The following is a 72,089-nucleotide window of genomic DNA, read 5'->3' as shown; positions in this document are numbered from 1 at the left end:
AATTTAGTCCCAATTTTTTTTCAAAATAGAAAAATATTGTCTCTCTTAATACGAAATTTATTATTTATATAAATGTTATATTGATATTTGTTATTAAAAATGACTTACAAAATTAGGTATTGATATTTATATTAAAATTTAGGTGCTAAAGTCATGAATAACAAAACATGGCTTAACAATTAAAAAAAATACAATATCTAATAACATCATTTTCAAAATAGAGCAATATTATCTCTTTCTTAAATCTAAAATTTGAGACCAAACTTGTTATTTATATAAATGTTATCTCATATGTTTTTTTAAAATAGTGCAATATTTCTATTTCTTAAATTTGAGACCAAACCTATTACTTATACAAATATTATACTCATAAGAGAAAGAAAATATTTCTCTATTTTGAAAAAAAAAATGGGACTAAATTGAATCAAAAGGACATATATGAGGACTAAATTGAAACAAATAGAGAATGACATTTGGTAGTGACATTGGTATGTGTCAGTATCTTGCCATGTGGCACTAACAGTGTCATGTGTCACATAGGAACCTAACACGTGGCAAAAAAAAAATTCAAAAAAATTAAAAAAATTAAGAAAATTAAAAAATCTAAAGTGTGACACATGGCACGCCGTTAACGGCGTTAATAATTTTTTTTCTGAAAGAGACCCTATTGAGACAATTTTTCAAAAGTTGGAACATAATTGAAACTTTTTTAAAAGCGGGGACCAAATTTAAACATCCAAACGAAAGTGGGTATCATCCGACTAATTAAATCTTTATTTAACAAAGATAATTTTTGTTTTTTGTTTTTTGTATGGAACTTGGCTATCTTATAAGATTTGGTATATCCCTATTTTGTTATTTGGTATATCCCTACTTTATTCTTGAGTGAACCAGAAGTGGAGTACTTGCAAGCACTCTGATGTTCAAGTCAGTTGATTGAATCTAGGTAAACCAATTATGTGAGTATGACTCAAGCTAAATCCATTGTTGTCATGTTTGTACCGTGCACAATACTAAATTCAATCAGGACAATATAAGAGGATGCATGCTACTTCTATAATGTTGGACTTGGGAGAGAATTACACACATTACTCTAGAAATTTAGCCCTTGACTGATGACGATATTGTTGCGGGTTTAGGTTTCCCCCTAAGCAGAAGGTGGTGTCACACAACACAAAATGTGTTCCATGATACCATTAATGTTACTCAATTTCATAAAAGAATTGACCAACTGCACCCTAGACATGTAATACTTCACATCGCTTATAATTTAATTTTTAGTTTATTTTCATATCAACCATAATTGTATCAATTTTTGGTCAGTTCCTATAGACTCCTTATACTCGCTAGGAGGTTGATTGGTTGATTGTTATTAATCTTTCTCCCATTAGTTGGGCAACTGTTCCTTTGATATGTTTTGCAATAGTTGAATTTCACCAAACTGATCGAGTGATTCGACAATTTGGTTCTGACAAAACATTTCGCCTAACCCAATAAACTTTAATGACACTTACAGATATGATATGGGAGGAAGAGCGAATAGAAATTGTCGAGAATACCATCGACGATGTATAACAATGTGGAATGACCGAAGCAATCGTGTGATTCAAGGAACATCATTCAACAAAAATGGCCATTTGTGTGACAACACACTGTACATGCAATGGTACATTAGTCATACTATCAACTATATTTCACTTTTACAACAATTTTTCGATGATGATGTAACTTTATTTTTTTTTATCAAAGTTGTCTTATTATTATATTAGTTTAACCATTTAAATTAGACCACTATTTGTTTATCAATATGACATGTCACAAGAGTCTGCTCAACCTTCTACACAACCCTACCATCACTATACTAGATCTTATGATTTTATTCAATACCCACATCAAACTTTTGGTCAGTCTAGTATGCATTAACCACAAATGTTTGGAAATTGGCACTCAGAACAAAACATCCCACCTTAGTTATCCTACCATCAAGTGCCCACCTCTTATGAAAATTTTCCACCATCCTCAACCTTTGGAGGTCCATCACATAAGTTCACCATTTTCAGCATGACTCCACCATTAGCATACAATTTAGGTTCTTCATCAATGCATTATTATCAACCGACAACGCATTTCTAAGGGCAATAAGATGCAAGTTATCACTCAAACTAAACAAAGTGATAAAGACAATGAACCTCTTGAAGAAGAGTAGCAAAGACGACTCTGAAGACCAAGAAGAAAACCAGCTTGTGGCACCGAAGGACATAAATAAATGTATTCACTTAATGGATAAATAAAAGACACTTGTACTTTTGTTTTTATATATGTTGATTTTTATCCAAAAGATTAATTATTTACCAAAAGGTCACTTCTTCAGGCCACATGCACTTGTACTTTAATGATTCCAAAACTTCATACTCCACAAATCATCGACTATAAATACAAATAATATTTCATCCACTTTATCTGTTTTCATCACAAACTATCACATTCTCTTCTCTCTACACACCACCACATGGTGAACTTTGGCGTGACTATGCTTCGCATAAGCGAGGCAAAGAACCTAACAAATTCTCCACAACCTTAATTACCAACGAAGAAAATAATGTGAAGATGATGTGTTGTTCCACTGTGAAAGTCCAAAACTCTTTCACGTACCATACAATTGCAAATTCAACCTCCGCAAACAAAAAATTTTCACGACTCTACAAAGTCCAACAATCACACCCATCAACAAGTTGTACTTCAGAAGGTCCAAAATGAATGAACAAGGAGGCATTACGTATGATGTTGCTGAAATACCAACAGATCGTGATATCTTACAAATGATTTATTGTAAGTCTGAATTTCCTATTAACATAATAATTGAATTGTATGTTACCTTTAGAAGGTCCAATGAAGGAATATTTTTCTCTTCTAAATCCAACTACCCCATCCTCTTCTATAAACCCAAACCTCATTCCAACTTCACCAACAATATAGGTATCTGCAGATAAAATCTGTGGCAGATAGTTGGTACTTGCAATTATTTTAATACTAATTTATAAAAATGTCGGGTGCAGGTACCATACTACCTGTATCCACGAGTATATGTTACCCACAAAAAATTAAAATTAAAATTTGATTTATATTTATTTATTTAAATTTAATTTATATTTTATTAGGGTAAATTTAATTAAAATTAAAATTAAATTAAATTTTATATTTTATAGTTTTTTTTTTGTAATTTTCTTTAGAATTTATTTTAAAAATTTATAAAATATCTTTTTTTTAATTATGTGCAGGTTTTAAAAAGTCCACAGATATTTTTTAATCCGGTATCCGGCGGGTAACAAGTTGGATTCTTTTGTTGCGGATCGGGTAGCAGGTAGACATTATTTATGCCCAACCTAAATCATTGTCATCCCTAGTCTTGAACTTCAATTATCTATTTCCATTTTGGTGTTAAGAGTATTTTCAGTTAGTCTAAAAGAACTAATTCTTAATTTCATCACATAAACTCTAAAAAGTCTGGAAGTTCTCAAAAAATAATATTTGTAATAAATTATAATACAATTGTAATCGATTTCCACACAATGTATACCAAAACAGGTAATTTGAGACTATCATAATTGATTATACACTTCTTGTAATCGATTATTAGAGAATATATCTATAAACTACAATGCATGGTAATCGATTACGATATGTTGTAATCGATTACTGATCGTCCCTAACTATAAAACTTCCTTCTTTCTCTGTCCTCGTGCAAAAATCCTTTTTTTCTTTCCAAAAATTGTACTCCTACCCTAAGTTCATCAATTCTTCACCAAATTACTCCCTATAATATATAAAACCTCTATTTATCAAATCTCCACAAACCCCACCGACTAAAACTTCTAAATCACTATCAAATGGTTGAATCATCCAAGAGACATTAAGGCTCTTCTTCCTTTTCTGGTGCCCATTGTTGTCGTCCTTCCTCCAACAACTCACCAGAACAAATGAATCCCTCCATCCCCATCTCATACACTCTTATCTTATTTTCTAGCAATACCTAGTATGAGAGTTATTGCTTAAATTTCTCCAATTGTGACATTCTGAATTCTTTCATCTTGAAAACTTTGACTGCTATAATGTCTTCCGAAATACTGGTCTATTAGATTTCATGACTTTAAACCTACATTTTTATCCTAAATTAGTACGAATCTTGTATAACAACTTGAAGTTAAAAAAGTACCCATTAAAGTCGATCAATCTTTGTTCTTTTCACTCACAAAAATTTGCAAGTCAAAGTGTGTGTTTTGAAGGAAATGTGGTATATGACTGGAAAATTGACTATTCTAGTTATGATTCTAGAGCTGTGATTTGTATTGAGAATGCCAACATGACTTATAGATTACTTATTGAGTCTATGAAGGTTAAAATTCATGTAACACACTATATTATGTGTCACTTTTAACTAGAAGGGAGATTAACTAGACTCATCTAATCAGATATCGCATGACTAAGGCCTTAAGAGATAATACACCTCTTCCATTCCCCACCTCATTACCACTTTTATGGATCACTTTGAAATTCCTCTTGATTATGAACCTTTTGTATCGATTAAAAGGTCTTCCAAAATTGGTGTTGATGTTATAGCTTCCTTTGGTTTTGTTAAAACCATTCATGGTCAGTGGGTTAACAAACGTGACCACCCTCAGCCTATTCGTGATGAGCGGACACCGTCTCCTCCACCTCAAGATACTTCCTTTGCTGCACGAGAGTACTTAGTTGTTGTGAAAGGACTTGGGTTCGAGTCCTACATGTGCCCATTGTGTATTATTTAATTTTATTATTTTCTAATGATGTGTTTGGAGCGTGATAAGTAAGGATATAATTTTTGATGTATGAATGTTATCATGAAAGATGAGTTGGTTGAATTGGTTGTGCACTTGAATTGCAATTGTGTGAAGATGGGTTGAAACCTTGGCTTGGACAAAATAAACTTTCTTTTTGCCAATTTTAGTTTTGGCATGAATGTGAAAGGGTAAGGGAAACCCTAGCAGAAAAAGCAACCAATGGGAGCTGAAAACAGTCCATTATGATTCATTGAATGGCAATTACCCTTCACAATTAACCATTTTCGTTTTGGCCAAATTAACTCTAGTTAAAGTGCAATTAAATAGCCAAATTAGAAGTGAGAGGAGGGTGAATTGAGAGCTAGAGTTATTCTGCAGTCTGAGAGGAAAGACAGAACGAAAGTCGAGAGTGTGTTGTGAGGGTGAGGCCAATTAGAGGTTGAATAGGGAGGGAGCTTGAAGAAGGCATTAGCGAGCAAGTGGTGGAACATTCAATTGTCCAAATTTTAAGCAAGGATTCCAGGTTAGGGGAGTTCTTATTACGTGTTTTAATTTTGTATTGTATGAAGATGTGTTCTGGGCCATGCTTGAATTGTGAAACCTTTAAATTCTGCTTTGATTCGTGTTTTCTGGAATTTTAAGAAACCGCTTGGCGGCGCATGAACTGTCGCCAGGCGGCACATGAGGTTGCACCCAGTTTTCTGGGTTTTCAAATGATCCGCCTAGCGGATGGAAGTGAACAACCAGGCGATGTATTTTGCTGCTGCTGTTTTTCTTATTTTGGTTGGTAAGGTCAATGGCGTAATGAGGTGTGTCATAAATTACTAATGTATGTGTATATTTGGTTTAATGGGACTGATTCTTAATGATCCACTAGTGGAATTTTCGTGGCTCTTGTATGAAATCGAGATAAGGGTTCATGTTGGGAAATTGGGAATGATTATTTCAAATCATGCCTATGATTAGTGTATTGTTCTATAGAATTGATGTTAATATGAATACAATATGAATTCCATTATGTGCGAGTCTGTGAAAAAATGTCACTGTGAAGAACGGGTATTGTGATTGAAGTGTTTGGGAGACTGGGTTAAATTGAAATAAGTTTGGGCAGAACCCATTTTCAGCAAGCACCGCCTGGCGGCAATTCAGATACCGCCAGGCGATACCGGTTGGGACTCTGTGTGTCTCGTATTTTGGATGTTATGCTGGAGGAATTAGTAGGTATGATAGAGCCTAGTGGGAAGTAGTGAGGTGAAGGGAACTCAGGTAGATCATATTAAATGATTCATGTATATGTATAACATAATTGGGATATAGACCTTAGACTAAACAAGGTTGGATGATGAATTTGATAGGGACTGTAATTAATAGAAGCTGGAATGAGGACATTGTGTAATCACTGATGAAATGATTTTGTGTTGGTTAATTGGTAATGCATGGAGAGTGAAGTAGAATTAGACATTTTTGTTAAATTTAATTGTATGTCAATATTTGAGAGTGATGTCTGGGAGTGATAGGTTGATTGAGAGTGATGTCTAGGAGTGTTTATGATCAAATATTTCCATGCTTGTGTAGTTTCACACTATACATACCCTATTGAAAATTGTGGCATGATTCAATGTGTAAATTATAGAGAATAAGTTAAACATAATGATCCCACTTTTGGTGTGATTTATATGCGTATCCATAGTGTTTTAAGGTAACAAGAGTTCTGGAATATTAGGGTCATTACCTGAATGATGTATGGTATGTTGGGTCTCTTAAGACCTAAAGAAATAGCCAAAAATCAGTAGCATTGCGCTACTGGTATGGCGCCTGGCGGCGTGTGGCGAGCCGCCAGGCGATAGGGTCTCACATTAAGGACAGTGGGCACAGTGTGCGCAGAGCGCCTGGTGGCAGAGTTAAGTCCGCCAGGCGGAATGGTGAAGCAGAAGGCCTGCAAGGAGGCTGGCGCCTGGCGGCACAAGATGGGTGCGCCAGGCGGTGACGGACAACGAGGTGCCTGGCGACGGGGTGGAGTCCGCCAGGCGGTGATGGTGTAGTGAGGATTCTGCTGGCGCTTGACGCCTGGCAGTGTGTAATGCCCGCCAAGCGGTTTGGACCCAGATTTCGCCTAGCGGCGTGAGATGCGTGCCAGGTGGTTTTGGTTCAGTGATGCTACGCGAGGAAAGGTTTCTACATAGCTTTAGGTGATGTTCATGATGCGAGGCTTTGGTTGGGCGCCCAGTTACGAGTGTATCTTGTTTTGGGGTAACATGTGACCATTCTAGGTTGTAGCCTTGTGGTTTTGGAAGTCCAGTGGAGTGTGCGAGTTGTGGCTCGTACGACGAGGTTTCGGATGATTGCCCTCTTCAGTGTATTTTGATAGAGCCTTGGTAGTCTAGGAACAACTACAAACTTATGTTTGTTTTGGGGAGCTCCACTTGGTGTCACGGTGAGATGCTATGGCAAAGTTATTCCCATGTGTGGACTATTAGGTGGTGGCCTGTAGTCGGAGGGGCGAGTAGACACTCGTGCAGCAAAGGTCGATCATTGATCTCACCTAAAGGGTATAGAAATGATAGACGTCTAATGCAAGTGTTGGAAATGGAGAAGTAAGGAAAAGGGAAAAGAATACTAACCCGGGTTTTAACGTTGAGATGATTGTATTTAATGTTATATTTGCTTGGTTTTATTTAAATGAGCTCACCCTATCTGTGTGTGTTTGGCGATGATCATGTAACTTGTTACATGGGAGCAGATGTTGATGCAGGTGAGCATGCAGAGGCATAGAGACGGAGTGGGGATCACTATGGGACAATTTTTCTTAGATTTCATTATGGAATTTCCTTTTGTAACTTTTATTTTAGAGAAATCGGTTTTGAAATGACTGAATATTGCAATTTTAATCATTACTTATTCGATGCGTGAAGTTTGAATTTTCCCACGTTTTAGGAAATTACGATAATAAATGTGATGTTTAATAAATTTTATTTCTTATTTATTTTTAATAAGTAATTTCTGGCTAAGACGTTACATCGTGCACCTCGCGACTTCCCACTAAAAGTCATCTTGCACCTACATGAATTTTGGTGGGTAATTATTGACTTACTGAAGTCATATGGGAGGGTGGGGTGTGCACGACTTGCCTAAAGATGGTAATATTTTTTTATAGTTACTTACTTTCGTAATTTTGCTTCAAATTTGGCTAGTTTTATAACAAAAAAAGAAACCAATCAAGTACTATTATGTGTTAAATCGAGTTAACGTGGTCCATTGTATCAAACTAATATTAATATTGTTTCAAAAATAACTACGTGTCAGTCTAATAAAATATTTAATTATAACTTTTGTCGTACATTTATTTTTAGACTCAATTTAATCCTTATATTCTACTTTGGACTCAATTAAATTTTTATATTATTTTTAGACTCAATTTAATCCTTATATTCTACTTTGGACTCAATTAAATTTTTATATTGTTTAAATAATTATAAATTTGGTTCTTATAATGTTTTCTCAATAACTGAGGTAAATAATATATTTTGTTATATATTTTGTTAAACGTAAGTTATTTATAAATGTACTTGTTGTAAAGAGGTGTTTAATAAATATAATTGAATAGGTTTTTGGATAGCTTTTAATTTTAGATTTGTCATTATCATATTAATAACAAATAATTAATAATTGAAGTTGAAATGGGTGTTGTTAGTTGAGATTTTAGTTAGTTAGTTGTACTTTTAAATATATTGATTTCAATACAATAATTTTTTTAATATATTTCAAAATATCAAAATTAATGTACTTTCTTAACAAAACATATGATATTACCAAAAATCAATCACGGAATTTGAACTCGTTTATTAATAAATTATTTTCTCAAATAGGTATTAAATTTGATAGTTTTGATAAAAATATCACGTTAATAATGTTCTTTCAGGAATTTATTTATTAATTCTAAGAATAAATATTTCAATAAATATTTTCTGAATAAATTACAATCTCTTTTATATTAAAACATTACTCTGCATGTGACATTCCATTTAAATAGATTAATCTACTAAAACAAAACATCGCATAGTTATAATATTAATGAGCAAAACTGACAAAAGGAGTTAAAGAATGTACTTTAACAGTCATCCATAGGAGTACTTAGAGTGAAACTTGGGCATACAACCATGCCCTAAACAAAACAATTCTAAAGTTTAACAGTTGTGCAAAAGGAATGCTCTAAGAGCATGGAATTACAAGGCACTAGGGCCATAGAACTTCTTCGAAAACCATAACAACGGGCCCACTAGGCTGCACTGCTACCACCATCAGGCCTACCTCCAGGAGTATTCCCATCTGCTCCCACCAATGGTGATCATCGCAAAAGAGGAAACACAACAGGAACATACACAAAAATGCAAGGGTAAGCTAGAGTGAATTAAATTATACATGTTATTGCAGCGAGAATAATTAGAGACAGTCCAACATATAACACAGTAGGCACGAGAATAACATTTCAACAATTAAGCAAGACTCTATGACTCAATTATCCGGATACATATACTAGGATCGGATTCACTGGACGCTTGCACTTGTGGTGGCCTCTACTGCTCTGCAGAGCCATTGCCAATGGGTTTCACCCTACCACACACAAGGTTAGCCTTTAAGCGTCTAAGGCCATTATCTTGCCAAAGACTAGGGCCTCCCGCTACTCTCACCACTTGGGTCAGTTTGCTCTACTTGAGACTCACTAACCCTTTAGAGTTTCGGGATACGATCCTTACTTGAATCCTTATCCTAATATATACACTACTCACCACCATGAGATCTCCCCACGAGACTCATGGAATTACGCCTATCACATACAAATTTCATGTTTCCCATACCACAACCACCACTTTCATCTCATACATTAAATTTTCATTTCACCCAACCATCATGTACAATTCCATGCCATCACTCATACCAAACAGACCAATTACCGTGCATATATATATCAGGTAAACATGCATATTCAATCATATAGCCAAACCACAGATAAACAAAGGGAAATAGATCCAAATCTGACCCTTTCTCTCGCTTAGGCTAAATGCCTTCGCTCAAGCTACACAATAGTGTCGCTTAAGCTAGGCAGGGTCGCCTGAGCGAGCTCTGCAACAGGGTCCTCTGTGAGCTCTCGCCTGGGCGAGACTACCTCGCCTGGGCGAGGTCACTGTTCGCCCAAAGTTAAAACCTCTCCCCTGAACGAGAGTTCCCAAAGAGAGCACCACTGGTCTCCTCGAGGACTCGCCTAGGCGAGCCATTCTCGCTTGAGCGAGACGTGCATCGCTCAAAACCATACTTGGTCGCCTGGGCGAGGAGCTCAAGCAGAACCAGGGCGAGTTTCTGCTATTCTTGCCTAGGCGAAACAAGCTCGCTTGGGCGAGAATATCAGCTCTCGTCGCTGTTTCACGCATGCAGATCCAAAAATCAGCCAAACACAACCATATCACACATTCAGATACAAGCCCAAGCACATATAATCCATTTCAAACGAAAAACAGAGATGAAATCCAATGCATGCAACAAGGACCATAAATCTAGCTTCCCTTACCTTGTTTATATGCTAAAGCGAAATAGACCCGCAACTAAGAAGTACGTCAGCTCCAAGGGCTAGAGCAGATGGCTGGAACATGGAATGAAGACAAACCAGGGTATGAGACAAAACCCTAACCGGTCTAACACACTTAAACGGTGCAAAGAAGAGGAAAACAGACCCAAAACCTTAAGGTTTAACTTACTTGAAGGTGAGAAGGATTTGCTAGCTCGAAGATGAACGAAAGTTGTGCCCTAGCAGAGCACTTTGCTGGAGATTTGAGAGGAAGAAGAAAGCTGCTTCTGTAAGAGAGACCAGAGCAAATGAGTAAACAGAGTGGGGTATAGGAATCCTACTGTAGGGCTGGCCTTGGGCCTCCGAAAAGGCTAGGCCCAAAACTTTATAATACTGAAAAAGGGGCTTACACTGCATAATGAAAATATGTCATATTTTAATCTTTTAATAGAGTATCTTTTCCAGACTTTTTTATATCCTTGTAAAAGACAATAAAAAGGTTTTAGACGAAAAATTAAAGTTGATAATATAAGTATTTTAAACATCATATATTTTCTAAAAATACTAAAATAAATAATTGACCGTTCAAAAGTTAGTTGTTGGTAACACTAATAGAGTAATAATTATTAAAGAAAGTCCATAAAATATTGTTGGGAGACAATCATATTATTCATGACTATTAAGATATTTGTTTATACATATACATACATACAAATATAAATATAAATATATATATATATATATATATATATATATATTTTGAGAAAAAAAAAACTGAAGTATTATGTAGTCATCTCTCAAGAGGAGTGCGTATTTTAAAATAAAAGGCTAGTGAAATGCAATTAACTAGGTCTTCTTCAGATAAAAACAAAATTCTCAAATATTTATATAAGAAGAAGATAATAAATGAAATAATTTTTTAAGGTAAAATAGTTTAAGTATAAATTAAAATTCATTTTTGAAAAATGTAATATAAACAATTTATTTTTTTTGACAAATTGTCATTTTTCCTTATATTTTATAGCCAAATATATTTTTAAAAATTTCAAGAAGAAAGTAATTGTTGACTCTAGATAAATATATGAAATGAATACCTAATGAAAACAACAGGTCCAATCCAATTTTCATTTCAACATATAAAAATTGCATTCAAAATTCATCCTTTAATTTACAATTTTTCAATCTCATCTTAAGTATATGAAAAACATACCAAAACCTACCCACTCTAGAAGCCAACTACCACGAAATTATTTAATACATGTGATTCCTGGATTGTTTGTGCATTGGTCATATTAATATAGGGTCACATTATCACATATCAATCTGTTTGATAATTTAATTAATTATTTCCAATAACAAAAGATTTTCCTCAGTAATGTACATATGTAAGCAAATGGCTTCAAAGCATCACAACTTTCTGAGGTGACGAACAAGAAACTTTGTTACTATCTAATGATTCTTATTTTATACTATAAATTTAAGTTCTTCCTTGCAAGTTTCTAATAACATAAATGTATGGGAAAGCAAGAACTAGTCTCTTGGCTTGTTCGTTGAAACTACTCTAACCAATGAGCTTCAAGAGTTTACTTCGTTAAATAAATTACTAAAGAAATTTGAAACCTTCAAAGTCATTTTCAATTTTATATGTATATATAATTGCCCATTGATCTTTGTTTTAGCTTTATATACTACGTTCACTTCAATTTGTTCTCATGTTGATCCTTCTAAAAGCAATCAAATTTGTTTAGGTAACATTATGGAGTTTCTTTGTGTTGTTATTTCTTCACCATGTATTTAAATTATTAAGTTTTTCAGTCTTTAAGGTGTTTGATATTATAGAGTTAGTGACTACTTCAGCTGAAGAACATGTGAATGGGGTGCTGCCAAAGCTATACAACGGTGCAAAAGGATGTTGTATGATTTGTTAATGAAAAAATTTAGTTAAGTTTGTTCCTACTGGTAAGCCTGTTAAAATTTTTTTGTTATATTGATGGTTTAAAATTTTTTTACTTTTGTCTGTTGTTTGAATTTATTGTTGATGAGATAATATGATTCTTATGTTCATACTTTCATTTCTAACTCATCAATCAACTCCTTGCTCCTTTTTTTTTTAATTTCTTCCAATTCGTCGGTTCTCAAAAGTGAGTTTATCTACGAAATGAAGGGAATCAAAAAGAAAAGGAGGGAATTGATTGATAAGTTAGAGATGAATAGATGAAAGTAATAATGATATCACTTTAGCAAGAATAAATTCAAACATCACTTTTTAAAGTCATCGATATAACACAATTTTTTAACAGGATTAAATTAAGGATATGTAATTTTTTCTTTCTTTTTCTTATTTCTACCACAAATTTGGTGGTTCAACAATTTTTCTCCTGTGGCAAATATGAAACATAAGTCATTCCACAATATGTGAACTTGTAATACCTAATTACTACCCCAACTATCTTTGGTTTAATTTTATGAGTGTATAAGTTGATATTATCAAATGACATATTCGAATTTAACTAGTTATTTTGAAGACAATTTATTTTATTTTATTTCTTAGATTTCTAACATAATGGTGACAACTCAAGTTAATTTAACCATATTTGATCACCAATCTAAAAATGTCATATAGAACTAGTCCACTGTAGTGAAAACAAATATGTTTATAAACATCTAAAATACTAATTATTCACTATACTATAAACAACATATAGGGTTTGTATATAAACATATAAAAATTTACAAAAAACATTCAAAACAAGTCTTTATTGTTATTCAGATGTTACTCTTGAACACATGTTCATATCTTTTATCTTTATTTATATACCTAGTACAATCATAGTAGGTTATCCTACAATCAACACATACAAGGGCAAATTATTGAAAATATAAATTCTAATATAAGAGAAGGATATATCAAAGGAACAAATTTATTAGCAATCAATAAACAATTCAATTTCAATCAAATGCAAGCATACAACAACCATATAGATCACACATGAATCCATACATCGAAAGATATTCGGCAAATAAAACATTAATTGATGCCTTCCGAAAAATTCGTATTAAGTACTTCCCACCAAGACTAATCTTATCATTTTATGCACTCATGCATGACTTATCCTAGCTCTCTTGAACTTTAATTGCCCTAAAATCCATTGTCTTAATGAGATTCTTGAAATTTAATTGTCCTAAAATCCGTTATTTTAATGAGAATTTGTCCAAATGGGATAAAATAAGCTTTGAATATGATTATGTGCTAAAAAAAACTTTTTAAGCCTTGTTAGACGATAGTTGTCCTAGTTATACAATATGTGTTAGATGCTCTAGTTAGAAAAGTCTAATTAAAGAGTCTAATATGTTGAAATTCACTAGATGACTTAAACATCATCTATAAATTGAGTTTTGATGATTTTTTTATAACTAAATGCATATTTCTTGGACATTATAATGTGTGTTTTCGTTTAGATGAAGTATATCAAGTTCATAACTTGTCTATAGAAGATACAAGTATCATTTGCCTAATGCTCAATACCCTTATAGACGATGCAACATTGGGTAATTTCTAGTGATCGAGAAGAAACTAAGGTTGTAAGCATAATGAAGAAAATAAAAGAGGAAGAAGAGAAGATGATAAATGACAAGCTTTCTAGTCTAGGTTGTAACGTCCTTGTCGAATATTACTTATTTAGCATTAAAATAATAGAAATATTAATAAACTGCATTTATTAATGAAGTACTTACCCAAAAACACGGAAAAAATTAAACTTTAGTTTACAAGCACCAAAAGATAAAAATCATAAATGTGTTCAACGCTTACAATTATAAAACGATTCACAATAACTGCCTACAAAAATAATGCATAAAAACCATAAAACAATTCCATGTAAAAATTCCCACGCTGGCTCCACTCCGGCTCTAAAGATGCACGTGCTCACTTGCATCAACATTTGCTCCCATGTAACGAGTTACATGATCATCGCCAAAAACACAGATAAGGTGAGCTGAAAATAAAAAATACATTACAAGGTACAATATAATAACAAATTAAACCCATAACCCTTCTAATACACTCAACTCTCAGACCTCAAACCTTCACATCTTCCTCTAGATGCCTCTTGATTCTACACCCTTTGATGATTACATTTATCGATTCTTGCTACCACGAGTGTCTACTCGCCCCTCTAACTACAGGCCACCACCTATAGTCCCACACGTGGGAATGATTTTTGTCACGACCACAATCCACAACACCAAGTGGAGTTCCTTTATACGAACCGCAATTTGTGTTTGTCCCAAGACTACCAAACTCGTAGGCTAACACCGAGGTAGGCAATCTTTTGGAACCCATCCGTACGAGCCACAATCTCGCACACTCCACTAGACTTCTAAAACCATCAGGCTATAATCTCGAGTGGCCATGTGTTACCCCAATACAAGTTGCACTCGTAATTGAGCCTCTAACAAAGCATCGCCACAAAACCTCCATCCAAAGTCGTGTAAAATCCTCCTCGTAGTCCAATTCTGCACTTGGAACTGCCTGGTGCCTCGCTCGCATCGCCTGACGAAAACTGGTTCTAGACTGCTTGGCGGAACCCACACGCTGCCAGGCGACAAGTGCCTTCCAATACCTCTGGCGGAAGGGGTGGTTCTGTAACACCCCGATGGGATATTACTTAAAATAAAAATAATTAAACAATTTTGAAATGGATACCTCATTTATTATCAATCCATTTTGCCAAAAAACACGAAAAATTTTAAAACCTTAAAAATTTAATATCCACTATAAATAAACAAAATACTCATAATTCTCTATCACAATTTGGAAGTCCAAAACGGTAATTAAATTACATGAAAATTAAATAAAAGTATCTATAAAAGTCCCATGCAACTGGTCCCCACTCTCCGCCACTATGTTGCTCCTAGCTCACCTGTAACATCATCTGCTACCGGATAACAAGTTACCCGATCATCGCCACACACAAACAGATAGGGTGAGCTATGCACATAGATATAAATAAAATATGAAATCAACCCACCCAACAAATCATAAATATAAATTATTTATTTATTAAAAAAAACCCCACTTTCCCACACTCATAACCAATATGAGTTCATGCATGCACTATAAATCTTGGGACTTCCTGTGCTTCCACGACCCTCCTCGCTCGTGGTCCAACCTACAAGCCTATCTCGCTCGTAGTCCTACTTCACGGACTTCCTCGCCCGTCATCCGAACTCCTCGCTCAGACCCAGACACGCATACCCGCCTTTCCTACTATGAACTCCCTCGCTCATAACATTCTCAAGTTGAGCATGAGATGAACTCCCTCGCTCACTCATCCCAACTAGAGTACCTCTGGTGAACTAAATTGTTCACGTTCCGCATGCGGTCCACCCATCACGAACTCCTCGCTCGCAACTCAATCCAAGCACGTCCAAAATCTTATGGACTTAGTCCTTCAAGCCCAAACACCACAAAACATGTATATACTTCCCATAATTTAGGAAACATAAAACAAAACAGCTCAAACAGCACACATAAGCATGGATTTTCAACATTCTCGCCTAAGCCAAGGGTCTTCGCCCAAGTTAGTCCATCAGCCTCGCTTAAGCTAACCCACCTCGCCTGAGCGAGTGTGAAACAATGGCTTCACCACATCATCTCGCTTAGGCGAGCTCTTCTCGCATGAGAGAGACTTCGTTCGCTCAACCATCAAGCCCCTCGCTTGGACGAGGATTCACCGAAAAAAACACAACTTGTCTCATCGCGCCCTCGCTTGGGCGAGCCACCCTCGCCTGAGCGAGAGAACATGTCACTCAACACCAAACGGGTCGCCTGAGCGAGGCGCTCGACCCAAAACCAGGAACGAGTTTCTGCAACTCTCGCTTAGACGAGAAGGACTCGCTTGGGTGAAAATTGCAGAGGTTCTCCCCTGTTCATACTCGAATTCGACCAAAACCATGCCACGGTACAGTTCACACATCACCATTTGTTCTATATCAACAATCAAACCATATGATCGTATTTAACTCACATTTTGAACCATAAAAACTTAGAACTTAACCATGAACAATCATTTTGTACCAAAACCCTCATCCCTTTCATCCCAAAAGCATAAAAGCTTTGCAAACCACATCAATTGAACCAATTCTCAATATCATCTCAATTATTACAATTTTCAAAGCACACAGAATTCAATTGCGAAGAGTAAAACGAAAATCACAAAACAATTGATTTATACACACAAAGGCAGCTTCCCCTAACCTGGAATTCTTGATTAAAATTGGGAAAAATGAAGGTTCCTTGGTTCACCAATGCTTTGCTTCAACCCTTCTCCTAATTCAGCCCCTTGCACACCCAAAACTCACCTCTCACTGCCAAAACCCTTCTTTTCCCCCAAATTGGCCCTTTATATGTGTCTTAATTAAGGGTTTAAAGGCTAAAACGAAAAATAGACTTTATGGTGGTTTTAATTCTTATTCAATGGTCCTTACATAATAATAAATTAAATAACACACAAATGGCATACATAGGACTCAAACCCAAGTCCTCTCACACAATCAAGTACTCTCAACCACTTGAGCTAGTACTTTTCCACATCACAACATTTAACCTTTAATGACATCAAAGTTCTTACCACTCGCATTTATTATATAATTAATTAATTTCCACGGGTTTTACAGGTTCTGCTAGGCGCCACGCGATTCCATACACATCGGGAATACACAAGTTGAACTTAATCCATCTTTTAAACCTTGCGAAAACCATATTCCTCATACTTTTACCACGTTACTGCCTATCACATTGATTTCCACCCAACTTTACAATTTTCTCTAAGTGACATTTCCCACATCGAACCATACTCTACTACTGTCTAATCACAATTATGCTTATTACCCCATTAATACCCCATGATCCACCCACTTTAATACAATTTACCTTCCTTGCACTTTTTCTCATCATTACCCCCTATTCCATTCATTAATATTAAGCAGATAAAATTACATATAACCCTTAAAACCCCAAACACGAAGCAATATCAGAGCGTACACGATGCATAAACAAATACTTGATTCTTCGAGTGGAATGAGTCTTAAGCCCATAAATTATCTACAACAAGGAACACCCATCTCCACATGAATAGTTATTCCATGGAATGAAGTTCAATAGGTAACAATGAAGTTGTTGTTGGCTAAAGTACACCGATTTATTTAAATAAATTTTATACTATTTCTTATGGTGAGGTGTACTATAAATTGTGACAATAATAAGGTTGGTGTATGTGCATTATTATGCTCATTTTTTTAAAAATAACTCTTAATAAACTCAATGACAATTATTATAGGGGTGTGATTCACAAACCACCCCTTAAGGGTTTATCTTGCGAGTGTGATGGTGGGGCCGTAATTGTGAGACATGGGCAAGTCTCTAAATGACACTCATGAAACAAGGTACACGCACAAGGATGTAACATGCACCCATTGATTATAACCTAAAATAAACATCGATATTGTATGTAGCTCAAGACAATCAAGTCTCTACATTTTCTTGGGTAGAAGTTTATAAGCACTAGGTGTAAGGCTCAAACCTAGAAGGTTCCTTACATTGAAATACAATATTTTTTTTTTAAATATGATATAATTTTTGTTATTTTATTTTTAAAATTTTGTGGTGGATTGTTGAAATATTCAAATATAATTTTAAAAAAATAAATAAATAATTTTATTGTCGCTCATACTTTTATGGAATATTGATTTTATGGGTAAATGTTATTTATGGGTAAACAGTTTTTAATTTTATTACATTTATTCTGTTTTAAATAAGATTTATTAGAATTGACTCCTAAGTCTCTCTCTTCTACCTATAAATATCACTTATTAGCATGGAAAAAGGACACAATAAACATAGATCATAAAAAGTGTTTTCAGTTTTATGCTTTGTATTGTCTTTTAAGACATTGATGTTCATAATATTCAGAGATCTTTCAATGCACTCGATCGATCTTACGGGTTATTGTATTGTATCTTGGGAGAAAAGCAAAAATATTTTTTTTGGTCCAATGAAGGCATTTTTTCTAAAGATAGCGCTATGTGTGCCTTGTAAGGCCCACTTTAATTCTGCCCTGGAGTTTAAGGGCCTATCTTAGTGATGTAATCCCAACAAGGCTTATAGCTTGGCCAACGCCTAAGCCCAAATCATGCACAAGGCCCAATCCATGGCCCACATGCATCTCAAGCCCAAGCCTATCAAGAGGCCCAATAACAAGAAGCATGTTCAAAAAGATCCAATTGGGCTTCATTCAAGATGGCCTAAACCCACATGGGCTTCTCACACTCTTCACATGGGCCAAAGAAGATGTGAAGATTTGAAAAAGTGTATCAAAGAGCAAGAATATCAATAAGATTGGCCCATTGTTTAGGCTTTGCTTTCTAGAATAATAAGTCAAACAATGAGTAGTTCAATTGATAAAATTGGGCTTGACTAAGCCCAATAGGAGATTTGGCCATGAGCTATCAAAAAAGCCAAGGTGGACTAAGTGGAAGTCAACACTTTTTCCTACACCTCATGGATCCAAAGCATCCAAGGGTTAGGAATGCTTCCTCCTTTTCCAAGGCATCATCCAATGGTCAAGATCAAGCCTCCTTCTCCAAGCTTGATCTAAGGGCCAAGATCAAGGCCCACTCCATCCAATGGCTCTCCTTTCTCATGTGTAATTGGCTTCATATAAAAGCCAAAATTTCACTCATTTGTAGAGACTCTTGAATTTTTGTGCAATAGACACTTTGAATTGAGAACACTCCTCACTATTGCCACTTGAGAGTCATCTTTAAGAGAGTTTACTCTCGTTACCTCTAGCCCCCTTCCTAGGCTAGAACCACCTCTAAATCATTCATCCTTTCACCTATCCATTGCAAGCAAGAGCCTACAAACTTGCCTTCCACTCTTCCATGCTTCCTCCATCATTTCCACTGCACTTGGAGCTTCATGTCTCCACCAAGCTCCATCACTTAGTCAATTGGGCCTAAGGCTGGCCCATAGGGTGTCCAAAACCCCTAAACCAGCCTAAGCCTCTCATTTTCTGCCCCTTTTGAAAGATCAGTGTCCTTACTCTCTCCTTGTTCCCTCAATAGAAGCTCTGCTAGGGTTTGCGCTACTCCGTGTCAAGCAAGTCCAACCTTGTTCTCTTCCATGTAAGTTGGTTCCCAACTCATACTCTTCCTCTCTGGTTTGATTTTTCGTGCTTATAGTTAAGGTTTACCATAGTAACCCGTATTCCATCTATGCTAGTGTTCCTAGCTCGCGAATCTGCTCCAGGAGCTGTCGTACTCATTTGCTTAGGTGTCGGGATATTCTGCTAACATTTTCTAGGTAAGGGAAATTAGGGTTTCATGTTTTTATGTTATTTTCCCTAAGGTTGGACTGTTTTGTATGCTTAAATGCTTGTATGGTGTTGTTGATGATGTAAGGAATGTATGGTGTGTGCTCCTACGATGGAATCTAGCTTGTATGCGTGAGATAGTGGCGAGAACTGATATTCTCGCCTAAGCGAGTTGGTCTCGCCTAAGTGAGTTGGTCTCGCCTAGGCGAGAATAGCAGAAGCTGGCCCAAGTTCTTGCTCGAGCTCTCGCTCAGGCAAAAAGCTTTCGTTTTAAGCGAGGTGTCATCTCGCTCAGGCGAGAGGGGCTCGCCTAAGCGAGAATTCGTGAGAGCTTGACTGAGTTTCGCTTGGTTGTAGCTCAGGTGAGGGACCTCCCCTTTGGGCAAGGAGTGGTCTCGCTTAGGCGAGGAGGGCTCGCCCAAGCGAGAACTCAAGAATCCTGTAGGGCTCTTTGTGGTGGTGCCTCACGACCAAGACGTAATTCCACGAGGTTTAGTGGTGGTGCCTCATGGTTAGGATGTAATTCCATGACCCTCTTGGTAAGGTTTCATGGTGGTACCTCATTATATGTATCCGGATAGTCGAGTCTTAAAGTCTTAAATTGTTTGCTATCACATGTTTGGATGTCTGATATGTAACTCTTGACTTTGAATTTGCATGTGTAGTTGCATGATAAAATAATATTTTCCTCTAGCTTACCCTTTCTGTTTGTTTGTGTGTGGTTTTTTCCTTTTGCGATGATCATCAATTTATTGATGAGTAGATGTGGGAACCCCTAGTGGTCACCAGGGTGACGAAAATTCTGCAGTATAGACAAACTTGGGTTGGATCTTTTTCCTTCAAGTAACCTTTGTAGGCACTATGGCCTATGTAATATCTTGCTCTAGAGGAGCAAGCTTTTGATCAACTGTTAAACTTTTTCTTTCAGTTTTCTTATTGGCATTGTGGTGTGCCCTAGTCTTCTTTTCTAGTACTTTTGGGATAACTGTAATGGTTTAAATATGTGTGTAAGACCCGTGGAAATTAATTAATTAAATAATTAATTAAGTAATAAATGCGGGTGGTGGGAAACTTGGAACTCATTAAATGTTAATGGGTATGATGTGGAATAGTACTAGCTTAAATGGTTGAGAGTACTTTATATGTGTGAGAGGACTTGAGTTCAAGTCCTATGAAATCCTATTGTGTGTTGCTTGAATTATTCTTGTTTATTTTTTATAGTATATTTGTGAATAGCGAGTGATATTATAATTATAGAATTATAATAGTTATCACTAAATGTGAATTGGCATAGTGGTTATACTTTGGCCTTATGAGTGGAAGGTCACGGGTTCAAACCTTGGTAGATTGGAATTTACCTTTATTTTTGCCAACTTTAGCTTGGAGTGGATGTGAAAAGGTGGGGGGTAAACCTAGCAGAAGGGGCAGTCAAAAATGGCATTGTTAATAGTGAACTTTGAAAAAAGCACGAGTTTGAGTCTCATTTTTAATCAATTTTCCAGGTTAGGGGAGCTGATTGATGTGTGCTATGAATTTTGGGCATTTTTATTCTCAAATTAGTTCTGCATGATGTGAATCCCGTAGTATGCATAATATGATTGAAGATGTGTTTGGTTTGATGTGGTGTAAAGCCTTTTCATGACTTATATGATTTGGGGGTGATGGTTTTGGTACAGGATTGTTATTATGGGTAAGTTCTGGGTTATGGTAGTCAAAATGTGATGAAAACTCGTTTATAAGGTGTGATTGATTATGTATGTTGAATGGTATTGGTTGAATTGGATATTGGCTTGAATTGTGGTTGTTTTAGTGTGCGATCAGAGGAGAACCTCTACAATTTTCGCCCAAGCGAGTCCATCTCGCCTAAGCGAGAGTTGTAGAGTCTCATTTTGGTTTTTGGTTCGCGCTTCTCGCCTAGGCGACTTGTGTCAAAGTTGAGCGACCAATACTCTCTCTTGGGCGAGAGAGGCTCGCCTAAGCGAGGTCGCGATGAAGCCTGTGCTTGTTGAGCGCGACTTCTCATCCAGGCGAGGGGTTTTGAGGTGTTGAGCGACTAATACTCTCGCTTAGGCGAGAGTGGCTCGCCTAAGCGAGGTCGCGAGGAGACATTGGTGTTGATTACATTGAATCCTCGTCCAGGCGAGGAGATTTGGGTGTTTGAGCGAATGGGGTCTCACTCAGGCGAGAGGAGCTCTCCTAAGCGAGACAACATGGTGAAGTCACTATTTCATGCTCGCTCAAGTGAGGTGGGTTAGCCTAAGCGAGGTTGATGGTTTAGCTTGGGCGAGGGTCCCTGGCTTAAGCGAGAATACTACGGGTTCTATGTCTTTTATGTGTTGTTTGAGTTGGGTTGCTTGTTATTTCCTAACATATAGGAATTATATGCTTGTGTTTTGTGGTGTTTGGGCTTGAAGGACTAAGTCCAATAGGGGTCTGGGATGTGCTTGATGGTTGGACATATACTGGGCATGGAACTGTGTAGTTCCCGTTGGCTGCTAAGTGGCGAGGAGTCCTTAGCATGGTGATTGCATGCGTCGAGCACACGATGGGCAAGGAACTGTTATGTTCCCGTCGGCTGCTATTGGGCGAGGAGTCCATAATATGGTGATTGCGTGCCCGCCATGGTCTGAGCGAGGGAGGCTTGGATGTTTTACTACAGACGAGGAGTCTGTAGGGCAGGACTATGAGCAGGATAGGCTCATAGGGTTGGACCACGAATTGGTTAATTTCGTGGGAGCACAATGAAGTCCCAAGACCTAGTTCATGCATATGACTCATGAAGGACTATGAGATCAGGGATGGGTAATTTGAAAACAATGAAATATTTTAGTGGTGTTATTTTCATTGGGATGAAGGGCATATTTATTTTATGTTTATATGTATATATGTGCATAGCTCACCCTATCTGTTTGTGTGTGACGATGATTCGGTAATTTATTATCCGGGAGCAAATGATGTTACAGGTGAGCCAGGAGACGCTTAAGGGCAGAGAGTGGGCTCACTGCACGAGGGGAATTTTATAACTGTCTTTGGTTTTATTTAAATGTAATTTGATTTCAGTTTGTACAGTTTGAGAATATTTGGATTTTTAATGTTTTAAAGTTTTGAAATTTCCCATGTTTTGGGGAAATGGACTATTTAATAAATGAGGTATTTCACCCTGTCGGTTTATTTTATTATTTATTATTTTATTTTAAGCAATATCCTACCGGGATATTACAATGTGTACCTTTTGGGTACTACTCTTCTATATTATATCTTGTGTGATGTTTCGTTTATAGATTTATTCTCTATTAAATGAGACGTTACATGTCTCAACCCGAATTATTTCTATTCCTTTCTCCAACTATGATTGTATCATAGTATTATTATTTGTTTGACTTGATAAAATTTCTATTATCCATACTTTATTTATTTATTTATTTATTTATTTATTATTATTATTATTATTATTATTATTTCTAACATCATCCATATATTTTAATATATATTTTAATATGAAATTAGTTATGTTGAATTTGGTAGGAAAAGTTATTAATGTTTCACCTAATCTGGGTTATCACCGTACACACAATATAATAATACAATTGGTTACCATCGAAAAAGTAAGATTGATATAAGTGGAAGTAAGATGAACAATATTTATAATTGAAATAGAACCTTTTAACAAAACTAGTTTAAAAGCTAGTTAAAAACTAAAAACTAGCAAATAAATTTTAACCTAAGTTATTAAATTATAAGTATTTGATGAAAATATAAGTTAAAGTACTTTATAAATATAATTGAAAAAAATTACGCATATTTATATGATATTTTATATAACTATTTTATTGATAAAATATACTTTGAAAGTATGTTTAACTTTAGTTTTTAATTAATTTTAAGCTTTTATAAATTTTATCTATTAAATAAGTTTTATTAATTTTATCTATTATAATTTTAATTATTATATGTTTTTTTATACCATTTATGTATTGAAGTATAATCCTCTAATGTTATAAATAATGGAATGTTAAGATAAATTTCACAACTTATTGGAAGTATATGAAGTCTACTAGTTTCCTAAAAAGAATCAACTATACGACAAGTATCATCAATCTTTTACATGGAATAAAATGAGCTATTTTGAAAAATTTATCAATAACTATAAAATGAGAATCTTCCTCTCTTTGAGTATGTGGCAAACCCAATACAAAATCCATTAAAATATCAAGCAAAAACTAATAGGAACAAACAAAGGAATGTATAAATAATGTAGTTTCACTTTTGATTTCATCTTTTAAAAGTAATCCAATTTAAAAAAAAAAATTCAAATCTTAAAGTGTCTCATTATCCTCCCTTATATGCTTCTCGTACTAAAAGAAATGTAATAGAACATTTAGGTGTACACAATTTTTTCTCTTTAAACAAATAACCATTTTGAATAAAATGCTCATTGGAGCTAATTTAGAATCATGTGTGAATATATTTATTTCAAAAATTCAAGACCAAATAATTTTGCTTTTAGAATATAAACCAACACACGTCTTCTAAACAAAGTATCAACCACAACATTTCCTTTTCCATTTTGATGCTTAATGACATGCGAAAATTGTTCTAAAAATTCTAGCCATTTGACATGTATTTTTGTTTAATTTTCTTTGGCCCTTTCAATAGTTTAAGGACTCATAATCGCTACATATGAATTACAAACTCGTTAGGAAAAAGATAGTGTATCCAAGTTCGTAATGCTCTCACTAAAGCATACAATTCCATATTATCATAAGTGAAATAGTTTAGGGTAACCCCTTTAACTTCTAAATAAAATGAACAATTTGATAACTTTATTGCATCAAAAGAACCTATATGCTTACATTACATACATTACATTCAATTTCAAAAGATCTTGCATAGTTTAGTAATGTAAGAATGAGAGCATTAGTCAACTCGTGCTTAAGGACAATAAAAGATTTGTCTTGTGTTTCCCCCATATAAACCCAATGTTCTTTCTAAAAATCTCATTTAGGGATGCCAAAATGGTAAAATTATTTACAAGTCTCCGGTACAAACTAGCCAGGCCATGAGAGCTCCTAACTTCACTTAAATTTTTAGGAATAGGTCATTCTTCAATACCCTTCACATTTTGATAATCTACTTGAACCACTTTGGCACTCACCACAAAACCCAAGAATGCAATTTGTTCAGTGAAAATGTACATTTTCCAAGACTAGCATACAACTTTTTCTTTCTAAGAATACTAAAAACAACACACAAATGCTTCGAATGCAATTATTAACTAGTATTATAGATCAAGATGTAATCAAAATACACCACAACAAATTTGCCAAAAAATTATCTCAAAACATGGTTCATTAATCTTATAAAAGTGTTTGGGGTATTAGTTAGCCTAAATGGCATCACAATCCATATTTGTTTTAAAGACAATTTTCCATTCACCCCCTTCCTTAATTCATACAATCCATAATTTTATGTCATCAAAATGCACCACAGCAAATTTGCCTAAAAATTCTCTCAAAACATGGTTCATTAATCTTATAAAAGTGCTTGTGATATTAGTTAGCCTAAATGACATCACAAGCCATTCATACAATATTTATCCTTCACAACCTTATCCCTCTAATTGGAATTAATATTATTGTTAAAACTCCTCCTCATGGATCCCTTCCACTTGGATTGTTGTTCTACATAAAAAGACTTGTGTAACAAACCCTCCATTTCAACATACTCTTATAGCTCCACAACATTCCTAATATCATGGTCACCTCTATCTCCTTAATGTACTCTTTAACACTTCCATTTCCTTAAGTCATTCCCTAAAATTTTAGCTTCAAATCTCTCTTGTAGCTTGTTGGAATATATCTCTTTCTCATAATCCCATCAAATCTTAGTTGTCTTTGTTTTTCTTCATTCTATCTTCTTTTTCTCCTGTCTCCTCCTCTATTTTCACGACTTTCTTTATGTGCTTACTCCATTTGATCCAACTTATCATGAAGCTCATAATTTTATTGCTCATTAGTCTCTCTAAATGTTGAGTTAAAGCTTGAATTTGGATTTGTGGAAGTTCAACATTTTGCATGTCCCATGCCATGCTAAAGTAAATAGATTAGAAATAAAAATAATATTAGGCCTCACAACAATCTCTCACGTGTTTACACTCCATACTCGTGCTTCATTTCTACAGATTCATATCAAAGGAAGTAAAATTCTAAGTCATAGTGGTAGAAAAAGATGGTATTCGTGGTGCATGGTAAATTCGAGAGCATTGGAGAAGATGGAACCAAAATTCCTCTATCTGAAGGGGATGCTTGTGGTGAGGAACTTCTAACATGGTATCTTGAATATTCCTCAGTCAGCACATGTATACCAGTAAACTATATCATAATCTCGTTCTTATTTTAAAGTAGACTAGAAGGAGCTATATTAATCAATAACCTGGCCTGCACTAAACAAGAAACTGAATGGTTCAACGATTTAATCTCTATTGTAGATGATAGAAAGGTAAGGCTTCCAGGATAGAGATTAGTTAGCAACAAAATGATAATATGTGTTTGTGTGTGTGTGTGTGTTTTTTTTTAAATATGCAACACTTTCTATACCGGTTAGCGCTATAACCAATTTAGAAAAAGGACTTTTTGTACCAATTATGGACCCGATATAAAAAGTTTAATACTTTCTATATCCCGTGTTTCTATACCGAATCCAAAATCGGTATGAAAAGCTTTTTCCAACAGGTATAAAAAGGCTTTTCTGCACTATTGCTAGATGTAAAATGGTTACTGAGTGACAATATTGCCAACAAAAGTTATGAACCCCACAAGATGCATAATGAGTATGTTTTGGATATGAATGTCCATTGTTGGTGTGCACAATAATATATAACATTGTGTAATGAACTAAGACGCGCATTTTGTGTCTTAGGGTTTAAGGTTCGAGTCGCTCAACAAAAAATTTAGTTGTCACCATCACACCTAAGTTGTCGTACCTACACCAATAACCAACAATCAAAAGGTGAAATGGTGAAGGCGTACCATCCGGTATGACGATCATTTCAATGGTTGACAAATGGAAGTTATTGGTCTCCTTGTGCTACCTCTTATAAATGCAAGCAATAACTCTTTGTCATTTGGTCTTATACATGGTGGTGGAAAAGGGTAACAATCTAAATTTAGTTTATGCCCATAAAACACCAACTTCATCTTTACATGATCCTAAAAAAGCCCAAGGTAAATATCTTACAAGAAAAAAAATGCAAAAATAGAATAATATGCCAATTATAAACTTCACCAGATGTGATCTCTTTCTGCTTCGTCCTATTGATTCAAAGTAACATGATTTGACAACATTGTTATCATAAATATGTCTTTGAGACCCTAAGAGATTATTTGTCAACATGTAAATCTTATGCTTATGCATCTTGTGCATGCATATTCTCAAAATCTTCATTACCAACATTACTAGGTTCACCTCAACCTCTTCTTTATATTTAGGTGGTAGATCATTGGAGTTCATTAGATTGAGAATAATCAATCCTTATCATAAAGATATTAATTTCCACAAACGAAAGCAAACATATTGAAAAAATAATACATAAAAGCATTTTAGATAGCTCAATCAAAAATGCATTTCAAATAACTCAATCTACATTATTAAAACATATAACTAATATATACAACTACAAAATGATCAATTTGAAAAAACTTTCCAATTATATAATATATAAATGGCTTTTTATAACCATACTCAAAACCTTAAATCGAAGTTTTTTTAATTTTATATTGCTCTTTCAGGAATTGTTTATGAATTTAATAGTCTACATCATATATATATATATATATATATATATATATATATATATATATATATATATATATATATATATATATATATATATATATATATATATATATATATATATATATATCACTACTAGAAAAAAAAACATTTTAGCCATCACCAAAATCAGTCACTAAATGAGTTAAATTGGTGGTAAACACCCTTAGTCACTAAAATAACTACCGAAAATAATTAGTGGCAAAAACCCTAGTTACAAAATATTTAGCTACCGATTTCTAAATTGGTGGCTAATCAACCACCAAAATTTTGGTCGATAATCAGTCACTAAAAATTTGATCACCTTCAAGTATTAGAGATTAATTTAGCGACCAAAATTTTAGTCATTAATTTAGTTGCTAATAGGAATGAATTTTAATTTAATAAATAGTTTTTGGTTTCTAATTCAGACGCAAATAGATATGTTTTTTTAATTTAATTCAAATAATATTGATGGCTAAATTGGTGGCTAAATTGATGCCTAAATCGGTGGCTAAATCGATGACTAAATCAACCTGCTTATATTCAAATTTTTACATGCTTATAAATGCTTCATATTTAATTATATTAAATAGGTTTAAATACCTTTTTGGTTCCAATTTTCTTCAAGTTTTGTCAAATAAGTCCTAATTTTGGTTTTGTGTTCAAATAAGTCACAATTTTCGTCAATTTTGTTCGATTGGGTTCTTTTTTTCTAACACTGTTTAAATCGTTAACGATCATGAATAGTGTTTGTCACGTGTCACTTTGTGGTTTTTTTATTTTTTTTTGCTTTCTGAATTTTTTTTAAAATTTTTTTAAATGTCCACGTGTCAACCCAGCAACGTGCCATGTGTCAAAGTTAATGTTCTATATTCAATTTGGTCCTTATATTTGTTATTTTTGTTCTATTTAGTCCCAATTTTTATTAACATGAACTAATTTGGCCCCTCTCCAAATTGAAACCAAATTTAATTTTTATATTAAAATTCACATTTTTATTAAATATTTATATATAATATATTAAAATTCACATCATTATAACTTTGATATAAAAATTAAATTTGGTCACATCTTCGATAGGGACAAAATTGGTTAATTTTAAACAAAATTAGACTAAATTGAACAAAAATAACAAATATAAGGACCAAATTGAATATAGAACATTGACTTTGCATGTGGCACACTACGGGGTTGACACGTGGACATTTAAAAAAATTAAAAAACAATTAAAAAAATTTTTAAAAATTTTTAAAAAAATCCAAAACAATCCAAAAAAATCATGAAGTGACACGTGGCAGTCAATGTTCATGGCCGTTAATGATTTAAACGGTGTTAGCAAAAAAGGACCCAATTGAACAAAATTGACGAAATTTAGGACCTATTTGAACACAACCAAAATTAGGACTTATTTGACAAAACTTGACGAAAATTGGGACCAAAAAGTATTTTAACCTATTAAATAAAATTAAACTCCCATATATAATGTACTAAAAAGTAGTGTCATACATGATTCAACATAAAACCAAAATGAAATCAGTTCCAAATACATATCCAAGTTTTAAAGTCATTATACAATTAAAACCTAACTAACGTTCATATGGACTACCATCAGTAGAACGGTCTACTACATCATCTTCATTGCTAAGAGGATCAGAGGCCCTAACATAAGATTCTTCAACTGAATGTGTTGTAAAATAAGTTTCATATGCTTTTCTTGTTAGCGTATCTTTTCCTTTTGTTGCTCATGATCTTGCATCAACTGCGTCATCTTTTCTTCAAATGTCTTTTCCTTAGATTTCAATTCACCATTTAATTTCTGACTAATTTCACACATTTCTTCTATTTGATGAATCATTGGAGCTTGGCTAGAACTAGAATAAGCCTAGAAACCATAATAGAACAACCCATCCATGTACTCGAAACAAACATAAGAAGGTAATGCTCAAACAATCACAAACAAACGAAACCCGAACTTAGCAATACAAGATTATAACATTAATCAAAACCTTCCAAAACTAAAAGAGAAACAAATTATACAAATGCATCCAATAATTTATATCCTATAACTACAAGGGCTACCTTCAACAATACACTCCACACTAGACAAAAGTTTATATCAAATGGATCCAAAGAAAATAATATACTTATCAAATGAAATCCCACAATTTATTAACATGCCAAGATTAATGCCATCCTCTAATTTTAGTGCCTTATTGATATTAAAACTCTTTTCCGCAATGAAATACATCCAATTATGAGAAAATCTTTCACATCAAAAGATATTTAATAGAAACTCCAGATAAAGAACGATAATCTACTCACACTCAATCATGATATTAATCAAAGCCGAAAGGAACAAGCACAAACCAACCAGTTATTACATTTATATGACCACTTTGCTTGGAATAAACAAATAAACTCTTCAATTTAAACAAGTACACATTCTTTGATATCCAAAACTCAATTTTAAACATATGAAACCTTTTCCTCGTTAGAACAATTTTCCTTGTCAATATTTTATAAATTGCACAATTCCCAATCAATTCCAGTTTTGCATCAAGAAAAATACTTCAGAATATCAATACGTGGTGGAATTGCAAGCCTAAAACAAAATAAAAGGAAATAAGACCATAATACTCACACTTAATCACAACATTAGAACCTCAAATCTCGTTCAAATCCCAAAAAGAATAATTAAATCCCAAAATCATAAAATATGCATCTAGGTTATACAATTTTTCAATAAGAGTAACTCAAATGCATTAATTCACAATGAAGCAACGAAAATATAACCTAACCAACCAAAATACTAAATTACTCACCATACAAGATTCGAGCAATAACATAGGACATCAGAACAATCTGAATCCGATGTTTAAATTTAAATACGTGCTAGGGCAAACCATAACCAAGTAGATGTCAAAGATGAAGAGCAATAAACAAACCATAGTGGTAGTGTAAGAGATATGAGTGATAAACTTACCAAAGATAAGCCCAACAATGGTGAAAAGGTGAAATCAAGAAAGATAACGATCGTAGTAAGGAGGAATTCGGAATTTGACAGTGAGAAAAAAGATGAATAATACAATGTGGTGTGGTGAGGAGGAAGACGATGGTGTCGTGTGGTGTGGTGAGGAAGAAGCTGGTCGTGAGAAGAGAGAGAAGTATTTTTTTTTATTTAAATTATTTAGTCCCAAAGGAAGAGAATCTTACAATTTTGTTAACTTTTTAAGTTTACTTCTTAATCTATGTTTTTAGTTCTGAAAAGAGAGGAAATTAAAAACAATTGGGGTAATTCGAACATTATAAATATGGTGAAAATAAATAGTTATTTATTAAAAATTGAAAAAAATATAATAATATAATAATTTTAAATATTTGAAATATATTACAATTTAAATATAATAATATTATTTGAATAATTTTGATTTAGAATATACATCTAATTAAATATATATTCTTTCATGATTATAATTACTACAAATATAGTTATAATTAAATTATAAGGATATAAAATATTAGTTTCTAATTTTATTCTTCTTACTAACCAAAATTTTGTTATTAGAATAAATTAATAGTAATTAAGAAAATAGTTTCTAATTATGTTTTAATTAAATAGTAAAAAAAATTAATTTCAGCCAAAATACAAATGTAAATAATTTAATTAATTAAAATTTATATTAAACAAATAATGTTTTAACTAAAAAAATATTTAATGATTAATTACCATATTAAATATATTTTATAAAATAATACTTATTTTGGTCGTTAAATTGTTGACTAAACCATTATATATTAAATAATGTTTTAGCGATTGAAATATATTTTGTGACTAATTATCATATTAAATATATTTTATAAAATAAAATTTATTTCGGTCGCTAAATCAGTGACTAAAGAAAATCACAACACACAAAAAATTATCTTTTTGTGAACAATGATGACATATTAATGACATTAATAGGACAAAAAAGAAAAAATAATGGTCACCATAAAGACATATTAATAAGTCTTATTTTTGTGCGTGGATAAAAGAGTATTTTGATCTTTACTAGAGTTGTCAAAACGGGTAACTCGGTTCGACCCGGCTCAACCCACCACGGATTGATAATTTAGTGAGTCAATCCAACCCGACTCACTTTTTAGCGAGCCAAAAAAATTCGAACCCAGCCCGACTCACCACGGGTTGGCGGGTTAAACGGGTTGACTCACGGGTTCACTTAATTAAAAAAATATAATTTTTTATTCCTCTTAAGTCAAAACTAAAATATAATTCTAATTAAAATCTAAATAAACTTTAATACAATCTAAATACAAACCAAAATAAAAAAAAATACAAATTATTTATGTGTTGGCTAAAAAAACAACCTAACACAACCCAAATGTAAAGCCCAACTTATTAAAAAACACTTGTGTGACCCTTTTATCTGCGGGTTGGTGAGTCGGGGATGAGTCGGATTCTAGATGAGCAGGGTCAAAAATCAACCCGTATTGAAATTTGTAAAAAAAATTTAACCCAATCCAACCCGAACCCGTGGTGAGCCGGATTGGCTCGCGGGTTCCAACCCATTTTGATAGCTCTAATCTTTACACACCCTTGATAAGTTGCATGAATAAAAAAAGTAGAATCCTAAACCCTAAATTTTTTCAAAAATTTCTTACTCAATCAAAGCATGTGCTTTCTTTTTTAAAATCCAGATTCTGAATTAAAAAAATTCAATTTCATAAAGACAATTTTAGATAAGTTCAAGTCAAAAACATATTTTTTGAAAATCCACACTCGTGCCAATAGTTCAATTATAAATATTTTTGTTGATGCTGCGAAAACTAATACATATTTTTGAGTATGCCTACAAATTGATTTTATAGATTTGTTATGTTCAAAGTTAGTGAGTGACCTGCTTCACTTATATTTAAGATGAGTAAAATGTAAAATACATGAATTGAATTAAACTATTTTAAAATTGAATTAAACTTTAAAAGTGGTTAAAAAAATTGAATTAGATTATATAATAATTTAAATAAGTTGTATCATAATTTAGTTGAATTAATCAAATTAAAACTACTCTAAATTATTTTTGAAAGGTTTAAACTATCTTAATTATTTGAATTATTATTAATGAACATATTATTGTTGTAGAGCATATTTTACAAATTAGTTTGCACATTTTTATTTAGCAACTATAACTTAGTTTATTTTTTTTAAATTTCAAATTTTGATCAAATTTAATTAAGGTCAACATCAATTTAACTTAATTGATTTTTTTTTTAAATTATATATATATATATATATATAATTATAACTTTTCTAATTATAAAAATTGAGATGCTTAAATAAATAAAAGTTATGCGTCCTAATTTATATACAAAAATTTTAATCAAAAACTCACTATATGCAATTATTTATCATTATAACCAATCCCATTTGATACAAGAGAGTGTTTTTATTTATTCAATGAGTGAACAAAATTGAGCTCTGCTCCTTTTATTATTTTATCATTATCTTTCCTTTATCTAATTTTTAATTTATTTATTGAGGGGTAGGTGTAAAATAAAAATAAATAATCTCTAAAATAGTTTTATTAATATAAAATATTATTTGTCTAAAATAACCTCAATGAGCAGTAAGAAAGGAATAGTATGATTCATAGGGACTAGTTTGCAAAAATTGCCGCAAGCTTTCACAGGGTTTGTACTAACTTTTTGCCCTAAAAACCCTTTCTAGGTTTTCCATTCTTTCATCTCTCTCATTTTCACAGGCAGCAGCGGCTTCTTCTTCTTCTCCTCCCTTACTTCTCTGTGACTGTGAACAATGGCGGCATACGCGGCAATGAAGCCCACCAAGCCAGGTTTTGAGGAATCCCAGGAACAGATCCATAAGATAAGGATCACCCTTTCCTCCAAGCATGTCAAAAATCTCGAGAAGGGTATTTCTTCTTCTCCTTTTTCACGCTTTGTTGTTCCTATCCTTGGTTTTATGCTTTAACTTTCGTTTCACTATTTTTTAGTTTGTGGAGACCTTGTTCGCGGTGCAAAGGACAAGCGCCTCAGGGTTAAGGGTCCTGTTAGGATGCCCACTAAGGTTCTTCACATAACTACCAGGAAATCCCCTTGTGGTGAAGGTATTTTCCCACTTTCCTCGCTTGTTATTGTCCCATTTTTTTCTCTGCTTCTTTTACTGTATTCTTTAAGTGATTCAAAGATTTATGTTTTCTTTTGGGTTCTGATGTGATTTAGTTTGGAAGGTCTGGAATGTGCTAAGTGGAAATTGGAGGAGATGGGTTTGAAGGAAAAATGGAATTGTGTTTATAAACATGAATTAGGAGGGCTTGTTCAGTGGTTTTGATTTTAAGAAAGAAGATGAAGTGGGAGGTTTTGAAAAAAACACTTTTTTTTCTTTCAATTTTCATTCTTTGAGTAGTTGAGATGCAGGGAAAATCTTTATGTTATATATGTTTGTTTCTTAATTCCTTCCGGTGAATGATACTCTCTACTTAATCAGAGAGTTCTTCAACAATTTGTGATGTTTATTCTATATGATATTAGTTGATTGTCTGATTCATTTGGTTTGCGAGATTGGCTCTTTTATCTTATCCTTCTATCGATTGTTCTGTGATAGAGTTGGCTGAAACATAGATAGAAGTTCTGTTGGGGTTGAAAGCTTGTTAAGTGGCTATCTTGTATTTCACCGAATGCCTGAATACGTGGCTTTCATATGTTCTATTGTAACGATGATATTCTTGTGTCACGCAACTTGCTGACTTCATTTTTGAAGTATTCTGTTCAGTGTTTAGACTTTCTGAATGTTGTTTATTGTGAAAGGAATGATGTTATCATGTCTTGGTTAATGAAACTGCTTCTTGGTTTTAGGTACCAACACATGGGACAGATTTGAACTTCGTGTGCACAAGAGAGTCATTGACCTCTACAGTTCCCCAGATGTAGTTAAGCAAATTACCTCTATCACGATTGAACCTGGTGTGGAGGTTGAGGTTACCATTGCAGATGCTTGATCTTGATCCAAATTTTAACAGTTATGCTTCCTAGTTTTTCCTTCACTCTTTTTGTATTTTGTAAGTTTTGATTGCTGCACTGAATTGATTTGTTTTCTCTAGTTTTACGGTTGCAGACATTGATGAATACCTGAGAAATGTTATCTTTATACATTCTAGAATCTCACATATATTTGTTTTGATATCATCACAAATCTCAAGTTAATTGTTATTTCTGGTTTGTTACATCAAAGAATTGTTTGAATAGGATGAAGTTAACACAATTGCTACTGAAATGGATCTTTGAAGTAACTAATAGCTGTTTTTGACTCGAATTTCTTATATGAACGTGGATTCCTGAGGAAGCAAATGTGCTCTGCAACCTTGAGATTTAATTGACCTTGACTTTGAACTGTTTTTGCTTAATGTTTGGACAGTTTTATTTCAGAAGTAATTTGGCAAAAATGAAATATTGTTTGGATTATAAAATTAATGTTTTGTTACTAGGAATGTTTGTATTTTAATGAAAAGCATGTCATCATTAAGTGTGGGGACTATAAATATGAAAAACATTGAAGAAACTAACAATATAAAAGTTGTAGATTGCTTATTCTTTTCGAAAGACTAATTTAACTTGTACTCGTTATAATGAAATAATTCCTTAGATAATAAACATTTTAGGGTGTTTTTTTAAATTGCGCATTATTCTTAAGAAGTTCGTGTAATCATAATCCCTATTCATCACAATATGTAAATTTGGGCTACATTTTTGCATTATTTTTAGTTTGCATTTATTGGGGAAATTATAGTGTTAAACTATTAAAAAAGGAATATTATTTGTATTTATCTGTTTCATAATTAAATAATTAGTAGTGTGTGCTGAACCTAATACAGTCAATGTGATTTTATTCTAAACGAAAATATTGTCAAATGTTTTTATTTGGAGTCGTAATTTTTTGTTTTAAATACTTTTTGATTCACACAATATCACTAATAGATTATTTCAAATTAAATATCTGTGCGAAATAATTGTTGACGATTCCTTTTTCTAACTGATAACATTAGATAATAATGTTAAAATATTTCTCTAATAATAACGTAATTATTATATTATAGTTAGTATTAAAATTATTTTAGTATTTTCCCATATAATTTATTTCTCATAATCTAAATTGACAAAAAACTGTAAAGTAATAGACCAGACTTACGATTTGTTTGCATGATTTTTATTGGAATCAACGGTACAAATTGATTTTTATATAATTTTATTATTTCACATTTTTAATTATATTTGTTTTTTTTAAATTAGTGTAAATACTAAATTTCCATCATATATATATATATATATATATATATATATATATATATATATATAACAAATGTGGTCTGTTTCATAGAAATCTGAAAATAAAATGTATAATTACGGTCGGATTCGAATAGTAAGAATGAATTTTAGGATACTTTACTAAACCCAAATTTATATTTTAATATTTATAAATTCATAAATATATTGAAAATTTAAATTTTATTTTTTATATTATATTATAATTTAATAATAAGTTATATAAAACCATAGGCCATGCTTATTAAAATTATACATGTCATTATTATATTTATCTTATTCAAAACAATAATAATTCTTTTATTAAAAAATTAAGTTTACTATAAATTCATTATTTAAAAAATCTGACTGAATTAATTCAAAATTTGAATATCTAAATCTAATTAATATGATAAATTAAATAATTTGATATCAATTTTAAATATTAAATTTGAATTATACTATATTAATCAAGTTGGACCCGGCTCAAAATATTCGGTCCTAACCCAGTTTACTTTCGCGCAATAATCGCATGAAAAATAAAAGGGTTAAATATGTTTTTGGTAGGAGTGGTCATAGATTGTATTTTTAATTATCAATCCACATTCATTTTATATCCAAATAATTGGATCAGATTTTCGATCTAAATCCCTTTTTTCAGTAAAATTAGTTTGATTTTTTTTTAAGTTCATATCCAAATATTTCGATCAAGATTTAAATCTAGTCTAAATATTTGGATTAAGTTCAAAATCCAGAATCTATTTAAAAAAAATTAAAATTGAACTTTCTAGAACTTGTATACTTAAGGCCGACACGATACAATTTGGCCTAACCCACAAGTCTAAGCCCTACCCTATGTGGGCTAGGGCTAAAAAAGCCCCGTCCAAGTCGTCAGACCTGGCCAAGTTGACCCGTTTAAGTCGTCGGGCTAGCTCGGACTGTCTGACTCGTCATACCTGCCCAACAAGATTAAGTTGTCGTGCCGACCCGACTTCACACATTCATGTCGTCGGGCCTGCCCAATCCGTACGGGTCGTCTGGCACGGTCCGTCCAAGTCGTTAGGCCGACTCAACTTGTCCGGGTCGTTGGGCCAACTCAACCTATCTAGGTCATCGGGCTTGCTCGGCCCATCAAGATAGTCGACCCTGCCTAGTCCTTATAGGTCGTCGCGCACGACTTGTCTAAGTCGTCGGGCCAGCCCAATCCATTAAGGTCTTCAGGTCCGCTTGGCTCATTCAGGTCATCAGGCCCGCTTTGCTTTTTGGGTTGTCAGGCTCGACCGACTTGTTCGATTTGTTGGGCCCGCCTAGCTCGTTCGTGTCTGTCTTTGGGCCTGCCCGACCTGTTCAAGTTGTTGGACCCGCCCGACACTTCTGGATCGTCCCCTGCCCGGTCCGTACAGGTCGTCGAGCAAGGCCCGTTCGAGTCTGAATTTAGCCTAGTGCATCTCAATCTTTAGCCTAACCTAACTAAAAATTAAAATTGAAAATTAGGATTGGATTTTTTGGATTATCCATATTTGAAAATATTGATTTAGAGAATAGATATCCAATCTATAAAATATATAAAATGTAGATAAAATTGAAATCTAGATCCATTAAAATGGATTTTAAATGGATTGAATTTTTAATAAAATGGATTTTAAATGGATTGGATCAGAGCAAAAGTGGATTGGATCAAGAAAATTAGATTTTTTGCCCACCCCTAGTTTTTGGTCCTTCAACTTTTAGTGAAAATTAGAATTAGTCCCCCTTGGAAACTTTAAACCAATTTAGTCCCTTATATTTAGAAATATGTGGATTTAGTCATTTTAACCAAATTTTATTAAGTTTATTTGACGTTTCAAACACATTTCATTATAGTATTTTAGTTTGTTTACACTGTTTGACACATTTTCGCTTTGATGTTAGTTGAAAAACACGTTTGAAACATCAAATAAACTTAGAAAAAAATTTGATTTAAAGGACTAAATCCACGTATTTCTAAATATAAGGGACTATATTAGTTCAAGATTTTCGAGAGAGACTAATTTCAATTTTCACTAAAAGTTGAAGAACAAAAAACATATTTAATCTATAATAAAATTCCTATCAACCATCTTCTATAACAATCACTGTGTCTCTTAAGTTGTAGAAGCAATAGACTACATTTTTCATTTCAAATTTCATCACAAGTTTTAGTATAACAAAATACCTAGTTTTTTATTAGTATTCTTTAAATCTTAATAGCCAGCACCTGCTTCAAAAGAGAAATACTGACAGTTAAAAAAAAAAAGTATTTTCCAACAGAAAATACAATATAAGAAATTGAAAGTGAAACAAATAGATTAGTGAAATTGTTAACAGTGAGAGGAACATAGACAAAGAGCGAGAGAAGAGAAAGAAAAAAGTACAAAAATTAAGCACATGTAATTTTAATCCCAAAAGAAGACTCATTCACGGTTTTAAGTTATTTTTATTAATTAAATATTTATTAATCTGAGAGGTACCACCTAAAAAGCTTTTATTTTACAATAAAGAGAGTAATTATATTTAGTTTTATTAAACATTTATAATATTATGATTATATTATACTAAACTTAATTAAAAATTATAAATAGTAGTTAAAAATTATAAATTGTTATATTAACAAAATATTTACAAATAAAAAAAACATTTTTATCAGAAAATACTAAAAACAACTAAGAAAAATTGTTTTCTCAAGAACATCTCACATAACATTCCTTATTGTTGAGCATCTTCATCAACACCTATACTATTATATGTTTCCATGACAAATCACGATCGTCAAACACAAACATAACACACAGAAGGCTAAGCTAACATAAAAACACATCACCTACAATTCAAAACTCCAACATATACTTTACTACCACAACATTTATCCACATATTTAACTCAGTTTCCATACACCCAGGAACACCTATACATTAGCAAACATTGTCTCAGCATAAGGTCTCAAACTTGCAAAGTCACAAGTTCATACAAAACCACCATGAGCTCACATAATAAAGCTGTCAACTCACACAAAGCTACCAAATATCTTACTCATGTGAAATTGCCAACGGTTACATTCACACATATTTTCTAGTCTTTCGCTCACTTAGAGCTATCCATTGTTTGCTCACAATGAGTTTTCAACCACTTGTTCCCACAAAGCCTATCAGATATCTCAACCTACACAAGGTTATTAGTTGAGCTACTCACACAAAGTTTACCAATAATTTGTTCACACGGAGTTAAATCCTCCTACTCACATAAACACTTACAAAGTTCAGTAATGCTCACACAGATACTTACATAGTCCACAAGGTACCACTGCTCACACAGGATTGCTCACCCAAAACCCACATTTTGTTGAGACACACAAAATATTATTCACGTAGTCATATCTCACATACACATACAACTAAACTTGACATCAATTGCTTATAACACACATAAACCACAACATTATCTTAAAATAATAATTCATTGTACCCCTATCATTATAATTAGTATTCATCATCTCCCTTAAACACAAAAAAATATTAAAGTACTCCATTCAAAAAAAAAAAATTCCTTCCATTAATACACACTCAACCTTACCACATAATTAACAAATAATATTCCAAACTAATTTTTTCTTTCAAATAACCACATGCAACTTCAGCATATGATAACAACATCATCATAGGTTATCACAAAGTAAGGACAAAATATACCAATCACACTCACATTTTATCATATGGTAGAACCTCAACATAAATCACATACACACCAATGGAAAAAACTAATTAGCTTCATTTACAATATCAACCAATTAGTTCAACAAAACTATTAATAATTCTACTTACCTTATCATAAGCATAATATATCACCAAATCAAAAAATCATCACAACATATCACAATAAAATTAAATAGCTAGCTTCTCTTACAACATCAACCAATCAATTTGACAAAGTTACTAACAATTCTACTCTTGTTATAAGCTTATCATAAGCATAATATATCATTAAATCAAACAATCATCACAACACATAACAATAAAATTAAATAGCGAGCTTCCCTTCCCTAGATACTCAAGTTTCAATCAAACTTTTTCAATTTTCACTCTTAAAGTTCCTCCTTATTATCTTCAAAAATCACTCACATTTCCATTAGACTATAACACTACTTTGATTAAAAAATCACACCACTATCCTAACTTGTCCATTTGTAGTGAATCCCTCGGCTCAAAGAAAACATCTTAAAGATAGATTCTTATATTCATGGGATCTAATTCCGTTTATACATTCCTTATTATAATTATATTCCTTAGGGAATCTGTTTAGTATTTTCTTAATTGAATAGTTATTCATCAAAATCTTATCACTTACAAAATCTTTTTAAATGAAAAAATATTTTAAATTAAATATTTAATAAACCAATTCATCTCTCGGGATATCTCTAAAATAAATTAAACATTTTTAAACTAAATGATCAATGAACCTTTTTATCTCTTGCAATATATATTAAATGGAATAAATTTTTTAATGTTTTTAATTTTCTAGGTTCTTACACATAGGAGAAAAAGAGACATTTGTAACATGGGCATCTCTAAAGTATTAAAGAACAATAAATGACAATTAATATGTGTAACCTTTGTATGTATTATAGCATTATGGTTTCAACAAGGAAGAAGAATGCTGCTACCCAACGATAACAACTACAGAGATTAGAGACAATAGCAAAAAAGAAGAAGACCAAACAATCCAACAACTCTTTCCCTTCTCTCAGATTCCATATAACCCTAATGCATTACAAAATCTCTCATATGTGAATTGGCCCTCCTGACCCTTGCACTTTTGCGTTAGACCACACCCACAATATTGCTTGACATGTGGTCCTGCTCCTTAACAAATTTATTTTTCTCTGTGACAATTTTTTCCTGAATTACCCCTAAGTTATTTTTTTGTGTGACATTACCTCCCCCATTAAAATCAATCTTGTCCTCAAGGTTGAATTCATGATAAGCTTGTTTCCTATAGGATAGCTCTTCCCAAGTAGCATTTTCGATACCAATGCCTGCCCATTGTACCAAAACTTTTGGAATTTGTTGGTCTCCCTTGAGAATAATTATGGACTGCAAGATTAATTGTGTTGTAATATAGGACCAACATCATTAGTGACCAGAGGAAGTGGAATATATGATTGATGATGAACCCCTTGACATGGCTTTAATTGAGAGACATGAAAAATAGGATGAATTTTAGCAGTTGAGGGTAACAACAACTTATATGCAACTGGACCAATGCATTCTGTAATAGAAAAGGGTCCAAAATATCTCATACCCAGCTTCTGGTTTTTTCTCAAAGCAACAGAGTTTTGTCTATAGGGTTGGATTTTAACCAATACTATATCACCTACTTTGAATTCCACATGGCACCTCCTCTTGTTAGCTTTCTTCTTCATATAATGTTGGGCTTTATGTAGATTGGCCTTTAACTTACACAAGGCAACATCTCTTTGTTGCAACAAGTCCTGCAAATTTGGAGAATTAGTGCTATCTACAATGTACTTGTGAATCTTAGGAGGGTCCCGACCATAATTTATCTTGAATGGTGTCATACCCGTACTGAGGTGGTATGAAGTATTAAACCAAAATTTAGCCCAAGGTAATAATTTCAACCACATCTTGGGATTGTCATACACAAAACAATGTAAATACATCTCAAAGCAACGATTGACAACTTCAAATTTCCCGTCAGATTGTGGGTGATATGTAGTGCTCATAACTAGAGTAGTATCGCTTGCCTTGAATAGTTGTTTCCAAAAGTGACTCATAAAACTTTGTCTCTATCAAAGACAATAGACTTGGGAAAGCCATGTAACTTCACGACAATTTTCATAAATAATTCAACCACCTATGTGCTAGTATAATCAGCCTTTAAGGAAGCAAAGCGAGCATACTTTGAAAGTCGATCCACCATTGTCATGATTACAGTAAAACCACTAGAATTGGGTAATCCCATGATGAAATCCATTGTAATATCATCCGATATTTGTTCTAGGATTGGCAACAGTTGTAACAATCCCAAAGGGAGTGTATTGGCTGATTTAGCTTGTTGACAAATAAGGCATTGTTTAACAACGTCAACAATATCTTTATGCATGCCATGCCAATGAAATTTGGTAGTAATCCGAGACATAGTCCTTGTAACACCCGAATGTCCTCCCAGTGGTGAAGAGTGAAAATCATGCAGTATGTTTTTAACCAAGTCATGATTCTTAGGAATAACCAATCTACCATTCCAATACAACAATTCATCATATGTGGAATAGTTGGGGTGAGGAGGGGTACCTTTGAAGCATAACTCACGTATATTTTTTAACTCATTGTCTCCTGCAACTACAACATGTAATAAAGGTAAAATTTTTATGATTGGTTGAGACCATGCCATGAAAAATGATCTAGAAAAATCATTTATAGCCAAATTGTTCTTTCCTGGTTTGTATTCTATAGTAAAGTCATAGCCTAACAACTTATGCAACCAAGATTATTGTTTAGGCATTTGTAATGACTGTTGTGTAAAGCTTTTTAAATTCTTTTTATCTGTTCGAATCACAAACTTATGTCCCACGAGGTAACGTCAGAATTTTGCAATGGCTTACGTGATGGCATATAATTCCTGTATATAGGCGGATTACTTTTGCAGCTTGGGAGTTAATTTCTTCGAAAAGAAAGCCACAGGTTGATTATTCTTGCTAAGAATTGCCCCTATACCGGTCCCTGATGCATCTATTTCCAGAACATAAGCTTTAGAAAAATGTGGAATAGCAAAAACTGGAGCTTGAGTTAAGGTCTTTTTAAGTGTTTCAAACGCTGTAGTTGCCTTATCTTGCCAATTAAAATTGTCTTTTTTGAGTAGATTTGCCAAAGGAGCTGCAATAGATGCATTACTCTTAATGAACTTTCGATAATAACTTGTAAGGCCGAGAAACCCCCTTAATTGCTTAAGGTTCTTAGGAAGAGGCCAAGCTAACACTACTTGAATCTTGGAGGCATCCACAGCTACTCCTTGACCTGAAACTGTGTATCCCAAGTATTCTACTTGAGTAAGACCAAATGAGCATTTAGGTAACTTTACAAGTAATTTATGCTTCCTTAATAATTGCAAGACAACTTCTAAATGTTTTAAATGAGATGACCACGTTGGATTGTATACCAATATATCGTAAAAAAAAAACCAATGATAGATTTTCTCAACATCTTCTGAAAAACTTCATTCATCAAGCATTTGAATGTGGCTAGCACATTTGTAAATCTGAATGACATAACAAGCCATTCGTAGTGTCCATGATGTGTCTGAAATGTTGCTTTATGGCGATCTTCCCTTTTTAATAAAAATGATAACCAAACATAAGATCAAGCTTCGAAAAATACAGTGCTCTATATAACTCATCAATTAACTCGTCAACAGTGGGAATGGGGAAACTATCCTTGATAGTTATGGCATTTAAGGCCCGATAATCGGTACAAAACCGCAAGGTACCATCTTTCTTTTTAACCAACACAATTGGTGACGAAAATGGGCTATTACTAGGTACTATGATTCCTTCTTGTAACATATTGTTGACCATCTTCTCAATTTGTTCTTTTTGACTGTGAGGGTACCGGTATGGTCTCACTTTCACTAGTTCTTGCTCCTTGAATCAAGGGAATAAAATGATCCTTTGATCTACTATAAGGAAGACCTCTAGGTAGAGCAAATACATCCTGATAGGTATGTAGGAGCAATGCTAATTCAGGTTCCATGTTCTTCGGCAATTGTAGCCACTAATCATTCTCACCATCTAGTTGTTGAAATTGTAATGTAAATATTTCAGCAACTGCATGGGTTCTTTGCATCTGACGAAGGTGATTATATTGGGCTAGAGTTGGGAGTTTGGGTTTAACACCATAAAGAGTAATAAAGTTGCCATCCATAAGAAATTTCAATATCATAGTACTATAGTCAAAAATATGAGGACCTAAAGTTACTAGCCACGCTGCCCCAAGAACGAGATCTGCCCCTAAAACGGGTAGTAAATAAATTAGAAATTTTAAAGAGTGCCCTTGGATTTGTACTTGCAATGTGCCAGCCGCGGTTGTAAGAAGTTGTCTGAACTCCCACTATCAAGGAGTATTTGAATTTGCATCCCATTAACATTCCCTTGAAATCGCATAGTACCAATGCCCGAAGCTCCCTTGAGAGAATTAAAAGAAAGGTGATGTTCACGTTCCAATGAGTGGTCTATCTGGTTGTTGGGCTTATCTTGTGGGTCAGGTTGCAAATTCCCTTCCTCTACTTCCTCTGTTTGAAGTATTAAGTATTGTTTATTAGGACACCAATGGCTAGGTGAAAACTTCTCATCAAAAGTAAAGCATAATCCCTTCTCCCTCCTCAACTGCATTTATGTTGGAGAAATATTTTTTAACATTGGCAAACTTGCTTAGGTGTGGGTGGGCTAATGTGCGATGTTAGGGTTGGGTAATAAAGGTGGTAGGCTCGTGGATTTGATTGATTTTGCTAAGTTCAATGACTGGTATTTTGGGTAAGGATTGGTGGTGGTGGCTTTGTGTTTAGGTTGGTATTTCTCTTCAAAAAGTTTAGCCAATGAAACAACATGTAACAATGATATTGGGTTTTAAGCTATAACTTCTCTGCGAATGTCAATCTTAAGGCCACTAATGAAGCAATCAAGTAAGGCATCTGCAGTAATCCTTTGAACCCTATTGGCCAGACCTGTAAAATCTCGATAATAATCTTGAACAAATCCTATTTGCATTAGTTTGAAGAGGGTAGAACGAGGGCACTCATAAGGAGATGGGCTAAATTCCATTTCTAGAGACTGAGTGAATTCAATCCATGACTGAAATGGACTGTTCTTGGCCATCATTTGGAACCATGGAATCACCTCTGCTTCCATATGCACTGCAACAATAATCAGACACTGCTCCTCTGGTGTATTATAGAAAGTAAAAAATTGCTCTGCCTTAAAAATCCATTCTAGCACGTTCGACCCATTGAAACGGGGAAAATCCAACTTAACATTACGAACCTAAAATGGTTGTATAGGTGGGGGTGCACTAGGAATATGTAAAGACGTGACTGCAACTTCCATGCTCTCAAAACGAATAGAATACTCCATATGTCTTACTTCCAATTCTAAAATTCGTTTCACATTTGCTGTCGGGTCCTTTAATCTGGTGTTTTCAGCCATGATTGAGAATAGGCAAGATGAAAGCACCAATATAACATAGGCACCTCTCAAGTATTATTGAAGAATAAATGACAATTAAGATGTGTAACCTCTGTATGTATTATGGCATTATGATTTCAACAAGGAAGAAGAATGCTGCTACCCAACGATAACAACTACAAAGATTAGAGACAATAGCAAAAAAGAAAAGGACCAAACAATCCAACAACCATTTCCCTTCTCTCAGATTTCATATAACCCTAATGCATTACAAAATCTCTCATACGTGAATTGGCCTTCCTGACCCTTGCACTTTTGTGTCTGACCACACCCATAACATTGCTTGACACGTGGTCATGCTTCTTATCATAAATATTCTCTGTGACAATTTTTTCCTGAATTACCCTTGATTTATTTTTCTTTGTGACAACATTTGACTTGGCTTGACACAAGGTCATTATAGAATTTGAAAGCTGAGTTAAATATATTTTTGTCCTTAAATTATTAACTAAAATTATATTTGGTTTCTGTTGCAAAGTATGTACCAATGTTATTGTTACACTTTATAAAGAATATAAAATATTACAACTAATGAACAACATTAGAATCTCCTCTCCTCCTTACAACTCTCTCTCTCCCATCTCTTCAGTGCCATTAGGGGTTCTTAGGTCTTGTTTTCAAAGTGAGGGTAGAGGTGATGTAGGCCCTAAGTACACGTCGTGCATGGCGGTGTGCGAGGGTTTGTCCTTTAAATTCATTAATGTCATTAATCATTCTTTGCAATTCCAAAATTATATTCTTATTGTCCTTTCACACTATCACCCTCAACCCTTTCTCATAGGTCTCACAACACAACAATTTAATGTTCTCACAAATATTTCTCGATTTCTATTTTGGATGTTTGCCTAACCCATTTTTGAAAGTGAGTTTCACTTTCTCGATGATGGGTAGGAAGTGTTGGATCAACGTTTACTATTAACTCAAAAATTATAACTATTAGTCTTGGTATAACTTTTTTTACTCAAGAGTAATAATCCAAGTGTCACGATCTAATTATAACTCGATTCACTTGACCTTCGTCACAAAACAATTAATGGCACTTATACATAGAAGTGGGTTTCTCAAACCATGTGGATGAACAAGAAAAGGAGTGGAACTAAAAGATGGAAAGAAAATATGCACAACGAGAAAGACCTTAAGAAACCCCTACAACCGGAGGCGAACTCGAAATCAGATTCTATAGCCTCGTTGATAAGGAGTGAGAAAAGAGAGTTGCATAGATGAGAAGAAACTCAAACATAGATAGATAACATTTTACATTTCTTTCTTTCAAACAAAATTGGTGCTTACTTTTAAAAAATAAAATACAATTTTATTCAATAATAAAAAAAATCCATATTTAAGGATATGGTGAATACTAAATTACAATGCAATGATGACGTCAAAACCTATGCGACAAGGCAAAAAAACGTTGATGGATGCGATGCCACCACTTGTCTTTTTCCTGTCCACGCGTTACCCTTTGACGTATTTCTCTTCCTTTCTCCAACTCCCCGCTTCCTTTCTTCTTCACACTAACACACTCCACACCCTTTTTCCCAACTCTGGATATGGGAAAGCTCATGCATGCGCTTCAGTACAACAGCTACGGTGGAGGACCCTCTGCCTTAAAGGTTGTCTTTCAACTCTCTCTCTCCGATGGCCATGTTGTTGCATTGTGTTGCTTGGAAATTGTATTGATTCATTGTTAGTCCAAAAAGTATTGCAATGCTTCATCACTTCTTTTCTGTTATAAACTCGTATTGCACTATCTCTTGACCAAATTACACTCACCAAACCATTCACATTGATGTTTCTTGATATTACGGATTGCACGTTGAAGACAACCACTACACAGTAGTGTGCTTTTTTGGGTGGCATGGGGTGTTACTTTAACATTTCAATCTTAGGATTAACATAGCGATAGAAATGAGAGGGATGTCGGCAAATTTGATGAAACCTCATAGAGTATTAGTAATTTAATCTTGTTTCTTTGATATTCGGGTTGGTTTAAATTACTAATCCTCAAGGTTTGTGATTGTGATTTCTGCAGGATGTGAGTGGTGTTAATAGCAGTTAGTTAACAGAGAATTTGGTTACTTGGTTTGGTTTGTTATTATTAAGCTCCTTATAATTAGATATATGATTCTCTATCAACGTTAATATGCTTCTATGAGTTTTACTCTCATTCCTCAAGCTCTCTAGCTATGGAAACCTTCCATTTTATCCCTGCTATGATTTTGAATAACTACCTTAAGGTTTTCGAGCTCTCTGCTACTGCAATTTAAAACTTCCTCTCTCATGTAAACTCCCATTTTTTATTTAGGATAAGAAAAACATTTTGACATGATATCAAGTACCAAATTAGATAAATATCCAGTGGTACTTTTACCTTACCCCACGGCCATGAGATTCTTCCCCAGTGGATTTGTCTTTCAACTGCATTCTAAGGACTTCATCTGTGTGTGCTTAATCTGTTACATGAGAAAAAGTTCAATCTGATGTAGGAAGTGCATTATATATATTTGAATTAATGTGCATAGAAAGCACTATAATGACATAAAATAGAACTAGTAGATCAAGAATGCTGTTCATAACTTTTTATACTTATTTCAGCATGTTGAAGTTCCCTTGCCCACTCCCAGTAAAGATGAGGTTTTGATTAAGTTGGAAGCAGCTAGTCTAAATCCATTTGATTGGAAAGTACAGAAAAAAATGTTGTGGCCACTTTTGCCCTGCAAGTTCCCATATATACCTGGTAGCCTTCTTGTTCTGTTTCTCTTGTTTAGGTGTTTATCTTTATCATAAATTTTAGTATTTTAGAGTTAGGAAGGACTTGTTCTCACTTAAAGAAATCTAAGGCTAGTCCTTACAGTTTTACCTTTTGCAATGTATGACATTGACAACTATATTGAAACATTTACCTGTGCTATACTAGTAAGCTTTATTTTCTATATAAACTTAGAAGCTACCATTTTGTGATTACTGTTGAACTAAAAAATGTGGAATCAATAGCACAACAATGAAGCTGATTTTCTTTAATTACACACTTGATATTTCAGTCTTCCAAATATGGTTTACAGCTTGAGCTTACCAAATCATTTACATTTTTACTTTATCTCATGTATTCCATCTCCTTATGCAATTATTACGTTGAAGATACTGCATTATGTAGGTACTGATATAGCAGGAGAGGTCATAGAGGTTGGTAAGAGTGTACGAAAGTTCAAACCTGGAGACAAAGTTGTAGCCCTTGTCAGTCCATTTGTAAGTTATCACAATCATTATTATATTGTAGCCATTGTCCTCATCAACTAGTGTCAATTTCTTCTAGCTGTAGATAACTTTGAAGAATTTAAAAAGTGATATCGCATACTTTATGATGATATCATCCTAAATCCTCCTTTTACAGCTTTTTCATCTCTGTTCAAATTCAAAACTGATTAACTATAATACACAAGAACTTGATGGAGGTGTTTGCCAAAAGAGTATATATCATCATGACGTGCAAGTAGAATTTAGCAGCATCCGATAAAGATATTATATATCTTCTATTTTTAATTTTATTGATAGAAATATCATATATTTCAAAACCAGAAGATTTATTATATATTTATCATAATCAAGCAGCTTCATCAAAGAAAAGACATGTTTTATAATTCATGAAAGTTTATCATGCTAGAGTGGTGGAGGACTGGCTGAGTATGCTGTTGCTAAGGAAAGCATCACTGCGACAAGACCATCAGAAATCTCAGCATCAGAATCTGCTGGCTTACCCGTAGCAGGTTTAACAGCTCTTCAGGCAATCACCAAATCCATAGGGATCAAACTTGATGGGAGGGGTGAACGAAAAAACATTTTGATCACTGCTGCATCAGGGGGTGTAGGTCACTATGCCATCCAACTGGCAAAGCTAGGAAACACTCATGTGACAGCAACATGTGGTGCTCGCAACATTGAATTGGTGAAAAGCTTAGGGGCTGATGAGGTAGTTGACTATAAGACCCCAGATGGTGCTGCTCTGAAGAGTCCTTCTGGTAAGAAATATGATGCTGTGATTCACTGTGCAGTGGGGTTTCCTTGGTCCACATTTGAGCCTAACTTGACCTTCAATGGAAAGGTTGTAGACATAACTCCAAGCTCTGCTTCAATGTTGACATTTGCTCTCAAGAAACTTACCTTCTCCAAAAAGCAACTTGTGCCTTTGTTTTTGTTACCCAAGGGTGAGGACCTTCAATATCTCATCGATTTGGTCAAGGAAGGAAAGCTTAAAACCGTTGTAGATTCCAAATATCCTCTAACCAAGGCTGAAGATGCTTGGGCCAAGAGTATTGATGGTCATGCAACTGGGAAGATAATTATTGAGTTCTAGATATGCATAAGAATTCTCCATAAACTCAAATATACTGTATGAAATGAATTGATTCAGAAATACCTTTCAGTTTTACTTTGGTATGACATGAAACACTGTAACATAAGATTTGTTTGGCCACTGTAACATAATATTAAAGATATTGTTTTCATTCAGCACTAGCTATAAAAATGAATTCTTTAAACCGGTGTCTAAAATTTACTTGGAATTTGTGTCCAACAACAACAACCACGAAACACCTATAGCATCTAAAAGGCTTCATCAAAACAATTGTTGGTGCAGAACTGTTAACCAAGAAGACAACTTCAAAATCTACAAACAATTACTTAATACAATGAAACATTGTGCACTTGAATCAAACATACGTCTATCATCAAATTACACACAATATATAAATAACCACTCCAAATATACCAATAAATTGTACTGAAAATTTTTATAATTAAGATAGAAAATCTTGACTCAATCATAAGTGTGGGTCCTCCTCGCTTTACCACGATTCTTATTTTTCTTAATACTTACATATTTTATCCATAACAACAATTTATCTTCGGTACAACGCGATTTAAACAAAATTGTCAAACATTCAACTCAAAACTTAGTTATGTCTTTAAACTAGGCTTAAACAATTATTTATACAGGAAAAACACAACAAACTTACTATCATCAAATCATCATAAAGACAAACTAATCTTTGATACGATTTCTTAACCTACTTTTTTTAATCTACTTTTAACCCACTATTTCAATTACCATTAGATGATTTATTTTGATTCTTTTAAGTAATGTGATGTGATGATCTAATGGTAATTAGAATGGTGAATTAAAAGTGGATAAAAAAAAGTGGATTAAAGTATCATTATCCCACGATAAATATAATATTCTAAAAATTTAACTATTAATTATACTACAAATCCATAATACTTGCACATAATACAACCTAAGCATACACTGAATATATATATATATATATATATATATATATATATATATATATATATATATATATATATATATATATATATATATATATATATATATATATATATATATATAATAAAAGAAAAACTTTATTTGTTTCCATACGTTTTTCCTGCACCTATACCTACATTTGCTTATATACATAATACATTCATCACAATTCACAAAACAAAACAACACATGCATAAACTATTTGAAATGCATTCCTAACATAAGATACTGATATAAAAGAAACAACTTTATAAATAATTCATAAATAACCGAATTTCAATCAAATATGACATAATAAATTATATAGATCACACATGGATTTATATGTTAAAAGATACTAGTATTTTTACTTGTGCAACACACGGAGGCACCGAATTTTAAAAATTAAAAATTATCGTATATTTATTAAATTAATTTGAAATTATAAAAGTATAATTAAATTTAATATAAGTATTTTATTTTATAAAATTCAATAATAATATTTTAATTGATTTTATGATAAAAATGTATTTAAGTTATTTATATATATTTTTAACAAAATGTGTTATATATAATTATTTTAAATAATATATTAAGATTTAGTTAATTAAAATTAAGAAATCAAAATTTAATTTTAAATGAAATATTGAGTAAAAAATGTAGAAAAATATAATAGTAGATTCCCTAATAATATAAATAATGAGCCATATAGAAATTGTTGAGTAGACCCTATAAAAATACAAAAGTTAGACGATACAAAAGATGTGAAGAATAAATGATATAAAACTACAAATGATAGACTGTGCATATAAATATAAATAGTAGATTCTTTAAAAATACAAATATTAGACAATGAAAACAAAATATAAATAGTAAACCATCGGAAAACTACAAAATGTAGACCATGCAGACAAATATAAAGAGTAGACTCTATACAAATACATAGGTTAGATGTCTGGTAGACTCCTCTATTAGAGTCATTATTTCACAATTTTTTTATATTTTGAATTTCAAATTTAAACTTTGCTCCTATATTTTTATAACTTTTACAATTTAAAATTTTTGAATTCAAACTTTATTATTATATATTTTAAATTTCAAATTTGGAAATATGTATCATAATTTAGAAAAATAAAATAAAATTGAATGTTTTAAGAATTTAAAATTTTTACTTTGTAACGATACACCGATGTCTATGTTATAAAAATTATTTTTTAATTATTGTTTAAGTTTTTGTGAAATGTCAAAAATATGTAAAAATTGTTTAAAAACATTTAAAAATTCATTAAAAAGGATTTAATGTTTTACGGCTTTTTAGATGTTGAATTTTAAATCTAAACTTTGATATCATATTTTTACCATAAATATTAAAGTATTTATTAAAAAAATATATCAGAAACATTATAGTATTTATTAAAAAAAATTTAACTTTTTGTTATATTTTATTCTAAATGTTAAATTTAAATTTTGTTACCACAACTTTTTACTTTCCGTTATTATTTCAAATTTGAATCCAAAATTCACTATTGTTATATATATTATAAGAATTTTTTCACAATTTAAAACCAAGGAAATATTTAATTTCCAATTAATTAATTTGAAATTTATTTTCAAAAACGCGGAAGGAAGATACTACCAAATATTATCTACCACCTTGATGTTCGAAAAAATGGACTATAAAATGAAAAGTTCGGTTTTCATGGACATTAAATGGAAAAAGAAAAAGTTTCTAATGTAAATTTAATGTAATGTAATATAATATTATATAAAAATATAAAATATAATATTACATTAATTCTACGTAATTTTATTTTTAAATTAATATTTAAATTTAATCATAAATTAATATAAAATTAAGAATATAAGCATAAGTAAGTAATATTAAAACACATTAATGGTTTCTAATACAATATTTTTAAATCATCTTTTCAATTTTATTAATACTAAGTACTAATTAATAATATATAACAACAATAAAAGATTGAATATTAATAATTAATGATAAATAATAAACATGTAATATCTTAAAAAAAACAACGTCATGGAATTTTATATTTTATATATACTTAAAATTGATAAATAATACTTTTTAGAATGTCTTAAACCCTAATTATACGTTTGATTGATGTTTCACGGTCCATTGAGTCCCACAAATCATACTTGTTGTTCATGGTAAATAGTCATAATTCAAAAAGAAGACGTGTTGGAAGAGACAACTTTTCTTTATTTTTTGTGAATTTGTGTTATTGTATGCTGATAGTGCATTGAAGTAGAAAAATATTAAATTGCTTTTGTTCATAATTAATGCTCTCTCAAGTCCAGTGATGCAAAATTCTTAGAAGACGAAAAGTTGTTGACATTTGAGAACGTAAATGCTGGAAGACAAAAAGAATATGAGAAGTTTTGATTGACAGTGTGACCAAAAGTTTTAGTTTTTTATTTATTCTTTATATTATTGACATTTATATTGGAAGATGTAATGTTGATTTATGAGAGTTTATTCAATAAATTATGCTGAAATTTAAGAAGATTTTTAAAACCTGTGTAAAGTTATTTTAAAAAGGTAGGTAGATTTTTAAAATATTTTTCATTTAAAATTATAATAAAATAAATTTAAATATAACATTGCAATGAGACACACAAAAAGTTGTTGGTTTCTTCACAATTAATGCTAATTAATAACTAAGACATGTTGGAAGAGACAAAAATTTCTTTATCTTTGAGAAGTTGAAAAAATATATCTTGGAAGTGGTGTTGGAAGAAAATAAAAAAGTTATTTTTATTTTTCTAAACATTTTTTTTGGAAGATGAAAAGTAGGTTATGAAAAGTAGAAAAAGCTTCTTCAGTAAGCTAAGTAAAAATAGTCTTAATTTTTAATTTGGTAATTAAATATATTTAATGTTTTAATTTGGTAATTAAATATATTTAATGTTAGTAATTTGGTATTCACTATGAAGGCTACAAAACATACCAGTCGTATAGTATCTATAAATTTTACACCGAATCCTAATTAATTTATTATTTTACAATTTCTAGTTTAATTTATTTTATAAAAATTAGCTACCTTCTCCAACAAACTGTGTAAAGGTTTATAAAGTTATCATCTTGTCATACTTACTATTTCAAAACATTAATTATGAAGACCACCAATTATGTTTTTTTTGGGACAATACACTCTCCTACTACATTAAATGAATGTTGTATTTTTCAATACATACCTCTTTCAAGACTCCATTTTCCAACCTCTGTCAAACATAAGTGTTCTACACGAAGATTAAATTTTTCTGTATAGGTTAGTGGGCTCTTATGTTCTTAGCAATTTGTAGATGTTTTAGGCACACCTTTGCATCTTCAACAAAGACCTTTTAACTGCCTCACTCTAGGTGTGTTTTGTGAAGAAGAAAATTTGAAAGAACAAAGGACAAAAAAACATAAATCATATACAAATATGTATCCGAAAAATAGTGAGTCAAATATGACTAAAGAAAAATTGAAACTTCAATTATTTAAAAAAAAATAGCCCAAAACAAATAGATAAAAAGAGAATAAAAAAATAGTAAGTTGAATCTAATACACAAAAAAACCGTAATAGTAAAAAAACAAAAACTTTAATGGGTTAAACCAAACCACATATATATATATATATATATATATATATATATATATATATATATATATATATATATATATATATATATATATAATACTAGAATCTCATTTATATATTTTGTTAACAATGTAAAGACAATTCTCCTTTTCATATTTTTATTTCAATTTTAATTATATTTAAAAACTATAATCTATAACAATATGTAAATAAATTATTATTTTTAATGTACATATTTCATGTTGTTATTTTTATTGTTAATAAAATAATATTTTTTATATCAATACACAATGAAATTCTCTTTTGAAATGCATATTTTATATTCTTATTTTGTCACTAGTTATATTTTAAAATAAAAAATAAAAAAAATTATTCAAATATTAAAAGCAACACATGTTATTTTCTTATAAATTATATATATATATATATATATATATATATATATATATATATATATATATTAAAGATTAATATTCCAACTATTAAAATGATATTAATTGTAATTATGTAAATAGATAAATTATGTATTTGTCAATTAAAAATGGATGGGGCATAATTTTGAAATATATTTATCTAAAATAAAATTTTCGAGAATATATTTAATTTAAATAGAAATTTTTTAAAAATTGAATAACGGTAATAGCAATACGATTAATCAATTCAAGTTGCAACATATAATATTATTATTAAATTGAGTGTTAAAATTGTGTTTGAATACCATATTTATGACAATTAAGTAATAACCATTACTTGTTAATTCAGGTTAAGGAGAAATTATTAACACTAAAAATAATTTTATACTATAATTTAAAATTATTTTATTTTAAAATAAATATTTATATTGTAACCAATATTAAAATAATGAGTATTCTTTCTTCTAAAACCATCCATCCATAACTAACTACTCAACTCCACCTACGGTTATAAATATCAAATACCTTAATAACAGCTTAGTAGTGTGACAGTGACTTTATCTGTTAGTGTTTTTGGTATTTTTTTTTGTTAGTTCATTCCTTTAAATTAGACCTCTGACTTAGCTTGAAACAAACAATCACAATAATCTGAAAAAGTAAGATATATCAGCATCAACATGGGTGGTGGTGGTGATTATATTGTTGCTCATGGTAGTATTTATCTTCTGCTATTCCTTGAAAAGATATGTTCTTTCTTATGTTTGATCAAATTATCCATGTCCCAATATTCAGGTACAGAGGAAGATTCTTGCTCCGAGGAAAATTCTCTCTGGTTTTCTTCTCATTCCTCATTCGGTATCGGGTATGATTACTACCAATCACTTGGTTGACGTTAGCATAGAGTTATGATGATGATTTTGTGATCTCCAATGTTTCAGGGATAATATGATCTTGCAGGATGAAAGCAACAAGATAGAAAGGGGGTCGATTAACAGTGAAATTGATGAAGAAAGGACAAATCTTTCTAGGGTTAATCTTGAAGTCACTGAAAAGATAAAACCTAGTAACTACCTACAATGTTCTTGTGATGAATTGAAGATTCGTCAAAGGGATTTGAAGAGGGAGAAACAAAAGATTTTGAGGTGTTTATTCGTATTGAACAGCTCACAGAATATTTGTTTGGTTCCTAATTGTTGTCAAGTAGGATTAGTTTTCCTATGATTTGGTTTGAGCACAAATTTTTTTATAACAGTATCATGTAGGTCAGACCATAATATTTGTAATCCCTTGAAATGCCTATATTTTATGTAATACTCAAGTACGTGATTGAAATTGATATTCATATCATTCTAAAATCAACTTTTAAATTGATATGCATAGTTGCAGAGCTCATGAATAAGGCTATTGCAAGTGTGATATTTAATATTGATTGTCATGTATTATGGTCTCATTGGCTCAGATATAAGCCTGGAGCATGGATTGAGAAGGTTGGTGGCTTAGAGACAAGTGATCATGATGTACCAAAGACAACATGCCTCTTAATGGTTGGTCCAAGTGGATCTGGGAAAAGTAGTCTCATAAATAGAATCTCTAAAGTGCTCGAGGATGACAAATTGGCACCAGCAAGAGCACAAGAATCATGTATAACTTTTAGCGCATCAATTTAGATGTCAATTTCAAGAAAGAAGAAATAATTTCATTTCATGATAGCATGTATCTTAGTACATTATTCACCTAAGAAATTTCCTATATCTTTTTATGCCAGATAACTCATTTACAGAGAATGGAACATACTTCCTCCAGGAGTATATGATGCCAAGATCTTCAAATTCTATTTGTTTGTATGATACACGCAGTTTGTCATATAACTTGGACAAAGATGAGAACATTAGAATGTTGAAGGGTTGGATGACAAAAGGTGTCCGTCATGGAGAGCTTGTTGTCAGGTTTGAATATTTAATACGCTTAATTACCTCATTTACTTACATTAACTTTTGCTTCAATTCTGCAATCACATATCAGGAAAACAGATGATGAGAGATTGAGGACAATTTTGGAGAGCAAAGCTCACAACAAAGGTTACTTTTCCAGTGAGACCAGAAAAGTTAATTTTGTAATATATGTTGTTAATGGTCTCCTGGTTCTGAAAGCAATGAAGAATGCTGGTGCTTTGGAGACACAGTACGTTGAAACAATTGTTTCTACTTTCAATTGCCCATTCCTTTCATTTAAAGGTATTTGCATCGCTCAACCTGATATAAATGTTATACATTTCTATATTGATGAAACTGCACATTGATTCAAAATTTGTATTATCCTATATGAAGTACACATGATTTGTCTGTCTTGTGGAATGTTAAAGTGGGTGTTTGTCACCTTGATAGAAGGTGAGAGAAGGGGAAGAGAGAGGTTGACAGAAAATGAATGTGCTATAGGACTTTTGGACAGAGAGGACACAGGAACCTTGTATATTGTCTTGAGTTCATCTCTCTTTTCATGTTCTTATGATACTTATACTAAGTACGAGCTTTTTGTTATTGACATCAGTTTATATCAACAGCAGAGAGTGAATTATGGAAGACAATTCTAGTACTACAAAACCTAAACAACCCATTTAAAAGATGATGGCACATCTCGTATCCAAATTCTCAAGATAATGGATTTGTAGATCTTGTTTCTTATATACTATCCAATTTTCTCATTTTTATTCAATATGAAACTCAGATTAACACTTAGATTCGTCTCAGTGTCAGTGTAATTGCTCTTCATAATGTATTATACAAATTAAGGGCTATGTTCTATTAACTTTGATATTAACCATATCTGTCATCATTCATCTTATATACACCGTGACAGAGACCAAATTACTATTATTCTATATAGTGAATATGATTGTTTATTTCTATTACAAGCAGATGACAAACCAGTACTTGTTTTCACTCATGGGGATCTCCTTTCACACACTGAGCGTGCTCATGTGCGTGGACATCTGGGAAGGGTATTGGGAATTCCCCCCACTAAGCAAATATTTGACATCCCAGGTACCTTTCTAATTTTATCACCTTGACACCTTTCTTCTTCATTGAAAGTTATTTCACATCACTAAATTCATATAAATTTAACAGCTTTTATCTATTCTGCAGATTGTGATTGTCCAGCAACTGCGTCTGCCATAGTTGGAATGCTACGATATAGTCTTGCACATGCTGACAGAAGTTTTCCTCAGAAATGCAAGGTTGTGGATAAGGTATGTGTTGTTTGCCCAAATAAATTCATTAAATGAGAAGTGTAACTCTCCAACATTTGTGATTTCCATAATTTTCAGCCAATAATAGGATATATGTATAGAAGACAGAGTACGAGAAAGTGTGTTGATGTCAGTTCTCCAAGCTATTACTATTAGGGTGCTAACCAAGTCTATTTGTGGCCTCTTTTTAGTTTTTACTATTACTGAAAATGAATTTAAGTAATTTAAAATATAAAGCCATTTGTTTTAAAAGTAGAAAGAATTTGCTTATTAAAATAAGTGGAAAACTGCTTAAAATAGGCCACCATTAGACTAACACAAAACAAAGTCTACTTAAAAAAATAAGTACAATCTAAAACTAGAACATAAAAGTCTTTTGTCATTGGAGCTGCATTGGAAATGAATCCCTGCTCTTATGACATTGGTTAACATTTTTCCTTTTATTTTGAAGGTTTTGAAGGTATTAAATGTCTTTTTTCTATTCCTTTATTAGTTTCTCTTTGTTATTTGTCAAAAAGTCCTTTTATTTTCCATCATTCTTGCACATTAAATTTGCTATCTGATGGTGGTTGCAGGTTCATAAAGTATCTCTGCTAGTATACATGATTATGCTGATTTTGGGAATAGGAGTGGCTATTGGTTTGGCACAAAATACAGAAATACATTTTCCACATCCAAAAACAAGAGTTCTCAGGAGCAAGCAAAAGATAGAGTGGCATAAAATTAGGCACATATGGTAGTTATGAATATTGTTGATATGGCATGTACATATAATGGAGATTTTTAATTTGGTTGAATTGGCAACATAGCGTGAAAATTTATAGGAATTGTCACATAATATATCATAATATACCACTAAATCACAATAATTAGACGTGGATCTTGATCACAATAATTAGGAGAATTTCATTTAATAAATGTTTGCCATTTATTATGTTTATTATTTGGTTATCTTTTGATTTAACTTGATGTATCAAGCGAGAAGCACTAAATTTAAAATTTATTGTTTCTTTTTTTCCTTTTTAGAGCCTCTCTGTTTAGTGAATAGAAGAAATATAATAAATTTCTTAATTTTAATAAAATGTTTATACGATTTTTTGTTTTATCCTTTTTCTATTTTTACTAAAATGTAACACAATTTGTAGATTGAAATGTTTAGGAGTCACTCTTTTCTAATGAAAAGATTTCACAAACACTTTAAAGTTCCTTAAGCTTTTTCTATCAACTCAACTTAAAAAAAAAGTATCATTTTACTTATTGAAATAATAAAGATTATTTAGATGACGGGATATCAAAATCCGGTTATTCAAATTATATAACCGGATGTTGACATCTAAAATATATATATATATATAAACACTGAATATGAACATTTATATATATATATATATATATAATTTTTTTTTTCTTTTTTTTTTACTTTTTATTTTCTTGTTACATTTTTTAGTTTATTTTTTTGTTATATTTTTTTTATCGTTAGTTTCTTTAAAATTTATTTATATTCTAATTTTTTATTCTTTTAAAGCATATTTTAAAAATAAAATAATTTTTTAATATATTATATATATATATATATATTGTATAAGTTTTTTATTTGATAGTATTATGTCTTAATATATTATATAAGAAATTAATTAAATACATATAAATATATATATATATATATATATATATATATATTGAATAAAATAAAAATAAGTTTTAAAAAAGATAAGAATAAAAGTATAACAAAATAAAAAATGAATTAACAAAATAAAAGAAATTAAAAATATATCGACATCCAGTTTATATATATATATATATATAATTTTTTTTCTTTATTTTTTTTCCTTTTATTTTCTAATTTATTAATTATGTTTAATTTTTTTAAACTATTGGTTTTTTAATTTTACTTATATTTTAATATTTTATTCTTTTATTACATATTTTAAAAATAAAATATAATTTTAATATATATATATATATATATGTATTTATATATGTATATATTTCTTTTATTTCTTTTATTAAGAAATTAATTTTTTTCAATTTAATTTGTTTGAAAATATAATATTTTAATATTTTAAAGGGAAAATAAATTAAATATTTATATATATATATATATATTAATTGTTTATTTCTAAAATATATATTAACCAAATGAATAAAACAGAAAATAATAAACTAAAGGAAAAATAATTAAAATTTAAATAAAGTTAAAAAGTAACAGAATAAATTTTTTGTTTTAAAGGTTTAATAATATTTTAGTTTTATTATTTTTTATTTTTTATTTATTTTTCATTACATTAAATAAAAATACAATTATATATATATATATATATATATATATATATATATATATTAAGAAATTTGAAAACATAAAAAATAAATAAAACAAAAAAAAAAACTAAAAAGCCATTTAAAATTTAATAAAATAAAACATTAATATAAATATATATATATATATATATTCATTTATATTTTTCAATTTATAATAAATTTTGTTTGTGTATGTGTGTGTGAATGTTATTTTATTTAGTGAGTTTGGTTAGAAGAAAATTACATGTATATATTCTTTGTGTATAGTTTATACAGTCATCAAATTTTATGACCTTTGAAAATATCCAAGAGTATGTGAGTTAAATAAGAGTTAAGTCTGGCTCTTAATATATATTTTATGAGGAGACTTGTATTATAACGGATTATAAGCCGGTTGCAAAACCGGGTTTATTTATTTAAGAATAGGATTAAAGCTATTTAAAAAAAAAACGGGTGAATTTATTGAAACGAAATTCAATTTGAAGAGCGTGTAAGAGTTTTTCAAGAAAATAGGTCAGGACAACATGTTAAACTATTAGAATTGGAGAAGGGAGAGAATGATGGTTGAGCAGTTACAGAATTACGGTTTAGGTTTAACCCCTATTTAAGAGAGATGTAACGTAACAATAAGGAAGATATTTTATTTGCTTGGCTAGACATACATGAAATTCAAAACTTACTATCATATTCTACTTTACATGCACCCATGCCAATATGTAAAAGGGTAGGAAAAAAGATCAATAATTGTCATAAATATTAATAGATAAAAAAATATCATTTTATTGGTTAAAACATTAAATATTATTATACATAAAAATTAAATATAAATTAAAAACATTAAATTTATGTTTTCTAATTATATTGTTTTGATTAAAATAAGATAAAAAATCATTCGTTATTGTACTGCACCTAGTCAAACCCGACCAAGTAAACAATGTACATATCGAGACCGCTAAGTACCCAGGCTAGGCCAAGTTAGCCTAACTTGTACCGGTTTTAACCTAACCTGAATGTCTAAGAGGACATCCTGCACCTCATATCACCAACAAAAGCCATCTAGGCAAGTAGTCGGTCTAGACCGACTACTCGAGCATATCTGGTAAGGTTAAGGCCCAGGCCGACTACTCCAATAACTTAGCGAATGTCGAAGCTCCCGCGTTCAAAAGGTCTCACGGGCCTGGGTTAGGGCCTAGGCCCACTCGTGGCCCAAACTAGAGCCCAAGTCAAGGCCCAACCTATGAAATGGTCAAACGCCATTAATGCTTTATAAATACACGTGGACCCCATCATTTAAAGGTACGCATTCATTAATCACTGATTTTGACTCTCTAAGAGCTTTGACTGACTTGAGCTTCGAAGACTCTTCTGCAGGTAACCCCCCTGGGTTCAAGCCGACATGTATCGACTGGGGAGAGGCCAACTAAGGAGATAGCGGACTACGTGGTAAGGTGACGCTTGTGCCTAACCTATCTTATTTGTTCATGCTAACCCAACGCGGCATAGAAGCTAACCCTGAAAAATGCAGGGCTATCATTGAAATGTGCAACCCCACTACTGTCAAAGAAGTCCAACGCCTAATCGGCCGCCTCACGGCCATTTCTCGCTTCCTACCCAAACTAGCGGAACAAACTCAACCCATAATCCAGCTCCTAAAGAAATCCGTCCGGTTCACGTGGACTGATGATTGTGAACAGATCTTTCAGAAACTCAAAACAACCCTAACCTCACCCCCATCCTCCACAAACCAGACATCAGCCAACCCCTGCTGGTATATATCACGGCCACCGACTATACCGTCAGCGCAGCCCTTGTCCAAGAAGTAGAAGGCACGCAACATCCTGTGTATTTCGTGAGCAGAACACTACAAGATCCTGAAACCAGGTACCAGATGGTAGAAAAACTAGCCCTATCCTTGGTCCACGCCGCACGCCGCCTACGTCCATATTTCCAAAACAACACCATAACCGTCAAGACCGATTACCCAATCCAAAAAATATTACAAAAGCCGGATCTGGCTGGACGCATGTCATCATGGGCCGTGGAGCTGTTAGAATTCAACATTCGCTATGAACCCCACGACCCCATCAAAGCCCAGTGTCTCTTAGACTTCGTCAATGACCTACAACAAACACCCGTTGAGGACCAGTGGACACTTCATGTAGATGGCTCCTCATACCCAAGGGGTGCCGGCGCTGGCATCGTCTTAGAAGGCTCCAACGACATCCTCATCGAGAAATCTCTTCACTTTGCTTTCAAAACATCAAATAACCAAGCCGAGTACGAAGCTATCCTCGCCGGCCTTTCCCTAGCCCGTGAAGTCGGCGTCAAGAAGTTAACATGCAAAACCGACTCCAAACTCACTGTAGGTCATCTAAATGACGAATTCCAAATCAAAGACCCCATCCTCCAACAGTATTACCATCTAGTCCGTGCAATTATTCAATCTGCCTTTGAACAAGTCCGCGTTGAACACATCCCGAGAACCGACAACGTCAGAGCCGACATCCTTTCCAAATTAGCCAGTACCAAACTCAAAAACCGTAATCGATCCCTACTACAGCAAACACTCTTCGCACCTTCCATCACACACACTTGCCAAACGTTAACCCACACCCCATCAAACAACATCACCCCCACCCAAACCCAAAACTGGACCACCCCTTACATTCAATACCTCAAAATCGGAAACCCCCCTCGACGCGGACAAAACTTGGCTGGCTAAGGCCGCTAGGTACACTATGGTAGGCGATGACCTCTACAAACGCGGGTACGGCCAACCCCTACTTAAGTGTGTCATGGTAGAGCAAGCCCAATATATCATCAAAGAATTACACGAAGGAATTTGTGCTTATCATTCAGGCGCACGCACCATGGCCACAAGAGTTCTCAGAGCCGGATACTTCTGGCCTACTATAGAAGCGGACTGCCAGGATCATGTCAGGAAGTGCAAGCCATGCCAGAAGCACGGCAACCTTATCCATCAGAAACAAGAACAACTACACCACATACTGTCCCCATAGCCATTCGCTAAGTGGGGAATGAACATCCTCGGCCCGGCAAGGGGCAAGTAAAATTCCTAATCGTAGCCGTCGATTATTTTACCAAATGGATCGAAGCCAAGCCGCTGACCACCATCACGGCCCAGCAAGTCCAGCAGTTCGTGTGGAAGGACATTATATGCAAATATGGTGTACCACATACCATCATAACAGACAATGGCCGACAATTTATCGACAAGGAGTTAGCCAAATTCTACACCGGCCTAGGCATCAAACACATCACAAGCTCTGTAGAACATCCACAAACTAATGGGCAAGCAGAAGCAGCAAACAAAGTTATTCTCATAAAGCTACGCAAGAGGTTGGATACCGCCAAAGGCTGATGGCCTGAAGAGTTAATAGAAGTATTATGGGCTTACAGATGCACCCCCCAATCATCAACAAACGAATCCCCATTCAGCCTAGTCTACAGTGCAAACGCCATGATACCGGTAGAAATTGGCGAACCATCCCTGCGCCGAGAACTATACGACCCAACTCACAACCACCAAAACATGGCCTTACATCTCGACCTCCTTCCCGAACTCAGAGAAAAAGTCCAAATACGCAATCTAGCCGCCAAACAACGAGCTGCCAGGAAATATAATGCAAACCTACACCGACGATCATTTGTCGTCGGGGACCTAGTATGGAGAATGGCCAGTAGTGCTAGAAAGAAGGATGACAAGTTCTCCGCCAATTGGGACGACCTATACCGCATACGAGAAGACGTAGGAGGAGGGGCTTATCACCTGGAACAATTATTTGGGGAAGAGATTCCCAACACATGGAATGTATCCCACTTCAAGTTCTACTTCAGCTAAATATGTATCATAATTGAACCAATACTTGTAACCACGGGTGTACTCTTTTTCCTCACTTGGTCTTTTTTTCCTAAGGAGGGTTTTGGCCAAGGAGGTTTTAACGAGGCACCCCTATTCAATAAATAAAAAGAAGGGTTCCCTACTTTATGACTCTATCCTTTTAATCTTGGTTCATTCGTTTTAGTTCCCCACCCTTACCCCAAGTAAGCGGCCTGGGTCGAACACCCTTTAATCTTGGTTAATTCGTTTTAGTTCCCCACCCTTACCCCAAGTAAGCGACCTGGGTCGAAAACCCTTTAATCTTGGTTAATTCGTTTTAGTTCCCCACCCTTACCCCAAGTAAGCGGTCTGGGTCGAACACCCTTTAATCTTGGTTAATTCGTTTTAGTTCCCCACCTTTACCCCAAGTAAGCGGCCTGGGTCGAACACCCTTTAATCTTGGTTAATTAGTTTTAGTTCCTCACCCTTACCCCAAGTAAACGGCCTGGGTCGAACACCCTTACACCAAAACATCCACTCATAATTATTCCATCCGCTAACGCACCACTATCATGCAAGTTATCGACATCCAATAACAAACATAACATACACAAGGCATTCATCATATTAAGGGCAAAGTAAAATAGTGTACAGATTATTACAAACAGAATTCAAGTTTCAAATTATAAAAAAATGAAGTTCCTACATCCCCTTGTTCTCATCACCCCCCACGACAGCTCCCGCATCCTTTTCCTCCTCTGCCGCCTTCTCCTCCACCTCATCAGCATCCCCCTCATCCTCCCTCACCAACTTCCCACCAACTACGTCCTTATCTACGTCAAATCTCGAATCCAAGACATCCACCTCCGGATGGAAGAAGGCCACCTGCCGCAACCCCTTCTCGAAACCATTAATATGCTCTTGGATGACGCTGTTCTTCAAATCGTCAAGTTCCCCAACAGCCCCATCATACTTATCCTTCAAATCCTCATAGTCTTCTTCCAACTCCCCTATACGCTTGTTTAGCTTTTCCTCAGAGTCCAAGCAACGCACCTTCCATGTTGCCAGCCTTTTCCTTTCCGCTTCCTAGCCTTCTTTCTCCTTTTCTAAAGCTGCTTTCTCCTCCTCAAGCTTATCCACCTTACCCTGCAACTCCCCCACCTCCTTTACTTCCCTTCTGTAAAGAGACCCCACACGCCGACTCAGGACTAAGGCCTTACTTCCAAATTCTACCATTGTTCTCACAATATGATCCACCTCCATGTTATCAATAGAGTTAACAACGGTATCCGGAAGGTCGATCGAGATATCCTTCCTAACGGATATCTCCGGCAACTCGATCAACCCGGCCTCAGGCAACTTCTCTCCACTAGCCAACCCCGCCCCGCTAGCCGTCCCAAGAAGAGCTACCCTTATCTTCTTCACGTCTTTGCCCTTCCCGGGTCGAGGCGGAAGCTCAACTTTCCTTTTCGTCCCGTCGTGTACATGCACCTCCACAACCGATTCCTGCAGGTTGGAAACGTCAGCTTTCCCAGCCGCCTTGGCCTTAGCGGCCATTTCCTTCCTCAGTGATTGAAAGAGCACCAGGTTCTTCTTGCCAGATTGCGCCATATGCCCTGCAATAACATATCACGACTCGGATCAAAACAACTTAGCATTATTAACACAGCTTAAGTAATAAACAGATACCTTCAATATCTATTATCGGATGCACCGAATTATAAACCCTAACTAGGCCCTTAGTGGGCAACTTATCCACAAATTTCAACAACATCCCCACCACCTCCTTGTCACCAGCCGACAACTCCTCCACTCCCATGTCTTTATATCGAGAAGGATTGTTGGTCCAGCTAAAGGGAAACTTGGTACTCCCATCCGCATTCAAAAAATGAGATTTACCACCTTCCTTAACGACAACTTTAAAGTACCCATCTTTAAAATGCTTGAAAGACTGGGAGAAAGCATCCAGTCTGCTGATGCTGGGGCGATTGATTAAAGAAAGCCAAGTAGCCGGCCACCAGGGCCTGGTGTCATAAAAGTATAAGAAAGCATAGGGAGTAGGCTCCAAATATAAGGACTCGCACAGAATGCAGAAGGCCTGCAAGTAGGCCCAGCTATTAGGATGTAGCTGGGTAGGTGCCACATTCAACGCCCGCAGCACGCCCATAGTGAAATCGTCTAAGGGCAGTCGCACATGAAGCTGAGAAAAGTGGCACATATACATGTAGAAGAATTTTTCGGTAGCCCCCTTCTGCCCATGGCATACCCGGTCGACGGCACTCACCCTCTCCAGCGAAACAATGTCTCCACTGACACCCCTGGACATAACGGGTGTGCAGTTCAGCCAAGAGTTCAACAGACGAGACCACCTGATTAAGATGATTGATCACGAACATCAGCAGCAACCCACCCATAACCGCTTTTGGCCGACCAGTTACTCTCCTCCAACTCTTCGGGAGGATCCTCTCGAACCTCCCTCACTACCTCCATCAGCATCCTGCTCGTAACAACTCCAAAACTCGTACCCTCTCCGCCAAGTCGTCCATCCTTACTTCTATCTGACTCAGTACTTTCACTACTACTAGACGAAGACACACTACCACTACTGGACATACCTGATTTCGTTTTTTTTACGAGAAGATGTCGGTCGAAATTGAGGACTAGTCGAACACTTTTACGCGCACAAGGTCTTTAAATTCAGAATTCACAAATGAAACAAGTAACCCCTTATCTGTTTGCAAACACATATTTATAGCCCACAACCCCAAACGACGAACCTCTTCCTGCCAAAACCATACCACAGACCAATCGACACAATCATTGCAAAAGATATGACACTTCAAAATGACGGTGCCAAAACTTTTCGATTTGACCAACTGACACCCTTTCACCTACCTTCTGACGGTTACAAATTCTAAGCCTTAACACTGTTCACCACACTTAAAGGCTGGGGGATTGGTGTATCACACCTAACCAGTTCCGCTAGCTTATCAACACATATCATCCTTGACCGACAACTCATATCGGACAAGGCTGGGAGACTAGTGTAGCGTACCTAGCCAAACCCGACCAAGTAAATAGTGTACATATCGAGACCGCCAAGTACCCAGGCTAGGCCAAGTTAGCCTAACTTGTACCGGTTTTAACCTAACCTGAATGTCTAAGAGGACATCCTGCACCTCATATCACCAACAAAAGCCATCTAGGCAAGTAGTCAGTCTAGACCGACTACTCGAGCATATCTGGTAAGGTTAAGGCCCAGGCCGACTACTCCAATAACTTAGCGAATGTCGAAGCCCCCGCGTTCAAAAGGTCTCACGGGCCTGGGTTAGGGCCCAGGCCCACTCGTGGCCCAAACTAGAGCCCAAGTCAAGGCCCAGCCTATGAAATGGTCAAACACCATTAATGATCTATAAATACACGTGGACCCCATCATTTAAAGGTACGCATTCATTAATCACTGATTTTGACTCTTTAAGAGCTTTGACTAACTTGAGCTTCGGAGACTCTTTTGTAGGTAACCCCCTGGATTCAAGCCGACATGTATCGACTGGGAAGAGACCAACTAAGGAGATAGCGGACTACGTGGTAAAGTGACGCTTGTGCCTAACCTATCTTATTTGTTCTCTGCAGGAACAATTATTATTCTAAATATGAAGTAATGTGAGCTGTTTCTGTTAAAGACATACTGAACTAATTATAAATTAAGTGAAATGTAGGAGAATAAAAAGTATTTGATGTTTTCTTACATCTTGAATATACTAAATAAATAAATCTTTCAAAAATGGGACGCCTAATACTAATATACACATTTCATATTATTATTTTACCTTCAATTATATTTTAAAATTAAAAAAAAAAATTCAAACGCTAATAAATAAGGAATATATTCATCATACAATAAAAATTTCTTATATCTTATAAATTAATATCTCAATTATTGAAATTAGTGAAATCACATATATTATGCGTTAAAAAATAAAATTATTATTATTATTTAAATATAAATAATTTTATATTTTTATTATAAATAAATTTTATTGATTTTATAGGTAGTTTTATAAATAAAAAATGGTTAAATTTAAAAAAAAATAGTCAAATAAAAATGGCTAAATTTAAAAAATATTATTATTATTATTATTATTTAAATATAAATATTTTTATTGATTTTGAAGATAATTTAATAATTAAAAAATGGTTAAATTTAAGAAATAGTTACTTAAAAGGTAAAATTAATAGAATAATTATTTTAATTTACAAAAAATTTTATTTAAAGAGTAAGACAAATGTAGACCAGGGAAATATGTCCAGACAAGAATGGGGGAAGTTTCATCTCCATTTGAAAATTCTTTTAATTATAAAGGGTTAATTTTTCTAACTCAAATATTTCATCTTCAGAGATGGCGTGATATTTCATCTTCAGAGGGCGTGTCTCTCCTTCCGATGTCCCAACTAAGTATCGCTCCTTATTTGACATATTAGAGTATGTGATCATCCTAATTTTAAACTAGGGTTACCATCGAGTCAAATTTAATTTTTATTAAACTAAGGTTACCATCGAGTCAAATTTAATTTTTATTTATTTAAGTCTATATCAATTTTATCACGAATAGGTTAAAGATACACTAAAAATAATCATTATTATTGACCTAAAATAATTAATATAAATACTATAAATATATGTATAATTCACAATAATTATTAAAAAAATAAAATTTTTAACAAATATCTTTACATACTATGGATGATATTAAATATGATGATGTAAATATACATTATCATGTACTTTTGTGAATTATAAATTAAGAACAATGTATACTGAAAACAATTTTAAAATATATTGGTGTAAAATAAATATTTTTCAAAACTTTTAGTTTAAATATAATCTTTTTAAAGTTGAATAAAAGATATTAATACTATATAATTAACTTATAATATATAAATATATTATTAATTACAGTTCTATAATTGAATTTTAATATCATATAGTATAATTAAACAATTAACATTGTAAAACCCTTTTTAAATCTTTTTTTTTTTATAAAAACCCAAAATAAGCCCGTTAACAAAAAGAAAATAGAGAACGTCTTTTTGGTTTCCTCTCAAATGCATATTCTTTTTTAACCTCAAAATGTTCCATCATCTTTCTCGCTTGAATTTTCATCATCTTCGTAATTAAAGGACAATGTTTCGATTGCCATGAAGCCTTCTTCAAGTTTAATTGAACAAAATCTTCATTCTGGTAAGTCAAAAATTTTGTTTTTCTTCGATGCCTAATCTGGTTTTGACTTTGCAAACAATCCTTATTAGGTTCTGATTTCGATCTTTGGTTTGATCTTCTTGTTTTTACGTTGTCTTTAGGTTGATTTTGACCTTTTGTGAGTTGAAAGGCTTGTGGGTGTCGATATGTTTTGAGGTTGTTCTTAAGATGAGGTAAGCTAATTTTGTTTTTATTTGTTGTGTTTGTCCTAATTATTGATTATATTGAATGTAATTTGGATACTCTGATTTTTGAAATGCGAATTATAGCTTACTTTTTCCTACACTATGTTTAAATTGTTGAACCTGCTTAATGTTATGAAATTTCATTGAAGTGGTTGTATGCATTGAAATTGTGGTATGTTATTTTTCTCAAATGCCTTAGTGGGAGTCCTAAATTAAGTAGTATGACACAGATCGAGTGAAAACTTTGAAGATTTGAAGTATTGAAACATTTACCAAGTGGAAAGTAACTTAAGAAGTGTCAAATTGCCCAAATTAAGCTAAAAGAGGGATGCTTCTGTTCTGGTATAGCGCTAGGTGGCATTGATACTGTTGGGTGCAACCTAAACAGTGAACTCATTGACTTGTTGGAGTTGGGCGCCACTTCTGGGCCGCTAGACATTACTCTTTTTTCCAGTCTTGAGTAGTTTTAGGAAAATTGGGATTCTTGTTCGTTAACCGTCGGACGAGCAGAAATTTCAACTCGTCCTAGACACATAGTGCTTCACTTTGATCGGTCAGATCTTGAATTTGAGGTCTATAGTTAAAGCAATTGTTCTCGTAAGGTTCTTGTAGATTAGGTTATTGACAACTTTGACATTTGTTGGTTGTTCATTGCATGACTTTTTCTACTATTATCTAATTAATTTGATTCCTTTTGCAATGCGTTCTCAATTCAAATTATATTTATTTTGAATGTAAGAACATAATTTTTGAAATTTTGAACAAGTTGCAGTTTTATTTCTAAAATCCCAAATAATTTGTACTGATAATGTTAAGTTACCATTTTGTATCTTTAAATACTTTTGTGAGAATGTGCATATTCATTTGGGATTCATTGAGAGCATATGAACCATTTGGGTGATGTAGAAATGGTAGAATATATATACATTAGTACATTTTATCTGAAAGGAGCTATGTGAAATGTCAAGAAGGCATGTTGCTTGTTTTGTAAATGGAAAATGGTCGAGGAACAATGTTATGGTATTTTTTGGTGAGATGAGACGAGTTATATTGAATAAATTGATGGAAATATTGGATGGATTCATGATTGAAAATTTATCTTGGCTTGATGTATTGGATGGAAATCCATAGGGAAGTTCCATTGGTTGTGTAGTGTGTGAATTGGTGTGAGGAGTCAGTACTAGAGGTTTATCTTGATACTCTAATAATCATTCAAGACTCTTGTAGAGTAGAACAAGTTATGTGATGAGAGGGGCAGGAGGTCGTGTCATTAAGGACAACCCTAGGGTTCTTATGATTGTTAAAGGGACTAACCTTATGTTTGGTAGGGTTAAACCCATTAGGAATGGCTCTGCAGGTAGTAAATGCCACAATAAGTGAAAAACCACTAATGGCCTTCCTCCAAGCATCTCCATGAAAATGTAAGATAGAAGCTCCATGGATGTATGGACTCGCACGGAAGAAATGTATATAGAATCATTCTCACCAAATGATGTGAACCCCATTTGCACAAGGGCTGACTTGGGGATCTTTAGGGTTAGAACCTTGAAGGAAACTTGGAAACTTAGTGAAAAGATGCATATACTCTGTTAATTTTGTGTAATTTTCATGTTTCTGGAAATTTTCCAGAAATTGCCTAGTAGGCCTTCAAAGTCGCAGGCGACTCAATCCTTTCTGTGCAAAATCTAGGTTGCTGAGAGGAATCGCCTGGCGGCACGAACTGGCCACCAGGTGAGGCATGTGTGGCAACCTAGATTTTTAGGTTTCCGGATGATCCACCTGGCAGTGATAGACAACCACCAGGCGACGGGAACTATATTGGTTCGATTTTGGTGTTTTTTGGGATTCTGGAGTGATTCTAATCGAGAAAAATAGGGATTATCTATGGATTAATTGTTGGATATTAGGAATTTGGTTGAATTACGCTGTCATTTGAAGTTAATTGGAGAAATTTTATGAATGCCTTTTAGGGTTTAGCAATTTGGGGGGTTTTGATGTGGAGTAACCTTATTTGTACTACAACTGGTGGAAATTCCTATGTATTATTAATTGGTGGTTATCTATCTGAGTAAGGGAACATGTTAATTAAGGATTGTGAGGAAAATTGATAGGATAATACGATTGGTTGGAGATGGGAACTTGCACAACTACAGAATCAGTTCTGGAATTTCCAGAAAATGATGCACCGCTTGGTGGCTCACAGCTTGCCGCCAGGCGATAACTAGTGACAACACTTCTGTTGGCTGATTCGAGAAGGCTCAAGTTTAGGGGTTCAACGAAGGGTTCAAATGGAATAAAGTCTGGGAAGAATTGGTGAAGATAGAATCATTGGTAACTTGTGCATCTTTAATCATACATGGGATTGACTACTTGGAGTAATTAAATTGGAAGGTGAAAATATGTAATGAGAAATTACCTCAGGTTATTGATGTTACACTACTAAAAAAACTCATATTTCCTGTCAATTTTGTTTTAATTTTTTTTGTAGGAAATACTTAAAGTTTTTGGTCCTTCAAGTTTGACCCAAATTTGGAAATGATCCTTAGTCGAAACTTAGTCACTGTTTGATCCCTATACTTTCAAAATCATTGTTTTTAGTCTCTATTTTTGGATGACGTTAAAAATAACAAACAGTGTGCCAGATGTTATTTAATTTTTTATATAAAAAATAAAACTAGCATCGGCCTAGCCGACGTTTTTCACAAAATCTGGACAAAATATGTTTTGATCCCTGAAGATTGAACTTAAGTTAGAAATAGTCCATGGTTGAAACTTGGTCACTATTTAGTCCCTT

General features: G+C 33.2%; 3 protein-coding genes across 3 annotated transcripts; all 3 read left to right on the top strand.

Moving 5' to 3' along the window:
• The first annotated feature begins 33,242 nt into the window (after positions 1-33,242).
• On the top strand, positions 33,243-34,763 carry LOC114183568 (40S ribosomal protein S20-2-like). Its single transcript, XM_028070637.1, has 3 exons — positions 33,243-33,490; positions 33,572-33,685; positions 34,434-34,763. The coding sequence occupies exons 1-3, from the start codon at positions 33,376-33,378 to the stop codon at positions 34,574-34,576; spliced, it is 372 nt and encodes a 123-aa protein (XP_027926438.1). The 5' UTR covers positions 33,243-33,375; the 3' UTR covers positions 34,577-34,763.
• Positions 34,764-46,622: 11,859 nt separating this feature from the next.
• Positions 46,623-49,647, top strand: LOC114184118 (chloroplast envelope quinone oxidoreductase homolog). The gene is made up of 4 exons (XM_028071369.1): positions 46,623-46,754; positions 47,737-47,878; positions 48,296-48,387; positions 48,803-49,647. The coding sequence occupies exons 1-4, from the start codon at positions 46,692-46,694 to the stop codon at positions 49,490-49,492; spliced, it is 987 nt and encodes a 328-aa protein (XP_027927170.1). The 5' UTR covers positions 46,623-46,691; the 3' UTR covers positions 49,493-49,647.
• A 5,356-nt stretch (positions 49,648-55,003) lies between these two features.
• Positions 55,004-58,651, top strand: LOC114183727. The gene is made up of 9 exons (XM_028070846.1): positions 55,004-55,175; positions 55,257-55,326; positions 55,403-55,606; positions 55,924-56,105; positions 56,230-56,410; positions 56,487-56,698; positions 57,380-57,505; positions 57,608-57,711; positions 58,287-58,651. The coding sequence occupies exons 1-9, from the start codon at positions 55,142-55,144 to the stop codon at positions 58,449-58,451; spliced, it is 1,278 nt and encodes a 425-aa protein (XP_027926647.1). The 5' UTR covers positions 55,004-55,141; the 3' UTR covers positions 58,452-58,651.
• The last annotated feature ends 13,438 nt before the right edge of the window (positions 58,652-72,089 follow it).

The sequence above is a fragment of the Vigna unguiculata genome, chromosome 5 (genome assembly GCF_004118075.2).
Source record: "Vigna unguiculata cultivar IT97K-499-35 chromosome 5, ASM411807v1, whole genome shotgun sequence".
In the NCBI taxonomy this organism is placed as follows: Eukaryota; Viridiplantae; Streptophyta; class Magnoliopsida; order Fabales; family Fabaceae; genus Vigna; species Vigna unguiculata.
Note: the sequence above shows the minus strand (reverse complement) of the source record. Positions and strands in the feature narration are given on the sequence as shown.

Excerpts from the sequence above, each read along its gene's own strand:
- LOC114183568 (XM_028070637.1), top strand. The coding sequence starts at position 33,376 with ATGGCGGCATACGCGGCAATGAAGCCCACCAAGCCAGGTTTTGAGGAA. Across the intron at positions 33,491-33,571 it reads TGTCAAAAATCTCGAGAAGG|TTTGTGGAGACCTTGTTCGC; the intron begins GTATTTCTTCTT and ends ACTATTTTTTAG. Across the intron at positions 33,686-34,433 it reads GAAATCCCCTTGTGGTGAAG|GTACCAACACATGGGACAGA; the intron begins GTATTTTCCCAC and ends TCTTGGTTTTAG.
- LOC114184118 (XM_028071369.1), top strand. The coding sequence starts at position 46,692 with ATGGGAAAGCTCATGCATGCGCTTCAGTACAACAGCTACGGTGGAGGA. Across the intron at positions 46,755-47,736 it reads GAGGACCCTCTGCCTTAAAG|CATGTTGAAGTTCCCTTGCC; the intron begins GTTGTCTTTCAA and ends TACTTATTTCAG. Across the intron at positions 47,879-48,295 it reads CAAGTTCCCATATATACCTG|GTACTGATATAGCAGGAGAG; the intron begins GTAGCCTTCTTG and ends TGCATTATGTAG.
- LOC114183727 (XM_028070846.1), top strand. The coding sequence starts at position 55,142 with ATGGGTGGTGGTGGTGATTATATTGTTGCTCATG. Across the intron at positions 55,607-55,923 it reads GAGAAACAAAAGATTTTGAG|ATATAAGCCTGGAGCATGGA; the intron begins GTGTTTATTCGT and ends TCATTGGCTCAG. Across the intron at positions 56,106-56,229 it reads AGCAAGAGCACAAGAATCAT|ATAACTCATTTACAGAGAAT; the intron begins GTATAACTTTTA and ends TTTTTATGCCAG.